Consider the following 72,089-nt stretch of genomic DNA (forward strand, 5'->3'; position numbering starts at 1 on the left):
GTGGTATCCGCATCGGGTCTTCGAGTTGATCCGAGCAAAATTTCAGCCATACTTAATTGGAAGCCTCCGAGAAATATTACTGAGGTTCGGAGCTTTTTGGGACTTACCGGTTACTACCGACGGTTTGTAAAAGGTTTCTCGATGATAGCCACACCGATGACGAAACTACTTCAGAAAGATGTTAAGTTCGAATGGATGGAAAAATGTCAGAAAAGTTTTGATCAACTGAAAACTTATTTGACTGAAGCTCCAATTCTAGTGTAGCCCGAATCAGGCAAGGAGTTCGTCATTTATAGTGATGCATCCCTACTTGGGTTGGGTTGCGTATTGATGCAAGAAGGTCGAGTTGTGGCCTATGCGTCGAGACAATTAAAGTCACATGAGAAAAATTATCCGACCCATGATCTTGAACTAGCTGCCATTGTGTTCGCCTTGAAAATATGGCGACATTACTTATTTGGTGAGAAGTGCCATGTATTTTCGGATCACAAAAGTCTCAAATATTTGATGAATCAAAGAGACTTAAATCTACGACAAAGACGTTGGCTCGAGTTGTTAAAAGATTATGAGCTTGTAATTGACTATCACCCGGGAAAGGCTAATGTGGTTGCGGATGCCTTAAGCCGTAAATCACTGTTTGCTTTACGAGCGATGAATGTACACTTGTCTGTTCTATCTGACAATGTGTTAGTGGCGGAATTAAAGGCCAAACCATTGTTGATTCATCAAATTCGTGAAGCTCAGAAAGTCGATGATGAATTGGTTGCAAAACGGGCTGAATGTATTCCGAATATGGAATCAGAGTTTCAAATTGATGATGACGATTGTTTGAGGTTCAGAAGTCGGTTGTGTGTTCCAAGAAATTCAGAACTCATTTCGATGATTCTGAACGAAGCTCATTGTAGCCGAATGTCAATTCACCCGGGGAGTACGAAAATGTACAACGATCTGAGACGTTAGTTTTGGTGGCATGGCATGAAACGAAACATTTCCAATTTTGTCTCGAAGTGTTTAATATGTCAGCAAGTGAAGGCGGAACATCAAGTGCCTACGGGTTTACTTCAGCCGATCATGATACTTGAATGGAAATGGGATAGAATCACGATGGATTTTATGTCTGGGTTGCCATTGTCGACAAGTAAGAAAGATGCGATTTGGGTTGTTGTTGATAGACTGACTAAGTCGGCTCATTTTATCCCCGTACGTACGGATTTTTCATTGGATAAACTAGCTGAATTGTATGTTTCTCAGATTGTGAGATTACACGGGGTACCGATTTCTATTGTGTCGGATAGAGATCCAAGATTCACCTCGCGATTTTGGAAGAAATTGAAAGAAGCTTTGGGTACCAAGCTGCATTTTAGCACCGCTTTTCATCCACAAACCGATGGTCAATCCGAGCGGATAATTCAGATACTTGAGGATATGTTGAGATGTTGCATCCTCGAGTTTAGTGGCTCATGGGAGCGGTATTTACCTTTGATTGAATTCGCTTACAATAATAGTTTTCAATCAAGTATTAAGATGGCACCTTACGAGGCTTTGTACGGGCATAAATGCCGTACACCATTGTTTTGGACTGAGCTCGGTGAAAGTAAAATTTTCGGAGTTGATTTGATTAAAGATGCTGAACGGAAAGTAAAAGTAATCCGTGAAAGTCTGAAGGCAGCCACAGATCGTCAGAAGTCGTACGCGGATTTGAAACGAAAAGACATTGAGTGTCAGGTGGGAGACAAAGTGTTTCTTAAGGTTTCACCTTGGAAAAAGATACTCAGATTTGGCCGTAAGGGCAAATTGAGTCCGAGATTCATTGGGTCGTATGAAATATCCGAACGAGTTGGTCCAGTTGCATATAGATTGATTTTGCCCCCTGAACTTGAAAAGATTCACGACGTCTTTCATGTTTCGATGCTTCGACGTTATAGATCTGATCCATCGCACATAACTAATCCATCAGAGGTTGAAATTCAACCTGATATGAGTTATGAAGAAGAACCGATTCGTATCCTGGCTCGTGAAGTGAAAGAGTTACGAAACAAAAGGGTTCCGTTAGTGAAAGTGTTATGGCTCAAACACGAGATCGAAGAAGCTACTTGGGAAACCGAGAATGCCATGAAAGAACGATACCCAAACCTATTTACCGGTAAGATTTTCGGGGACGAAAATTTCTTAAGTGGGGGAGAGTTGTGACAGCCCTAAATTGACCCTAGTCGAAAAGTGGTTTCGGGACCACGAAACTGAGTCTTATAAAAAAATTAAAGGTTATATTCTGTGTTTATGATGTGCGTAAATGCTTGTGTGATAGTTCCATACTTTAATTTGGTCAGTGTATGTGAAATTTATTAGTAGGGACTTATGTGAGACAATTTAGAAATATGCTAGGCAAGTGTTAAAGAGGCCTATTAATATATGTGGGAAAGTGCTTGTCCTTGCATGTCAAATTAACCAAATTAAAGCATAGTGGCCGTCCATGCTATGGGTGGAAACATGTCACAAACATGTTATGTTAGTGATGTATGTTAGGAAAAATAAAATAAGGAGCATGGTAATAAAATAATGAAAGGGAATATGATGAAAACAAAGAAAAAAAAAGTGTCCATCCTTTTTCATTTCTTTTGGCCGAAAGTTCTAAGGAAGAAGGAAGGAGCTCTTGCTTCATGTTTGGCTTGGAAGAGGATTAGGAGGAGGTTCGGCCATACTTGTGTCTAGGATAAGGTATGTTTGATGTTGTGCCATGAGACTCATGCATGTTTTTAGTTGTTAGCTTGAGTTCTAACTAGCCCATGGTTCAAATCTTTGCTATGTCATGGAGATGATATTCGACTAAGGTGGATTGGTGTTGATGTCATTTCCATGCTAAAAGTGAAGCTTTGTAATGATGCATGTGGTGGTGGATTGATGACTCTTGAATCTTCTTTTTAGCATTTTTGAGTGAGACATTAAGTTCTTTGTTTAACCATGACCAGAATTGAAATGGTATGGTGTTGTGATGCATTCGGCCATGGTAGGAAGTAGAAGAGAAATGTGGTTGTTGTTCACGTTATTTAGATGAGAAATGGTAGTAAGGTGAAGTGCAAATGTTAGTGTTTGATTTACTAGTGTGTATATGTGTATTAGCCGAGTTTTGAATTTGAAACAAAATGGTATGTAGTCAATACAAGTAACCATATTTGTAGGAAGTATTAAGCATATACTCGGCCTCAACCTAGACATGTATATTCGACCACATGAGATAGGTTGGTGTTGCATGTGTTCGGTTAGAGGCAAGCATATTGATGCTTTTATCTTGGCTTAGGTAATCGGCTAAAAGAGAGTGTGGGCTAAAATGTTGAGTTTGATTCATGATTTCCATATATATATGTGACTTTAATGCCTAATGTATATATGGGCTAAGTACCTTGAGGTTCTCTTTTGATGTTCAAATGAATTGTGTTAAATTGCTTAATGTGATTAAAAATGCGCATGACCATTGTGTATTTGAGCTAAAAGGTGGCCATATGACCTATCAAGCTCCTTGTCATATTCGGCCATAAGCTAGCATAATGAGACTTTAATAAGTTAAATTTGTTTAAATTAGCTCAAGAGCTTAGAGGACCTCAGTTGGATAAGGGAAAGGAAAAAGTTATCGAATAGCCGCCGAAAACGTTCGACCACATCCGAGGTAAGTTTTCGAGCAATGAGACTTAGTTTATGATTTGATGAAGTCATAATGTATGTGCATAGAGATCGTGTTATAAAGCAAACTAAACCATGCTGTTTGTATGTGGCTAGTGAGCCGAAATGGGAATGCTTAATACGTGACTTGTGTTTGAACTCTAATTGTGAAAATGAAATTAGATGTGTCATGATTTATTGATATGTGCATGAATGTTCGGATGATAACCGGGCTAAGTCCCGAGAGCATTTGAGCTAGTGGCTAATTCCGGGCTAAGTCCCGAAGGCATTTGTGCGAGCTACTAATTTCGGGCTAAGTCCCGAAGGCATTTGTGCGAGTTATTATACCGGGCTAAGTCCCGAAGGCATTTGTGCAAGTTACTATAACCGGGCTAAGTCCCGAAGGCATTTGTGTAAGTTACTATAACCGGGCTAAGTCCCGAAGGCATTTGAGCTAGTGGCTATATCCGGCTAAACTCCGAAGGTACTTGGTTTGGGAACGAGTGATCTTGCTGTAATAATTTAAATTGATACGCTCGTAAAACCCAACGATGAGGTACGTTTCGTATATGCATTAGGGTGGTGATTCCGTTTAAATAATATTCGCTCAGTAAATTAATGAGCTTCCGGCCTTGGCTAAGTTGATCTTGTGTGTATGAATATAAGGATTGGTAATGTGAAGTAAGTATGATATTGAGAATTTGTTCATATGAGATTATCCGTTTAGCCATATGATTGCTATACTTTGGTTGTGTCTAATTTCATGGCTCAAACTTACTAAGCATTAAATGCTTACTCCGTTTCTTTGATTCTTTGTTTTATAGATTTTAGGTTCATCAGCTATCAGACTCGGGATTATTGAAGTCGAAGTCTCCCACACTATCAAAGCCCCTTTTTGGTACACTTTTGGTTGAACTTTGAAATGGCATGTATAGGACTACCCTTTTTGTTGTTGGTCATGGACCCTTTGGTTTTGTATAAATTTGGATAGCCATGCGAAAATGGCTTATATACACTTTGAGCTTAATATTATAATCGTCTTGTATGATGTTCATTAAGAGGTATGGAAATGTTTGGGAACGATTAGCTATTGGAATGGTTAATCATGATCATATTTTGTGCTGTATATGCTAAAGGGCTAGTTGAATCATGGAAACTATGTAATAGGTAAAGTTTACCCTAAAGGCTGATGCTGGCAGCAGCAGTGATGTGGATGTGAAAAATCACTAAAAATAGTAGGAATGGAATTAAATAGTGAATAAATTATGTAATCGAACCTTGATGAATCTATTTTCATCGGAAAGTAACAGAACGGTCATATGAATAGTATATTGTGAGATGTTAAAGTTTTCGTGAAACAGGGCCAGAACAGTTTCTTGATTCCCTGTTCCGACTTTGTAAATTCATTATAAATTAACCAGAGATAAGTGGAAGTCTTTCCTTACATGTATAGATTCCTTGTTGAGTCTAGTTTCATTAGAAACAAACGGCATTAGTATTGAAGCCCTGTACAGGGAGATATCCAAGTCTTAATGCGCAAAGGTCAGTGTAGTCGAACCCTGAAACAGGGGGGACTTTAACTAATAAACAGTACTAATTGGCTCAACCAAAAATTCTAGAAAAAAATTAGTAGATGAACATATGAGTTTCAGGAAAAATTTACGAAACTGATTTTCGAGTTTTGAAACTCAAGATATGATTTTTAAGGCGACAGTGATGCAGTAACCAGCTTGTCTGGAAAATTTTCAAATGGACTGTGAAAATAAATGTATTATGTCTGTTAGCACCTCGTGTTTGACTCCGGCAACGGTCTCAGGTACGGGGTGTTACATTCTTGGTGACTCATCCATGGAAAAATTAGAAAAGGTCAAGGACTAAATTGGAATTTGAAATAATTAAATAAATTAAAAGATGATAAAAAATATATCATCTTATTATTGTCATCTTCAACCTAAAATTTTATGGAAACCCTAGGAAAGAGAGAGGAAACTTTCAACACTTAATTGGGTAAGTTCTATTATCCCATTTTTAGTAATTTTTGTATTTTTGAAACTAGGATAGCTTAATCTCTCTATTTGAGGGATTAATTTTAAATTTATCAAGGTATGAAAATGGGTCACGGATGTATTATGCTGGAAATTAGAAATTCATGGTAGAAAATGAAAGATTATTGATAGATAAACAAGTTTTAGAAAGTGACTTTTGATGAAAACATGATTTAGGGACTGAAATGAAAAGTTGTAAAATTTGATGAAAAATTCTAAAATTTTATGAATAAATGTGCTATAAAATGTGTAATAGGGCTTTGGTTAGGCTTGGAATAAGGAGTAATTTGCACAAATTTCATTTTCCGAGCCTAAAGACAAAATCAGAATTTATGGAAAAGTTAAGGGCAAAATGGTAATATTATCTAGGACGTAAATTGAGTCCATTTAAATATGAAATGTGTGAAATTGATGGTTAAATTTATTTATATAGATCTGGACCACACTAATTCGAAGTTAGATCGAGGAAAAGAAAAGGTTTCTGATTAGTAGATTTCTAATGCGAATAAGTGTCAAGGTAAGTTCGTGTAACTTAATCGAGTATGTAATTATGTTAATTGAATGTTGTGTTGTATGTAATGTGATTTACATTGATGTGCTTTACTTGTATATTATGATGGAAATTTTGATACATGCTAGAAATGGTAATAAAGGGATTAAGTCCCAATTGAATGTTGAATTCTGATGATTATATGCGCTTTCCTGAAACTAATAAAGTCTTACATTTGTTACAGACAGGATTTAGCTCGGACGAGTAATCCCATTGATCTTGATATATAAAGGATTTAGCCCGGATAGGTAATCCCGATATAATACCTCTTGAGCATACGTTATGATTAGGGTTTAGCCTAGACTGGTAATCCTAATCGAGCTCCTCTGATCTTACTTTATATAAAGGATTTAGCATGGACTGGGAATCCTATTATATGATATGCTGCTCGAGAGAGTGTTTCTTGGTTAAATGCCATAGTGAGGATCCATGAATAAGAAATTGATGGATTATTGAATCGTACACTTTAAATGTACTACTTAAGCGTCCATCGGGATTTAATGATTCAACGGACATAAAACTCTTGACATGGCATGAAATGTAACACCCCTAACCCATATCCATCGCCGGAATGGGGTTACGAGACATTACCGATCAAATTACAACTCAGAACAGACTTTCATTTCAATATTAATCATCTAGTAAAATTTAAAACCAATCTAACATGCTTCAATTCTATCATTCATACAATTTCCAAATTTATATTCAATCAATACAACCAAGGAATCATGGAAAATCGAATGTTTGACTCATAACCAAGTATATTTCATTTCATATACCAACCATATATGTATACTTAACATTTATGGCATTCGAATAATTTAAATATAAAATAAATTATCATCTTACATATTATATGCGCATACTTTAAAACATGCAAACATACATCATTTCATTTCATATAAATAACATGTACCGTTATAACATTTGTTTACCTAACTACAACAATTGCATAACATGGATACATATATATAATATTCTACTTAGCATATGCCGAGTATATCATCAACTTAACCAATTAAACTACTCAAATAAAATTATAACACCCCGTACCCGAGACCGTTGCCGGAGTCAGACACGAGGGGTTAACAGACTTAATTCCCTTATTTTTACAGTCCATTTTAAAAATTTCCAGACTAGCTGGCTAACTGCATCACTGTCACCTTAAAAATCATATCTTGAGTTCCAAAACTCGAAAATCAGTTTCGTAAATTTTCCCTGAAACTAGACTCATATATCCATCTACAAATTTTTTACAATAATTTTTGGTCTGGCCAATTAGTACAGTTTATTAGTTAAAGTCTCCCCTATTTCAGGGTTCGACTGCTCTGACCTTCATACATTACAACTTATATATCTCCCTGTACAGGGCTTCAATACTTATGCCGTTTGTTTCTAAAGAAACTAGACTCGAAAAGGAATCTATAAATATATGGCATGACTTCTAACTATCTCTGGTTAATTTATAATGAATTTTCTAAGTCCGAATAGGGAATCCAGAAACCGCTCTGACCATGTTTCACGAAAACTTTAAAATCTCATAAAATACTGTTCATATGATCGTTTCATTACTTCCTTATGAAAATAGATTCATCAAGGTTAAATTAAATAATTTATTCACTATTTAATTTCATTCTTACTATTTTTAGTGATTTTTCAACTCCACACCACTGCTGCTGTCAGCATCTGTTTTTAAGGTAAACCTTACCTATTTCATGGTTTTCCATGAATCAACTAGAGTTTGTCATACATAGCATCAAAATAATCATAATTAACCATTCCCAATGGCTAATCGTTGCTAAACATTTCCATACCTCTCAATGAACAACATACAAGACGATTATAATGCTATGCTCAAAGTGTATATAAGCCATTTTCGCATGGCTATCCAAATTTATACAAAACCAAAGGGTACATGACCAACAACAAAAGGGTAGTCCTATACATGCCATTTTCAGAGTTCAACCAAAACTGTACCAAAAGGGCTTTGATAGTGTGGACGACTTCGACTTCGACAATCCCGAGCCCGATAGCTGATGAACCAAAATCTATAAAACAGAGAATCAAAGAAACGGAGTAAGCATTTAATGCTTAGTAAGTTTTGAATAATGAAATTAGTTTCGGCTAAGGTATAACATTCATATGGCTAAATGGATAACTTCATATATGCACATTCTCATAAACATACTTACTTCACGCTTCAATCAATATATTCATTCACAAGGTATCAAACCTAACTAAAGGCCGAAAATTCGTTAACCAATTGAACGAATACTATTTAAAACGAATCGACTTTTCCGATGCATATACGAAACATACCTCATCGTTTGGATTTTATGAGCGTATTAATTTGAAATTTACAGCAAGCTTTCTCACTTCCAAACCCAAGCATCTTCGGGATTTAGCCGAATATAACTACTTGCTCCAATGCCTTCGGGACTTAGCCCGGTTATAGTAACTCGCACAAATGCCTTCGGGACTTAGCCCGGATATAGTAACTCGCACAAATGCCTTCGGGACTTAGCCCGGAATTAGTCACTAGCACAAATGCCTTCGGGACTTAGCCCGGTTATCATCCGAATATCCATGCACATATCAGTAAATCATGACACATCTATATTTCATTTTCATAACTAGAATTCAAACACAAGTCACTTATCAAGCATTATCATTTCGGCTCAATAGCTACATACAAGAGCATGATATTGATTTGCTTAAAACATGATCTAATTGAATCATAATCTAAGTTCCATTACTCGAGAACTTACCTCGGATGTTGTCGAACGATTTCGACGGCTATTCGATCACTTTTTCCTTTCCCTTATCCAACTTTGGTCCTCTAAGCTCTTGAGCTAATTCAAACAAATTTAACTTATTAAAGTCTCATTATGCTAGCTTATGGCCGAATATGACAATGAATTTGATAGGTCATATGGCCACCTTTAGCTCAAATACAAAATGGTCATACGCATTTTTAATCACATTAAGCAATTTAATACCATTAATCTAACATTTCCTCATGTGCAACTTTATGACCGAATACACATATCATTAACTCAATATCAATTAACTAAGCACTTAAACAAATTCTCTTTAACTATACACACATTCGGCAATGACAAAGACAATTTAGCAAACCTTAAATTCAACTTATAACAATATATATATACTCAATATTCAAAGTATTTAACATCACTTCACCATAATTTTTACATCATGGCCGAATGTTCCTTTGAACCATTTACCCTTACAAGGCATAAATTTCACCATCAAAACTAACAAGCTTATAATCCCTTGACCGAAACCTCTAACAACACCAATTAAAAATACTTCATGGGTTTGAGATAAAACCAAGAAAGAAACTCATAAATATCGAGATATAAGCACTAACATTGTTCATCTAGATTTAGCATGAAACAACATCCATCACCCTTATAATTACCATAGCCGAAAACCTTACTCATTCCAAAATCCAAATCTCAACTTGGGTCACAAAAATAACTTGATATCTCATCAACACCAAGCAAGAATGATACATCCATGGCCGAGTGTCATCTCCATCACATAGCAAGATTTAGACCATGGGCTAGGTAGAACTCAAGCTAACAACTAAAACATGCATGCATATCATGGAACATCATCAAACATACCTCCTCCTAAAACACCAACCAACCGAACTTGAAGCAAGAAGACTCCTTTCTTCTTCCTTTGATTTTTCGGTCAAGAAGAACAAAGAGGATGAAGCCTTGTTTTTCTTTTTTTTTCTTCTAGGTACGGCACAATAGAGGAACAACCACACACATTTTTTTTGTTTCTCCTCCTACTAACACTAATATTTTATTTCCCATGTTCTTTATTTTATTATTCCTAACATAAAGCATTAACCCAACATGTTCATGACATGTTTTTTTAGCCATAACATTTTGTCCACCCTCATGCTCATGGCCGGCCACTACTAATTAGGGGGGGAAATTGACATGCAAGTCCACCCTTTTGATTACATGCACTAATAGATCCTTATAGATTAACCTATCACATTTCAAAAGTGTCACACATAAGTCCTATTGACTAAATTCACTTGAAATTTTCTAAATCGAAGCTTAAAACTTTCACACATTCATATTCACATATTTTAGACAATAAATATCATATTCAAATAATTTGGTGACTCGGTTTAGCAGTCCCGAAACCGCTTTCCGACTAGGGTCACTTTAGGGCTGTCACAAAACTGACCAAAACATTCAAGTAATATGCCATTTGACACCGACACAAAAACCATATTCATTAATCAAATTTTCATAGCCTAACTTAGTCCACAAATATTGAATACCACATTGATAAAACTAACATATAAATAAACACATAGTGACATGATTTAAGCACACTTGCCGAACCTCAAATATGGCACCTTTCTAACTCAATATAAAATCTAACATTTTGATCTTTTATTGTCGTACCTCAAACCAAGCATATTAATCAAAACAGACATATAACATACTCATTATTTGTCTTCATTACTCGTGCTTAATTAGCCAACCATTCAAGCACAATATATACACATACATTGCCATTACAAAACGAATCAAGCAAATATATATAAATCATTATCATTTTACTCCATTACTAAACCAAATCCATAAACCATTCAAAAAGAAAAAACATACCATATAATATGCATATCCAAATAAACTCCAACCATGTTTGGATATAACTGAATATTCTTTAATAGCAAATCACATAATAACACCTTAACAAAACATATCATCCAAGTTCACATATACTTTTATCTATGCATAAACCATAGCCGAATCAACCAAACACACATCCAAAATCACCAACCATTTCCTGTTATATAAACTTGACTAAAGTTTCATATACTCACATAACATATTAGCCATTTTTGCATGGCTTATTATATACACAACTTCAAACTTAACCAATTATAATCTAGCCTATACATGCCATAGGTTCAAGTTCAAACTTATAAAATACCAAAAACAGTCAATAGTGTGATAGACTTTGCTGACAATCCCCGAGCTCATAACTATTCTTCAAAAATCTATAAAACAGAAGCAAACATAAACACACACAGTAAGCTATCATAGCGTAGTAAGTCATAAGCAAATAAATAACTCAATGTTAATATCAACTTAACTTAACCAAACTAATTTGTTCTATCATGATCACATTTATTTTCAAGCTCACAATTTCATATATAACATATACTTCCATATGCAAATTTTACCTTGGCCGAATATACATGTATCTACTATCAAAGTAACATTAAATTTCAAAACCATAGTACCATTATATAACCGAATATACATAACTCATATACATATATTCATGAATCATTTCATAAATATTCACATTTTATATTAATAAGGCCGAATATAATCATTCTTATATGCTTGCACATAGATCACCATTATGATTTCCTATACAAAAACTTTGACCGAATGTACTTTTCATATACACATAAAATTCTTCATTTACATCATATATGATTTGCAACACATATCAAGTAACCAACTTACCTTATTTCAAATAAGTAATAAGCTATTACATACCTGATCACTTTAGCTCGTTTTACACATTCAATCACAACTTATCATTGCCCGTTGTACCATTCAGAATTGAATAGGATACTCGAATAATCACACATATATCATACAATGCCAACGCCCCAGACGTGGTCTTACATGCTATCACATATCGATGCCACTATCCCATATAGGGTCTTACACGAATTAAATACGGTGCCGATGTCCTAGACATGGTCTTACACGTAATCACATATCGATGCCTACATCCCAGACGTGGTCTACATGAAAACACATATAGAAAATCCTATGTCATGACATATGTATCTTAGCTATTCCTAAGATACATACTGGGCTTTCGAACGTTGTAACTCAGTCGAATCGAACTCGTACACATAGATTTCAAACTTATACATGTTCAGCTTTCACATATATACTATCACATTGTATATTTCAGCATATATATTTCATATTTAATCAAATAAATAACATATATTTGCTTATATACTTACCTCGGACAACGATAATCAGAACGGGACGACTAATCGACAACTTTAGTTTTTCCCCGATCCAAATCCAATTTCTTTGGTTCTTGATCTAAACATATTCAAATTAAACTCATTCAAACATAATTTCACTCAATTTAGTCCAAAATTACATAAATGGGAAAATTACCATTTTACCCTTAACATTTTACACTTTTTACAATTTAGTCCAAATTGCACAAAACACAAAACATGCAAAATTTGCACACACCATGCTTAGTCCGAATGTTCCTTATATTCATACAAGTCCATAAATTTCATTTATTTCACATTTTAGTCCCTTAATTTATTATTTTTGTAATTTAGTCCTAATTACTCAAAATCATCAAAAATTCAAATACAAAATATATTAATCCAAAACATACCTTTCATAATTCATCAACTAACATCACAAAACTCAATTATTCATCAATGACATAACTCAAAATATTCATCAAAATCAGAAATTCAAGCATGGGCTTTGTACATTACACTGCAACGATCTCAAAAACGTAAAAAATATCAAAAACCGAACAAAAACTAACCTTGAATCAAGCTTCCAAAGTGCCGAATACCTAAAGCTTTATTTATTTTCTTTCTTTTTATTATTCGTTCATGGAAAATAGAATGAATGCATGATATGTTTTAGTATATGTTTTATTATATTAACATAATTAACATTTTACATTTTTAACCTTTACTAATTAATATAACAACTTAATTATGGTTGTCCACAACCGTCAATGCTATAATCAATTGGCCTAATTTCATTTTAAGGCCTCCATATTAAAAGAACAATAACAATTCGGCACTTACACAATTATCTAGTCACTTTGACATTTTACGCAATTAAGCCCTTTTTATTAAATCGGCACTCAAATGATAAAATTAAATCACGAAAATTTCACACATATAAATTCACACACAATAAACACTAAAAATAATTCTTAAATATTTTTCTGACTCGGATTCATGGTCTCAAAACATCCGTTCCAAATAGGGTCTAAATCAAGCTGTGACAACTCTCCCCCTTAGGGATTTTCGTACCCGAAAATCTTACCGATGAATAGGTTCTGATAACATTCTTTCATTGCATCTTCTGGCTCCCACGTAGCCTCTTCTACTCCGTGTTTATTCCATAGTACTTTCACTAATGGAATTTTCTTATTTCGCAATTCTTTAACCTCGCGAGCCAGAATACGAATCGGTTCTTCCTCATATGACATATCAGATTTAATCTCAATCTCTGATGGATTAATCACATGTAGGGGATCATATCGATATCTACGAAGCATCGAAACATGGAATACGTTATGGATCTTTTCCAACTCAAGTGTCAACAACAGTCTGTACGCAACCAGCTCAATACACTCTATAATCTCATACAGTCTAATAAATCTCGGAGTCAATCTGCCTTTACAATTGAATCTAAGTATTTTCTTCCACTGTGAGACTTTCAAAAAGACTTTTTCCCCGATCTGAAACTCTATATCTTTTCATTTCAAGTCTGCATACGATTTCTGACGATCTGACACTGTTTTCAAACTTTTATGAATTACTTTCACTTTTTGCTCAGTCTCTCTAATCAAATCGACCCCGTGTAACTTGTTTTCACTGAGCTCAGTCCAATACAATGGTGTACGACATTTATGACCGTACAAAGCCTCATAAGGTGCCATTTTGATACTCGATTGAAAGCTATTATTGTAGGCAAATTCAATCAGAGGTAAGTACTGTTCCCACGTACCTTCAAACTTGAGAATGCAACATCTCAACATATCCTCAAGTATCTGAATGATTCGTTCAGACTGACCATCTATTTGTGGATGGAAAGCAGTGCTGAAATGTAATTTTGTACCTAGAGCATCTTGCAGTTTCTTCAAAAACCACTATGTAGACCTCAGATCTCTATCACAAACAATAGAAATAGGTACTCCATGCAGTCTCACAATCTGAGAAACATACAATTTAGCTAGCTTATCAAGCGAGTAATCTGTACGAACCGGAACAAAATGAGCCGATTTAGTCAATCTATCCGCAATAACCCAAATTGCATCTTTCTTGCTCGGTGTCAATGACAAACTGGATACAAAATCTATTATGACTCTGCCCCATTTCCATTCAGGTATCATGATCGGTTGAAGCAATCCAGAAGGTACCTGATGCTCAACTTTTACTTGCTGACAGACCAAACATTTCGAAACAAAGTCAGAAATGTCTCGTTTCATACCATGCCACCAATAAAGCTGTTTCAGATCATTGTACATTTTCATACTACCCAGGTGAACAGATAATCTACTGCTGTGAGCTTCGTTCAATACCATCTGAATCAATTATAGATTTCTCGGAACACATATTCGATTTCTGAACCTCAAAAAACCCTCAACATCAATTCGGAACTCTAAATCAACATTCAAGTCACATTGAGCTTGCTTTGCTAATAAATCATTATCAACTTTCTGAGCATCACAAATCTGTTGTATACATAATGATCTTGCTTTTAATTCAACTATTATCGAACAATCATCAGACATAGCCATATGCGCATTCATTGCATGCAAAGTAAACAGTGATTTTCTACTTAGAGCATCGCAACAACATTAGCTTTTCTCGGATGGTAGTCAATGACAAGCTCGTAGTCTTTTAACAACTCTAAACATCAATGTTGTCTCAAATTCAGATCTTTCTGAGTCATCAAATATTTCAGGCTCTTGTGATTAGAAAAAACATGACATTTCTCACCGAACAGACAGTGATGCCATATCTTCAATGCAAACACAATAGCTGCCGGTTCTAGGTCGTGTGTGGAATATTTCTTTTCATGCTATAATCAATTGGCATAATTAACATAATTATATCAACATAATTAACATTTTACATTTTTAACCTTTACTAATTAATATAACAACTTAATTATGGTTGTCCACAACCGTCCATGCTATAATCAATTGCCTAATTTCATTTTAAGGCCTCCATATTAAAAGAACAATAACAATTTGGCACTTACACAATTATCTAGTCACTTTTACATTTTACGCGATTAAGCCCTTTTTATTAAATAGACACTTAAATGAAAAAATTAAATCACAAAAATTTCACACATATAAGTTCACACATATAAACACTAAAAATAATTTTTAAATATTTTTCTGACTCGAATTTGTGGTCCTGAAACCACCGTTCAAAATAGGGTCTAAATCGGGCTGTTACATGAAAATCTTGAGATGAAATGATAATGACTTGAATGAATATTGCTTGATGAGCTCATCTATGTTACTTGATTGATATGAAGATTTTGGTGACTAACATGTTTGATTGAATGTATGTATTTAGGCAATTTAGCCAAATGGATGGAAAATACGATATTGTGTGCTTAAATTTAATAAACAAGATTGGTAAGTTTAGTTTCCATTATACGAACTTACTAAGCATTTAATGCTTGATCTGTTTTATTTTTCCTTGTTTTATAGTGCTCGGAAGCTCGTGAAGGTTGGAATATCATTGGAGCATCGTCACACTATCAACTAATCATATTAGGTATACTTAGTAAAATCATTTTGGTATAATGGCATGTATAGGACAACTTGGCCAATAGTGGCTTGAAATGTTATTTTGTAACCTAGCCATTGGAATGGCTAGTAATGGTTCATTTTGGTATGACTAAGTAGATTATTATGATATATATACACATGTTTGATGTTATGAATATGTTATCAAAGGTTGCTATTGCCTAAATTAATCCAAGGTAAGTTTATAACCACCTATGCATGTAATGGTATGCCTTGTTAAATGATGAATTTGCCTACTTCAAATACTTGGAATGGTTGGTATTGGCTGTGTGTTCAAGTGCAGGTCTTGGGTGAAATTTTGGGTGAGAAATGAAGCTAAAAACAAGATTTTTCTAAAAATCTTGAACGGATTTTCTAAATACAATGATTTTACAGGCTTCCACTGCAAATACATTTTATCTCTAAATGATTACAAGAAAGAGAGCTTCATAATTAATAGTAACGATAAAGGTGAATGAACTAAAAAGGGTTTTATCTTAATGACAATGATTTTTCAATCCATTTTATGTGACACTTACGGATTCGACCATAACATTTAGGCCGAGTTTGGGGTGGTACACTTTTTTCTAAGACAGGGGTAATCTCGATATAAAATTCATAATAACTTTATCCCATTTCTGTTCCAGTATCATCACTAGTTGTAACAATTCTAAAAGTATCAGTACCTGATATTCTGTTTTAATCTACTGACACATTAAACATTTAAACATAATTTCAGAGACATCACATTTCATTCTGATTTACCAATACATCTTTTTCAATTTATCATACTTCTCGGAAGACAGATATATTACCATTGTGAGTTTCGTATAAAATTTTCTATACAATCTTTAATTTTCTATACAATCTGATATCTTGAATCAGTAATTATTTCAATGAGTAATCATACTGTAGACCATAAAATAATATTAAAATAATTTTTTTTCGGGATCAGATTTGTGGTCCCGAAACCACTGTTTCGATTTCTCTAAAAATGGGTTGTTACAACAAGATCTCATCAATTTCACATTCAGCTACGCACTTCCTGATTATGTTATATCCACATTGTCTAAACAAAAATAGATCCTCTCAGAAATAATATCAACTATTATGACGAAGTTTCTTCCTTTTTTGGTATGTCATTTCTCAAGGAATTATTCCACATGATAAATAATTCGCATAATCAGCAAACCAAGGTATTTCATGAATTCAATTTACCTCAACCATATGTTCATCTGGAAAATTCTCATTGATAAGAATAAGTGAGTGAGTTACCTCATTTTGTTTCAACCTTGACAAATGATCGACTACTTGATTTTCAACACCTTTTCTACTTGGATCTCTAGGTCAAATTATTGCAGTAAGAGTACCCATCAAATTAGCCTCGGTTTAGTATTTTTCTTTGTGAGTAAGTATTTAATGGTCACATGATCAGTAAAAACTGTAACATGAACAGAACTTCTCAAAAGCAAAAACTATAGCAAAAAGTTCTTTTTCAGTTACCGTGTAATTAAGCTAGGCTCCTAATAAAGTTTTGCTTGCATAGTAGATAGGGTGAAATATTTTGTTCTTTCTTTGACCCATTGCAGCTCCAACAGCGAAATCATTTGCGTCACACATCAACTCAATAGGTGAGTTCCAATCAGGTGTAACAATTATTAAGGCTAAGATTAATTGACTTTTTAACTCTTCAATTTGTCGAACTTAAAAAATAGTATCTTTTTCTAACAACTTACACAAAGGCTTAGAAATTTTTGAAAAGTCTTTTATAAACCTTCGGCAAAATTCGGCATGGCCTAAGACACTTTGAACCATTTTTACACTAACTGGAGGTGGTAATTTTTCAATCATATTCGCCTTTTCTTTATCAACTTCAATTCCTCTTTTTGAAATTTTATGCCCTATGACAATTCCCTCCTTAACATAAAATGGTTTCTCCCAATTAAGGACAAGATAAAATGGTTTCTTCCGATTAAGGACAAGATTCGTCCCCTCGTATCTTTTAAGTACCTTAGCCAAATTACTCAAAAAAACATTGTAAGTACTACCAAAAATAGAAAAATCATCCTTGAAAATCTCAGCAAAATTTTCTATCATATCAGTAAATATTGCCATCATGCACCGCTGAATTGTGGCAGGTGTGTTATATAAATCGAAAGGCATTCGCCTAAAAGCAAATGTACAGTATGGGCAAGTAAAAGTGGTTTTGTGTTGGTCTTTTAGGGCTACAACTATTTGGTTATATCCCAAATATCCATCTAAAAAATAGTAATATTCGTTACTAGCTAGTCGATCTAACTTCTGATCCATAAAAGGCAGTGAAAAATGGTCCTTCTGAGTTGTTTTGTTCAATTTTCTGTAATCAATACAGATTCTCCAACTAGTGACAATTTTTATTGGGATTAACTCATTAGGTTCATTCTCGAAAATTGTGATTCCACCTTTTTTTGGTATACATTGTACCAAACTTACCCATGAACTATCTAAGATGGGGTAGATAATTTGTAACACCCCTATCCCGTATCCGTCGCCGGAATAGGTAAAGGGGCATTACCGAACTTGAAACTCATATCCGAACAGTAAAAATTTTGAATATTTTTTTTATAAAGAACGTTCCTTTAGGTAAATACTAAAGACAGTCAGGGATACAATTTAACTTCTATAAGTACACATTCAAAAGATGCCATTTTCGCATGGCTTATATACATTAACCAAAATATTCTTCGGCCACTGGTCTATTCTTTACATGCCATAAAATAATTCAAAACATAACAGTAACAAGCAGTGGATAGTGATAGTGTGACTAGTTGCTGACGATCCCCGAGCCTGTAGCTTTCAAATGAGATCTATAAAACAGAGGAAACAAAGTAAATGGAGTAAGCATTACAATGCTTAGTAAGTTTTAAGCAATGTCAACAGATAACAATCAAATTATAACATAGTTGTTCGTATTTTTATTTCACTCTTCCTTCGGGCATACCATCCCTTTACCGAATATGCACATCTCATCATATATAATAGGCAGATAAATTCTCACTTGATAGTGATCTCTTATAAACATAGGTACATTACATGTTTTCACCTAACTTTCCACATTGACCAAACGCACAATAATCATAGAACAGTCTTATTGCTTTACTCACATATGCATCACATAACGACCTTGTGATTTAGTCCAAATCAAGCTTAAATATAATCTCAAAATACATACCTGACCAACTTAACGCATTGAACGTATTTATTACCAATTGTTACTGTGAAGTCGTATAATCTTATGCTTTACTCGAATCTTCAGCGAAACCTTTAGCTCGAATAGTCCCCACACGTAGTTATCGGGTCTTACCCGGACAAAATCTCCACACGTAGTCATCGGGTTTTACCAGGACATAATCTCCACACGTTGTCATCGGGTCTTACCCGGACATAATATCCACACGTAGTCATCGGGTCTTACCCGGAATATATTTCCAAGTTTCATGTACATTTAATCACATGTTACAACATTCACATCGACTGTCATATTTGTAATTCATTTGCCTCATCAAATATCTAATAATACACACCTTTCACATTTGGTCATTCAGCCACAATATACACACATCTCCTACATATTTCACACTAGCCATTCGGCTTTACCACATATACATATCTCATACATATTTCACACTAGCCATTCGGCTTTACCACATATACATATCTCATACGTATTTCACACTAGCCATTCGGCTTTACCACATATGCATATCTCATACGTATTTCACACTAGCCATTCGGATTTACCACATATGCATATCTCATACGTATTTCACACTAGCCATTCGGCTTTACCACATATGCATATCTCATACGTATTTCACACTTGCCATTCGGCTTTACCACGTATACATATCTCATACGTATTTCACACTAGCCATTCGGCTTTACCACGTATACATATCTCATACGTATTTCACACTAGCCATTCAGCTTTACCACGTATACATATCTCATACGTATTTCACACTAGCCATTCGGCTTTACCACGTATACATATCTCATACGTATTTCACACTAGCCATTCGGCTTTACCACGTATACATATCTCATACGTATTTCACACTAGCCATTCGGCTTTACCACGTATACATATCTCATACGTATTTCACACTAGCCATTCGGCTTTACCACGTATACATATCTCATACGTATTTCACATTAGCCATTCGGCTTTACCACGTATACATATCTCATACATATTTCACATTAGCCATTCGGCTTTACCACGTATACATATCTCATACATATTTCACATTAGTCATTCGGCTTTACCACATATACATATCTCATATATATTTATCTTGTACATCAATTTCAGCAATAGCTTATAAGCAACTCAAATAGTTTCATCAATGTTTACAACAAATTCACATATTCACTACAAGCTGTTTTCCTGAGCAATAGTCACTAAATTATTTATAACTAGAGCTAAAAAAACTCAAAATCAATTGCCGTTAATTTTCCCTGAATATAGACTCATATATCTTCCATCCATAAAATTTTTAGAATTTTAGGTTTGGCCAATCAATACCAGATTTTTCTTAAAGTTTCCCCTGTTTCACTGTTTGACTAATCTGACCACTCTTCACTACGAATCAAATTTCTCATTGTACAGAATTCAAAATATGTTCTATTTGATTTCATTTGAAACTAGACTCATTAAGGAGTCTAAGCATATAATTTTATCTTATAATCATTTTTTTACAAATTATAATGATTTTCTAAAAACAGAACAGGGGATTTCGGAGTCATTCTGACACTGTCTCACACAACTTTAAATATCTCTTTATAGGAAATTTCTTTGCTTACACGGTCTCTTTTATATGAAACTAGACTAATTAAGCTTTGAATACATATTTTATTCAGCCTATAATTCCACACCAGCAATTTATAGTGATTTTCTAAAATCACATTACTGCTACTGTCCTAAGCAAATTATTACAATTTGCTCTTAAATTTCCAAGTCCAAACACTTATGAACTTACCATTTGAGTTTAAGACATATCATGGCCACATCAAATCTTATTAAATCAACTCATTATGTCATATTATGATTGAATTTACTCAACGTTTAATCACTTAAAACTTACCTCGGAAGTTGCCAAACGATTACGACGGCTATTCGATCACTTTTTCCTTTCCCTTATCCAACTTTGATCCTCTAGGCTCTTGAGCTAAATCAAACAATTTACTTCCCAAATTAAACATGGTCATACGACATCCATATACATTTTATACTAGCCGAAATGTACCATCAAGATATACTTTACTCAAATAATTTACCTTGGCCGATCATGTATAATGTTTTGTAGCTTAATAAATTTAACATACATTATGTATTTATAATATTTGTGCAGCCAATTATCCATGGTCATACACACACAATCAAAAATAAATACCAATTTTTCATATCCTTTATGCCCTAAGCCGAACACACTTGTCATGTTCACCTACATTTTTCAAGTACAACATTCTCATATTCGGCATTAGTATCAAGCATAATAGCCAATTCTTCCCACCTTGAATCTATGCATCTATTTAATCATAGTTTGTTCAAGCACTCATACAACAAGATACATCCAATTAATCTAATATCGAAAGTTCTAGGCATCTCAATACCGAAATTTTTAACATGGGTTGCCTAAAGAACTTGGTGATGAGTTCAAATTAATCTAACATTTCAAGCAACTTAACACATCCATATAACTAAAAATTCTAAGTTTAAACACAATACAACATTTTAGCACCATGGCCGAATACTTCATGAAGTTGTTAAGACCCATCCTTTTTATTAAGCACTAAAACTCAATCATCTTCATGCCTCATCACCACAACATCAAACATCAACCAAGAAGACAACACCCATGGCCGAGTATCATCTCCATCAAATAGCAAAAGAATTTAAACCAACATCTAGAAATATGCATGAATTTCATGGAATAACATCAAACATACCTCTTCCTAAACATCAACCAACCCAACATGAAGCAAGAGAATCCTCTTCTTCTTCCTTCCTCAAGTCACGGCAATGGGGGAGCATGGATGAGACAACTTTGTTTTCATCACCCCTCCCTTTTCATTACTTTATTACTAGCCTTTTTATTTTATTATTTCTAACATAAAACATTAACACAAAATGTTTATAATATGCTTTAACCCATGGCATGGCTGGCCATTACCTAAAGTTTTGGGTAATTTGACATGCAAGGACAAGCATTTTCTAACATGCATCAATAGGCCACTTTAACATTTGCCTAGCATTTTTCTAAATTTTCTCACACAAGTCCTATTTAATAAAATTCACTTACAATTAACAAAATTCAAACATAAAATTTTCACACATGCATATATATATAATAAGCATCAAATATGATGGTTAATTATTTTTATGACTCAGTTTTGTGGTCCCGAAACCACTTTCCGGCTAGGGTCACATTAGGAGTGTCACATAATTCCCGTATCTAATCATTTGATCTCCTCTTGGTGTTCTGTTAATTCTTGTAAAACAATGACAGATAAAATAGAATAGTTACCTTCATAGACATATTTTAAATGGGAAGAAAGTACCTTAAGTTTGAGTTTGGGTGGTTCTTCGATTGACAACTTTTGTTGTGTAAATTCCCGAACTTCCAATTCTAATGATTCAAAACATGTTGGTTGAACATAATCCCTCGAATTGTTCCATCAAAGCCATGTTTTTGTTACCTTTTTCATCTTTCAATGGCTCAGACCTTAAAATGTTCTCTAATGGGTCTTCAAATTTGTTCTCCCATTCTATATTAACTAAGGTTTCTAGCTCTTCAATTACTGAACATTCTTCCATTGGATCAAGAAATTTCATAGCTTTAAAAACATTAAATGTTACCTGATCATCCTAAACTATCATCGGGAGTTCTCCTTTTTGCGCGTCCATCAATATTCTTCTCGTGGTTACGAAAGTTCTCCCTAGGATGATCAGTACTTCCCTATCTGCTTCAAAATCTAAGAAATGAAATCAACAAGAAAAATGAATTTATCAAATCTTACCAAAACATCCTTGATTTTTCCTTCGAGGTATGCTAAAGATCAATCCACTAGTTGAAATGTCACAGTAGTAGGTCTTACTTCACCTATTCCCAATAGTTTAAAAATAAAATTGGGCATCAAGTTGATGCTCGCTCCTAAGTTGCACAAAGCTTTACCACAGTAAGATTCTATGATATTATAAAGTATAGTAAAGCTTCCAGGGTCCTTCAATTTCGGAGAAAGCTTGTTCTGTAAGAAAGCATTGCACTCCTTCATTAAAGCGCCAGTCTCATACTCACTATCTTCTTGGACAGGATGTTTTTCATGAACTTCAGATAATTGGGCATTTGCTCTAAAGCCTCCACCAACGGGATGTTGATGTGAAGTTGCTTTTGAACATTCAAAAACTTCTTGAATTGTACCTCATGTTTTTGCTTATTTGGTTGGAACTTTTGAGAATATAAAGGTGATAGAACTTTGGGTTAGACTGGATAACTTTTCTAAGGAGATAAATTTGCATCTAAAGAAGATGTTAGTTTTTTAGAATTCACTAGTTTGGGTTTTACCTTATCAGACTTTGTAAGTTCTGGCTCAGCTAGTGTAGGAATTTCAACATTGGTTGACTTTCCGCATTCTCAATAGGTTCATCTTCAATCACAACCTCATTGGGTTCCAAAGTCTTACCACTTCGTAAGGTAACTACTTTGCAATGTTTCTTACCCAAATTTCTTGGATTTTCTGTATCGTTCGGCAAGGCTCCTTATAGTCAGTTACGAAGCTCTATAGTTAATTGACCCATTTGGTTCTCTCAATTTTTTAGTTTTGCTTCTTTACTTTGGATTAAGGCATCATTCTTCGACATGTATATAACACCCCTAACCCGTAACTGTCGCCGGAATAGGTTAAGAGGCATTATCGAACTTATAACCCAGTTCAGAACGATAATTTATCAAATAACATTACATTTCAGTAAACATTAGTCATTCACATTCATTATATACTTAAATCAAGCATACAAAGCCTTAATCATGTATTTGGGACTAAATTGATAACATATAAAAATTTCAGAAACTCATAAAATTTTCAACATTTCAAATATCACACCTCCGTGTGAAAAAGTTGTATGCCTCACACGGCTAATAAACACACCCGTGTCTTAGACCGTGTGGAAATAGGGCATACATACTGACTTGTGTCACATGACCGAGGACACGCCCATGTGCTAGGCAGTGTGAAAACTGGAAAAGATACTGACTTGGGTCACACCGCCAACCACACGCCCGTGTGTCTAACCCTCTACCCTTCGAAATGGCCTCACACGCCCGTGTACTAGGCCAGGTGCCATATAGGTGGTATACTGACTTATGTCACACGGTCAATCACACGCCCGTGTGTCTAAGCCGTGTCAAACCTGTAGGGTATACTGACTTAATTTGTAGGGTACCCCAAGAGACGCACGGCCGTATAACTTAACTGTGTGTCGCACACGGCTAAGACACATGCCCGTGTGGACAAAAATAAGCCATTTGCAAAGCCATATTGCCACCCAAAAGCAAAAGCATTTACAATCATATTTGACCACAATTATGCAACCCAATTGACAACCAAAATAACCATTTCATTACACAATATTTTAACATATCAAAACATAGCAAATTCATCTCTAAATACCTATCCATCTTCATGTATAATCCATTCATCTATCAAATTCATATCATTACCTCACTTGCATATTTTCATTCAAACATTACCATACCAAAACATACCATATTTAAGCGCATATATGCAATCAAAACATGATACCAAAATAAGCCAAATCGTATGGCTTAACTTATATACAAAATCATTCTCAAATCATGATACCAAAACATAACTACTTCTATCAAACTAGCCTATACATGCCATATTTACATAAATTCATAAGTTCAAAATACCAATCAAAAATTGGATAGTGTGATGTGCAACTCCGACTTGTCCGAAATTAGAGAGCAACGAGCCTTTATAAAACATAAAAAAAGAAACAGAGTAAGCTTTATAGCTTAGTAAGCCCGTATAATTCAAAATTAAACTTACCATTTATACATAATCAAAGCAACACAAATATAAATGCCAACAACTCAATTTAACCATCACCTATTCACACATAGTCATCACATGTTAGTCATTTAACATAAACATAAATCATCCGTTAATACAATACTCTGTATTATTCCAAAATTCACTTGTCATACATATAACATTAATATCACGTATAACTCGTAACTTATCCGTATAAATAGTATTTAGGCCCGTTGAACCTATTAGAACTTCAAAGGATAGTTGAGTGAAAAATGTTAGTAATCCGTCAATTCATCATCATACATGCTCTTTCGAGTCATGGTCGGTAAGCTCCTCCTAAGCTAATAAACAGTAAGCTCTATTGAGCTAAACAGTAAGCTCTTTTGAGCTGAATCGGTAAGCTCCAATGAGCTGAAACAGTAGGCTCTTATGAGTTGTGGTCAGTCTGCAACAAACGTAAGAGCTCAACCAGTACGGTAATCTTAGTAACACGTCACTCGTATCCAATAAATTCACGTAGTTCAAATGGGGTTCAATAACGAATACAATATATCATTAAGACATTTATATTTCAAGTATTTCAATTATATACATTCAATTCAACAATTACAAGTATAGAAAAGTTCGATTCTAATTATACAAACTTACCTCGTAACCTTGGATAAAACTATCGGCTATTCATCGATCTTTCCTTTTCCCCGATCTAAACTCGATCTCAGCTTATCTTGACCTATATTATATCAAATTAACTCATTCAAACTTTCATTCAATTCAATTTAGCCTAAAACATTCATTTTGGCTAAATTACAAATTTACCCCTAGACTTTTGACTACTTTGCAATTTAGTACTTTTTACACAAAATGGCAAATTTATGCAATTTACCCTTAACCCATGTATAGCCAAATTTCACATAACCTCATAGCAACCCACATTTTCATTTTATTCACATTTTCAACCACAACATTTTTATCTTTCACAATTTAATCCCTAATTCTCATTTTTGTCAAAGATCATTTTATAAAACTTGTATATCTATTAACAACCATCAATAATCTAACAAGAAACTTCAAAATACCCAAGTATTCAACAATGGAATATCTCAAAATCTTCAACAATTTCAAAAACGTATATCTATTAACAACCATCAATAATCTAACAAGAAACTTCAAAATACCCAAGTATTCAACAATGGAATATCTCAAAATCTTCAACAATTTCAAAAACTAAGGTACAGGCTAGCTAGATTGAGCTGCAATGAGCTCGAAAACGTAGAAATCATTAAAAACTGAGCAAACACCGTACCTAGATGAGCACAAATAGCTTGGCCGAACCTTAAACTCTCCAATGGCTATTTTCTTTCTCTAATTTCAGTGATGAAGAGATAATGGAAGAAGATGATACAATTTTTTTAATTAAAAATTAACCTTATTTACTAATTTACTATATTAACCTTTAATAAAACATTAGAAAACCAACTATAACATGTCCAAGATTGCCCACTTACATTATAAATGGACTAATTACACAATAAGAACTTCCATGTTAATAAACCATAGCTATTTAATATTTTTACACAATAGAACTCAACTTTTACGCGTTATGCGATTTAGTCCTTTTTACGGAATTAAGCATTTAAATGGTAAAATTTATTTACGAAACTTTCACATAATAATTATATCATATTATAAACATAAAGAAATTAATAAAATAAATATTTTGACTTTGGATTTGTGGTCCCGAAACCATTGTTTCGATTTGACCTAAAAATGGGTTATTACACTGTACACCTTCAACAAGTTCACTAAATTGTTGGATGACTCAGCTTGTTGTGGTTTTGGAGCTTGTTGATTGAACCCTTGGGATTGTTTAGGTTTATGCTGCATGTAAGTGTTGTTCAGTCCATTTCCTTGGTTACTCCAAGAAAAGTTTGGATGGTTGCGCCATGAAGGATTGTAGAAGTTGGACCGTGGTCTGTGTCCACTTCTATTTTGGTGTTGATTCCTTACGTAATAAATTGACACAAGATTTGATTAAAAATTCTCGAAAGAATAATCATCCCTATAGTATACGCAAGAAACAACATCGAACTGACTTGGTGGTTAGGCTATAAAAATATTTAAACCATTAGTAATGTAAGTGCATCCACTTTGTGCACTCCGGCTACTCGTCTTTCTAAAGTTTTTTTGATTTGTTAGCCAGTGGTAATTGCTATTAGCTATCCTCTCAATGATCTCGTAAATCTCATTATAAGACTTAGACAAAATAGCATCATTCGCAAAAGCATCTAGCAACAACCTTGTGTGTGCGTTGAGACTATTATAAAATGTCTCAAATTGGGTGTAGAATGAAATCCCATGATGATGGCACCTACAAGGTAATTCTTTGAATCTCTCCCATGCCTCGTACAAAGCTTCATCATCCAATTGTTGAAAAGTGGTTATCTCATTTCACAACTTAGCATTTTTTCTAGGTGGGAAATACTTAACCAAAAATCTTTCTGTTAATTCTTTCCATGTAGATGTTGAACTTGGGGGCAATGAATTAAGTCATGCTCATGCTCAATGTCACAACGAGTATGGAAAAAACTTCAACCTTAATGCATCTTTAGTCACATCGACTATCTTAAACAAATTGCTTACCTCTTATGAATAATCAAAGGTGAAGGTGTGGATCATCCATAAGCGTTCCACTAAACTGATCCATCATTTGGAGCATTTGAAACATCAATGGTTTCAATTTAAATTGTGATGCCTCAATCTCCGGTCTCCTAATTCCCAAATTTAATTCATTGAAGAGTGGTACAGTGTACTGTCTTATGGTACGATTTCTATCATCAGCAATAAGGATTGGATTGTGCACATGATTGGATTTATTTTCTTGCCCATCATTTTGATATGCAAGGTCCATCTTAGTTTGTCTTTGAGCTGATCTTTGGCATCTTCTTTGTCTAAATATCTTGTAACAGCCTAATTTCAGTGAAATCGAAACAGTGGTTTCGGGACTACAAATCCGATCTGAAAATAAAGTTTATTTTTATTTTATTATATGGTTCGTATTATGATAGACATGTAGTGTGAAAATTTTGATACGAAAATTTTATCGATTAAGTGTTTAATTACGAGAAGGACTAAATCGCATAAAATACAAAAGTTGAATCTAGTAGCTATAAGGATTAAATAGCTGTGGACTTCAAAACTAGAGGTCCTTATATGGTGATTAGACCATTAAAGAAAAGTATATATATTTTTGGTGACTCATCCATGGAAATTTAGAAAAAGGGCAATGACTAAATTGGAATTTAAAAATATTTAATTAATTAAAAGATGAAAAGAAAATATCATCTTATTTTCTCATCTTCTTCAACCTAAAAATACATGGAAACCCTAGGAGAGAGAGAAGAAAATTTCATGGCTTAATTGGGTAAGTTTCCTTGTCCCGTTTTTAGTAATTTTTATATTTTTGAAACCGAGATAGCTTAATCTATCTATTTGGGGGATTAATTTGAAAATTTATCAAGGTATGAAATTTGGGTCATGGATGAATATGCTGAAAATTAAAAATTTATGGTAGAAAATGAAAGGTTGTTGATAGATAAACAACTGCTTTACAAATAATTTTTGATGAAAACATGATTTAGGACTAAAATGTAAAATTGTGAAATTGAAGAAAAATGATAAATATTTTATGAATACATGTGCTGCAAATTTTGTAATGGGATTTTGGTTAGGCTTGGAATAGGAAGTAAATTGCACAAGTTTCATTTTCAGAGCCGAAGGACGAAATTGGAATTTATGAAAAAGTTAAGGGTAAAATGGTAATTTTTCCTAGGACGTAAATTGAGTCCAAATGAGTATGAAATATGAGAAATTGATTATTAAAGCTATTTACATAGATCTAGAAACTCACATTCAAGGTTAGATCGAGGAAAAGAAAAAGTTTCAGATTAAGTAGATTTTATACGCAAACCAGTGTCGAGGTAAGTTCGTGTAACTTAATCGAGCATGTAATTATGTTAAATTAAATGTTGTGATTGTATGAAATGTGATTATCATTTATGTGATTTACTTGGATGTTACAAATATGAGAAATTAATACATGCTTGAAAATGGTGAAAAAGGGTTATGTCCCAATTAAATATTGAATTCCGATGAACATATGTACTTTCCCAAAATGAATGAGGTCTTGCTTTGCTGATGACGGGATTTAGCTCGGTCGAGTAATCCTATTGACTATGTTATAGAAAGGATTTAGCCCAGATGGGTAATCCTGATATAACACCTCTCGAGTATACGTTGCAATTAGGATTTAGCCTGGGCTGGTAATCCTATTATACGATATGTGGCTTGAGAGTGTGTTCCTTGATTAAATAGCCTAATGGGCACTCTTGAATAAGAATTGACGGATTATTGAATCGTACACCTCGAGTGTACTACTTGAGTATCCATCAAAATTTCAATAATTCAATAGACATAACTCTTGACATGGTATGAGTATTATGAGATAAAATGATAATTTCTTGAAAGAATATTGCATGATAAGCTCATCTATCCTTACTTGGTGTATATGAAGATTTTGTAACTAACATGTTTGATTGAATGCATGTGTTTAGGCAATTATGTCAAATGGATGGAAAACGTGATATTGTATGCTTAGATTTAATAAACGGGATTGGTAAGTTCAGTTTCTGTTATGCGAACTTACTAAGCATGTAATGCTTACTCCATTTTATTTTTCTTTATTTTATAGTGCTCAGAAGCTCACGAAGGTTGGAGATCATTGAAGCATCGTCATATTATCTATTAGCTATTTTGGGTATTTATAGTAGAATCATGTTGGTATAATGGCATGTATAGGACAATTTGGCCAAAAGTGGCTTGAAAATGATGTCTTGTAACCTAGCATTGGAATGGCTAGTAATGGTTTATTTTGGTATGATTAAGTAGGTTATTATATTATATACACATGTGTTATGTTAAGTATATGTGATCAAATGATGTTAATGCCTAAGTTAAACCAAGGTAAGTTTATAATCACATATGCATGTAATGATAGGCCTTGTTGAATGATGGAGTTTGCTTAATTTAAATGCTTGAAATGGTTGGTATTGGGAGTTTTAAGTGCAGGCCTTTGGTGTGATTTTGGGTGATAAATAAAGCTAGAAATGGCTTTATTTTGTCCACACGAGAAGACACACAGATGTGTGTGACACACGTACGTCTGTGACACACGGCCTAGTACATGGGCGTGTCAGTTGTGTGTCCTCTGCACCTTAATTTTGAGAAATAGAATGCTCAAAATTGTGCTACACAGCCTAGAACACGGACGTGTGTCTTGGCTGTGTGAAACCTGCACCTAATTTCGAATTGAATTAATTAACCACACGGCCTAGCACATGGGCGTGTGGCATGGCCGTGTGCACAAGTCAAAGAGTTATACAGGGTCAAACACGGCCTGAAGCACGGGCATCTCCCAAGGTCACATAGGCATGTCCCTTAAACCACACGGGCATGTGAGCCCTGTAACTTAGAAAATTTTTGTAATTTTGCAAAAAATTCTTAGAGTTCTCAATTAAGTCCTGACTCGATTCTAATGTTCGTATTGGGCTTCGAGGGTCCAATTAAGGGACGTTTTGAATGATCTCGGTTAATGAATATTAATTTACATGAATTATTTGTAAAATGTTCTAAAAGTTTCGGTAATGTTCTGAAACCCTATTCTGACGATAGATACGGGTTAAGGGTGTTACATGTTTGCTCGATCTTAGGGTCTACAAGTAATAAATTGATAATTCGATCTATGCTCATAAACAGTTGAAAAATAAATCACAAAAAATAATGAATAATGAATAAATTAGTAAGGTTAGAAGTTAGATAAAAGTGAAATAACAACCAAATTGAAAAGAATAATTTCACAAAAATGATTAAGGCAACAATCCTCGACAATGGCGCCAAAAACTTGTAAAGCTCGGTTTGTGCAACTGTACACAATCATTATCAAGTAATAAGTAAGTAAAGGAGTTATCGTCTTAATAGGGACTATGTATGTTAATCAATATATTGCAAAATTAAAGTTAACAATTTGATGATAAAAACACAATATCTTGATGATGGGTGATTAACTAAATTAATTGATCTAGATACAAGATTGATCCCTAATGCAATTTAAACTAAATGCGAAGTATGAAATGAAATGTATGAATGAATTTAACAAAAACACAAACTTCAACAATCAATAACATTAATAGGCTAGGATAATTAGATCATTCAACTTGTTTATATTTATCATGCTTAACAGTGTTCGGAAATTATTTCATGGAAACTCAATTTTTCATGAGTTTGGAAACCAAATTAAGTTCTTTCAGAATTTTTTACTTAGTAAAACATGCATTTTATTAATCATATTAAACTAAGGGTTTCTTAGGATTCACGTGAAGTAACAGGGATGGATTAGGCTTGAAATAGTTTAATCACATAAACCTAAAAACCATACAAGATAATAGAGTTCGGTAAAGTTATTATGAACCTTTAATTTAGTCGGGTTAGGATATAAATTAAGCATGCACATATGAATTATTGTTCCACTAGCCATCATCTGGTTAGGATGGCTCAGCTAATCCTAATGCATCCAATCACGTGTGAATGAAATAAATACTTGATTTTAATTGAAAACATGATCGATCGAGGCACAAACACTAGAGACATGATTTAAACAAACTTCATTAAAAAAATGCAATCATCCTAGCTAAACATAATTAAGCTACCATTGTTGATGACAAGATAATAAAGCACATTGTAAACATGATTAAAATCAAAATAACAAAGTAAAAGAAGAATAAACTCTGTCAAATTAGCAGTCTCATGAACTCTGATTGAAGATGTTTTCCTTTGATCCTTGTGTTGCTCCTTTGCTAATGGCTCCTTAAGGTGGCCGGCCAAGAGATAATTTTATCAAGGTTTTTGGCTAAGGAAGAAAATATGGGATGCTATGCATAGAAATGAAAAGAGGAAATGAGAGAATGAATGATGATTGAGAGATGTGAAGAATAAGGGATGTAGGGATGATGGATGATAGAAATGGGGAATGAGTAGAGGTATTTATACTTGAAGTAGATGGTAGAGTTTATTAAAAATAGGGATTGGAATCCCTCCATTTTCTCCATTGCTTTGTTAGCCACATTTTGTGGAAGAATATAGATGATGGTTCCTTTATTTGAGCATAGAATCATGCTAAATTTAGGTATGGGTTGGATGGTTTCAAGGGCAATCTTTGTGTGTTGGTTTTCAATGATTCTCCAAATGTTAAGACCTCTAGTAAATATCCCAAAACAGATTTTGGGTAACCAACATGCTTGTGTCGAATTTGGGCTTGACTCCTCCTTGTTGGATAGTTTTGTGACCCATTAAATAACTAGACTTGTCCACCATGTAGCATCATTTTAACTGGGTCAAAATAATACCTTATTGACCCATTTATTATGGTTTGCCCATCCAACATAGGAAATAAATAGCTCATGTTTATGCAACTTTATAATCTCTTTATTAAATCAACTTCATGGTCCCACTGCACAATTAAATATAATACATTAATAAATAACATGAAATAATTTAATTTATGCACAAAATTCATGTAATAAAGCACAAATTTGCATATTTTATAAATTCTTGTCCATTATCAACGTTTAAGCAAAATTCACTAAAGTAATTAACAAATACTTAGGATTAGTATTTTTTTAAGTAAAAAGATGGTAAAAGCTACCAGAAAAAATCTATATAAATTAGAGTTTACAAGTACGCCACCAAGGCATTCCATTCAGAATTTTTACAATATGAATTTTCCTAAACTCACATTACGTGAGGTTTGCCCATTATCGTCTTGAAACACACAGAGAAACCAATTGGGAAATCACCATTCATTAGTTCATTTTCAGAGGGTGTCATTGCCATGAACTTTTCATTTAGAGTTTCATATTAGAGTTCATGTTTTCTATCTTGGCGAACTTCATCAAATACCACCGCGATGACTAGACACAGACTCCTTTTATAGACTTTTCATGCACTGGGACAATTTATGCCCAACATTTTTATTCACCAACATACACCCAACATAACATACATCTCATAGCATACATATAGACATATATGTATAGCCATACTTCAACATTTCAGTACTTATACACTAATCATCACATACTTTAATTTGCCAGATTCACTATCCATATACATATTATACTTTTCATAGTTTTGGATCCATAGTTCAATAAATTCCCTAGAAGTATTTTCTCGATATGAACAATAGACATGCAAGAGTAGTATAGAACTCACCTGATACTCACTTACAGCTGCTCTACTCCAAACCAAAATCCATCAAGCAAATCAACAGCAAATAATGCCACAACACATAAAAACACCCTTAAAAATTATTCACATACATTTTACCATCATCCCTAACATTGGAAATCCCCATGCAAAGCCTTATATATTTTCTTACTATTCAACCGCTTATAACAAACTTACTCTTTCAAAACTCAACATGTAGAGTCATATAACTTACCCAAACATGTAGTAAATATTGATAAGATCCATAATTATTGCATCCAACTTAAAGGAGAAAGAAATGCTTTTGGTTCTAGAAAGAATTAGATAGCAGCATTTTAGAAAAAGGAAAAAGAACAACCCCCTTTTCTCAATCCCATATACAAATATGTATAAAACCGAAGTCCTTAGTGGCACTTAACATGTATCACATTCTTTCAGAATTGTCTTTAATAATAGCCTACACCATCTGAGAAAAACATAAATGAAAATTCAATATTATTCAATCCAATTTGACTCCTAACTAGATTACCTTGTATCATAACTTGAACAATACTTCAAACATACAAGCGCACTATACTTCTAGCGTGAACTCATACCATAACTACCTTTTTACTTTGTTGTTATCATTTTCCAATTAACATAGTAATTTAGCAAATCATTAACTTACACAAAGATCGAAATATGCCCATCTTATACACCCAAAGAATTATTTGGACGAATACTATTTCACCACACAGATCATTTTGATCCTATGCCCCATAACCTTGAATCTGCCAAAACTGGGGTGTTACAAATATTTTAAAATTTTAAGAATTTAAAAAATAAAAAATATTTTTAAAAAATTAATTAATTACTGATGGGGCATACACGTAGACTGTCATGTCAGTAAAATTAATAAATGTTTAACTTTTTTTATTTATTTTGAGATTATTTGATAAATAATACAAGTTCAAAAGTTAAAAGAGATAAAAAATTAAATAAAAAGTTATTATAAATTTTTTTTGGAAGGTAGAGGAGAAATAATCCATTATGCTTTTTATTTATAATGGAAACAGCTTTCGTTTTATTATGATTTTGATATGACTGTGTGTGCTGAAATCTGAAAATAATAATAAATTATAGGACGCAGTAGGATGTAGTAGAAAAATGAAAAAACTACATAAACGGACTGATGACAACATCAAAATAGGAAAGGAATCAATTTCTTTTCTACCCCAATTTCCCTGAATTAGAAAGGAAAAGAGAACTTCAAATAATATATGCCTTTTGTTACACAATATTTTATTAATACTTTCTAATTGATTAGAGGTTGGTTGCTTACAGTTTGGTTACTAAACAAGGGCTGATTGGTCAATGGTGCGATAATGGGTGCCAAAATAAAAGCTCTTGATAATGTCGTAATTGCAATTTAGAAGTGCTCTGTGATCAGTGTAGAGTATTTATGGTCCCAAAAGGGCATCTATGTCATTTAGCACCATTTGGCAAAGTTTCAAAGTGTCAACGATTGAACAAATCTAGTCCTTTCAAAATCAAACTAGAATGTTTTGCCCACTATCGCCTTGGCTTCAATTTTTTAATTATATTTATATTTATATTATGTCTAATTTACACCTGTAAATGCTATCTCTTTCTTTTTCATTATAAACATAAACGGTTAAATTTCGATTCTAGTCTTCTTATTTTATTAACTTATATAAAATAATCAGATTTCAATTTTAATCCCTATATTATATTTAAACTTAATATTTAATTTTCATACTTTATTTTTTTTACAGAATTTGTTTCCGCAATCTATATGATTTCTTTAGTTATTTATATATATAAAAAAAAGGTTTTAAGTGATTCTGTCATCAGTGTTCTTTTTGTTTTTTATTTTTTCCCTATAAGATAACAATAAAGTTTTAGTATTGACCCTTCTACTTTGCTAAATTTTAGGATTTAGTTTATTTTTTTTAAAATTAAATTACAAATGATTGTTTTAGGTCAAATTATGATTGTGGTCCTTCTATTATATTTAAATTTAAAATTTAATATCTATACTTTAATTTGACATGATCTGATTCTTCTGTTTTTAGTTAGTCCAAATAGTTGATTACTTCAATTAAAATGCTTAGGCCAAAGGTTCTCCTAAAACTACCCATTCCAAACTTATAAAATCGAATTAGATTTACTTTTTGGTTAGAAAGGTGTACTTATCGTATTGATTTTTTTTGTATGTGTTAGAAAGATATTTTTAAGAAATATTCATGACCACATTTTAATCGGAATAGTTAAAGATTTTAATTACTTGGACCAACTAATGTCGTTGATAAAGTAGACGATCAAATTATGTTAAATTGAAATATAAAATAAATCCTAAAAAATTAGCAAAGTAGAGGGATCAATAACAAAATTTTTACTGTTATCTCAGAGGTGAAGCCATATTTTTTTTTGGGGGGGGGGGAGAAGTAGAATTAGATTGTATAGTTTTATGATAGTAAAAATATAATTTTAACCATTTTAATAGTGTATATTTTTATAGTTTTTAAAGGATTAAACCAAATTTTTATCATTTTGGGGGCCAAAATGCATTTTTACCATTACTAATATAAAATTTTATAAACTCTAAAGGGGATTCAATGAAAATTTTTCTATTTTAGGGGATGGGGGTCCTGCCATCCCCCCTCTAGATTCGTCATTGTGTTCTCTTGTAGGGTAAAAAGAAAAAAGAGAAAAAGAGCACCTATGATATAATCACTTCTAACCTTCTTTTTATGTAAATAACTAATGAAATTATAATAATTGAAGTAACAAATTATGTAGAAAGATAAAGTATGTAGATTAAATCTTAAATTCAAGCGTAATATAAAGTCCAAAATTGAAATTAACCATTTTATGTAATCTAATAAAATAAAGGGACCAGAATTTAAAATTAACCATTTATGTTTATAAAGAAAAAAAGGAGAGAGAGAGAGAGAAAGATAGCACCGGACAGGTGTCAATGAAGGAATGCCTTTAAGGCCTTCCTCTTATACATAGTAGTATAGGTTTTCTTTTTTTTAAATGTGGACTCAATCATTGGCTGAAGAATAAATTTGTGTGAATTTAAAATTGATTGAGATAATATTTAGGATTTAATTTCTTTTATTGTAAATCATTTTTCTTCTCTCATTATAATGGAATTACTCATTTGTGCAAAATATATAAGTACTTAATGGAAATCAAGTAAATTTTGCAATTAAAAGTTTACTTGCTAGAATAAAAAGCTAAATAACATAAAATTCTTGAATTCGATAGTTACTTCATCAAATATTTGACAGTTCTTTACTTTTTCTTTTTTTTTTCTTAATGTAAAACAAATATTTTCTTTTATATTAATCTTATAATGGCTATTGGTAAAGTGATAGAATTTGTATATAAAACTTATTAAATATATGTTTAATAATTGGATAAGTACTTTTAAGTTGTTTTGTTTAAGGGTTAATACAACAAAAAATTATTTTAAAAATCAGTTGAACCTTTAATTGAATATAAACAATCAATTGAGCTTTTTAATTGTTAAAATTGGTGTAAGTTCTATCCATTGTTATGCCCGTCATGTAATGAAAACGAGTACAATCTTTTTAAAAAGTTTAAAAACCATAAAAATTATTAAAAACTAATAGAAAATTATAAAATTATAAAGAAATATTTAAAAACTATAAAATATTGAAAATGTTTTAAGAATATTATTAAAAAAGTATAAAACAAATTAAAATAAATCCATCTTAAAAGATTATCACCTTAAACCACGACAATGTATCCTCATCCAAGTATTTGGTTCCAATTTTGGGTGGAGATAGTTCAAGGGCAGTTAATTTTAGAAAATATTTTTTTTGTTTTTTACTTTATTCTTGAAAGGAGATAAATAATTTGGAGAGCTATATATTAATGAATTTTTCATTTTTAATGTTGATAATATTTAGAGTATAAGCGGAGATGACAAATGGAAATAGTTTCCAAATGTAGGCAGGTCTACATTTTTCAAAGGCTTAGTAACTCTTATAAACATGATAAAACAAGTTACCTACGTAGATGACAAATCATTCTGTATACGACAATACTTTTTGAATTAATATCACATTAATGTCGAAAAACTTTTGAGTTATATATTTGTCTCCATACAATTTCAATTTATTTTCTATTTTTATACTTTTTATAATATATTTTGTATTTTATATTTAAATTTAAATTTTTTTATAATTTTAATATATTAATGTAATTTTAATAATTTTATATTTATATACTTTTTTTAATTTTTATAATTTTAAAAAATTCTAAAAAATTTAAAATTTCAATAATGTTTTAAATATTTTTTTATCATTTTGATTTTTAAACATTTTAAAGAAAATGTACCACAATCCTTATGTGTTATACAATGAAAATAATAGTAATTTATATGCAACTTAGTAATTTAAGGCTTTATTGATTTTTTATATTCGATTAATGATTAAATTGGGTGATATTTTTTTATTGAAGGTACAATTGATTATTAACTTATTTTATAGAATCTTTTTATTATATTAAATATTTATTTAAAATTTATACAAAAATATATAAAAAAAACACCATCATAAAATGTTATTTATCATTTAAAAGAAATAATATATTAATTTTTTAATTGAATTAATCCATGATTTTAATAATAACTATATATATTTGATATAGACGTTTCAGAGTAATAAACAGGGATGATCATTTGTCATATTGCTGCTATACATTGAATAGAGCTGATAAATATAGTTGCACCTATATGTAATTGTCATTATATTTGATGATTATTAATAAGAATCTGAAACTTCATACCGACATGAGAGAGTAATCTCAATTGCATACCACAAATCAGATTTTACCCAATTCAAGATATATAATGTAAAACGCGGCTTTCCTCTGGCCCAACCTAACTAAAGAAACTCACTCGTATCTTTAAAATCGGACATTTTACCCAAAAAAAATTATTTTCTAAAAATATTTACGGAAAATGACTAATTTTTTGATTATTTATTAGAAAGGGCCGAATCCCCTAAAAACGCTTTCACATAAACGCGATCTCAGGTGTCAGCAAAACGCGTCCCAGGGGGAGCATTTTGTCCATGTCAGTACAAAACGCTTTCTTTAGGATGCGCTTTGTGCTGACGTGGATAAAATGCTCCCCCAGGAACGCGTTTTGTCCCGATTTCTTAACCCCCAAAGACTACTTTTTTTTACCGTTTCGACTCCAACGGTAAAAAAAAACTATAAAATCCCCCTTTCATTTTTTTTCACACTAAAATCCTCTCAAAATTCTATCAAATTTCTCTCAAAGCTCTCTTTAATTTTTTCAAAAAATATTTATTTAAATTTTTTCTGAATTATTTTTTTTAAATTAACAAATATTCGATCGTGTTCACAATGGCCGGAAAATTAAATCGTCTCGATAAAGAACACATCTCCGTCGAACAAAGGTAAGTGTTAATTTTAATTTTTCAATATTATTTAATATTTTTTTCATTTATGCAATTTTAATTAATTTTTATTTTATAATTTTTTATAACAGTCTATAGATCGGGTGTTGCAATGCTATATCCGTAATATGTTTGGTCCTTCATCACCGTTGATAGAGAATTACCTGCGGGAAGCGAGTTTTTGGCACGTGGACACGATAGGCTAGGGGTGCAAGTTGGTCCTGAAATTAATCAGTGCGTTGATAGAAAGGTAGAGACCCGAGACGCACACTTTCCATCTTCCATGCAGAGAGTGTACTATCACTCTAGAATACGTGTAGTTGCAATTGGGATTACCGGTGGATGGGTACACAGTCATCGAGCCCGCTCAATCTGGTAATTGGGGAGCCGTATGCTACGAGCTTTTGGGTGCTATTCCGGATAATATTAACGGAGGTCAGATCGAGATGGGCTGGTTACAAGACATATTCTCAGAGCCGGATAATGATTCGACTGAACTAGAAAGAATACGATAGGCTCGGACATACATTCTTCAGACGATTAGAGGTTATTTAATGCCGGACTTGTCACAAAACCTCGTACATCTGAGATGGCTGCTGAAACTCGTTGATTTTAGAGCAACCGGTGAATTTAGTTGGGGGTCTACTGTGTTAGCAAATTTGTACAAGGAGATGTGCGGGGTGACATGACCGAATAAAGCCAAAATTGGAGGTTGCCTATCTCTACTGCAATTATGAGCACGGTTTCGCGTTCCATTTTTACGTCCTCGAGTAGACCACCCATATACATTCTCACTCATAACGAAGTAAATTTTATATTAGATTTTACAATTATTACGTAGATTTAAAATATAATTGTATGCTAAAAAATTATTTAATTAGGTGAAACCATTAGGCGAGCTATGTTGGAATACCTACCTCTCTTGAAGATATACGGCTTCTATTAGACTAACAGTCAGAAGCACAAGTAAGTATTAAATAAAATATATATACATAATAAAATAGTCATTTTGTATTTAGTATTTAGTATTATGTTTATAACTAATATTTTTATCATGTTCATAGTTTTAATGGGCACCATACGAGGATTCGGCAATTCAGGCAGTAATTCCGGATAAATTCTTTCAAAATCCGAATATTTGGCATGTGAAGGTCCCATTGGTCAACTATGCTACCGTGGAGATACACCAGTCAGATATAGTATTACAGCAATTTGAATTCCGAAAATCGATTCCCGTGGCACCTGAGGTGCTTAATGATGAGCACAAAGCTGACTTACGGCAAATGAATACGGATTGGATGAGATACTGGTCAGAATATATCGAAATATGGGAAAATTAGTATGATTATTTACCTACTCAGGAATTGATCATCGTTCCTGAGTTAGCGTACGTGCCAGAATACATGCCATGGTTTAGGATCCATGGCAAGCCATATTTACTGTTGGAAGAGGAGAGGCGGCAGGAAATTCATGTCCAAAGGGAATGACGAGGCCCTTTAAATCCAAGAAGAAGGGATAATGATGCGGGCACATCAACAGCGCCCACACAATCACCAGGTCCATCAACCGCGCCCACACAGTCACCGGGCCCAACACTTCAACCAACGACACCAATATCATGGCCTTTTCAGATTATGCCAGTTGCATATCCTAGCCCTTACATGTATTCTAACCCTTATATGTTTCCTTTTCCCAGTCCTATGGCAGGTTGGAATACATGGCCCGATTTATCTCCGTTCCTGATTACTCTGATTCAACCGCCGATCTATAGGCCGCTGTTGTATGAGGGATCGCATGAGGCATTGTCGGGGAGCTCTTCTTTTTACTAATCCCCATCGCAATATAGGATTCAAACACTTTTGCCATGGGTGATGCAAACACTTCCGTAGTCATTATTCTATCAAGGTGAGTCATCCTCCTAACACCCACAATCAGATCCCCTGTCAGAGGAACCACAATTCCCACCGGAGCAACCACAATCCTTGCCGAAAGCTGAACCAAGGAAGAATCCAACGCGTAACCGTCAACGACCTCCATGTGGCACTAATTCTAACTGGCACCAACATTGATTTTTCTTAATATATTTGTATAAACTTTCTTATATTGTTTCATTTAATAAATAAAAGTTATTTTTAATATTTTAATTGTAATTTAATCTTTATATTTTTAATAAAATAAGAGCTTTTTTGAATAAGACAATATTTTTAATATTTTTATAATTTTAATAAAATATAAATAATGCAACATAATTTTATTACAATAACTATCAGCTATTCCGATTTGGACATGATCGAGCTGTATGGCCTGGGTTCCTACACCATCCACACAACTTCTATTGGTTGGTTGTTTCTTAGATATCCATATTGTTACGTATTCTAGTCAAGTAAGGTCGACCCTTTGGTTTGTGACGCAATTCTCTATCTGGTAATAGCTTAAATGGAGCAAGCGATATAGACGGCCACTTATGTTCCCCTAGGACCGGTGGGAATACGTGTCTCCAAATGTTGTACATGTGTTCTATTTTGTACTCTTCGTCAACATAGCTCATGGGATCCAGACGGAGATTCTAACAAGTTGTAATTACATGAGCGCATGAATAACGAAGTGGTCAAACCTCCCACAGTCGTAGGTCCTATTTCTCAAGCGTACACAATATTGCCTCCAATAATACCTTGGTTCGGTCTATCAAACTCCGTCACACGAAACCATAGATTATCGCAATCATGACACACTGTGTGCATGGTGTTGGCTTGTGCCTTCACATTGTTAATTTCTTGCAATATCTTTGCGCACCATACATGGCCTCCCTGCATTTGGCCTTTATAACTTGCTGCTCGCTTTGAAAATAGTGTCGCTAAACGAAAATATGTCTCTCGCACAACTGATGTTATCGGTAAATAACGTGTTCCTTTTAGAGTATAATTTATACATTCAGCCAAGTTTGAGGTCATATGACCATATCGTAGGCCGCCGTCGTATACTTGTGTCCACTGTTCGAAAGGTATGTTGCAGAGGCAGTCTGCGCCTTCATTAACTGAACACAAACCCGCCAACATTTCATGAAAACAGTCCTTACTTATCTCATACCCTGCCAATATAAGTTGATAGCAAAAATTACATACCACTCTTCCATTCAGAATAAATTGAATATTACAAACGAAATTAATTTAATAGAGATTAAATACCAATATTCTTCACTTGCCGTTGTTCAGTTGTAGATCGATATTGCCCGTAGTAGTTGGACATAACGTACCTTAGGCAATACCGATGGTGTGTATGATGCCATAGGCTTCCTTGTCACTTAATTGTGGCTAGAATTCTAGTGCCCTGATCCGATATAACGCAGATATCAGGTTGGGGGCAGACATGTCTCCTTAACCTAGAAAGAAAGAAATCCCAATCATTAGCTACTCCCCCGGTGTTATTGCAAACGCAATTGGAAAGATTCTCCCACTGTCATCCTATGCCACAGCTAGCAATAGTTGATGCGTATATCACTATAGCAAAACAGGTTTTTAGCGGCATTTTTTTGGGCCTATAAGCGCCGCTAAAACAATTTGCGGCATTTTTATAAGCGTCGCAAAAATTACTGCTATAGATAACGTCGCTAAATTTTGCAGCGTTTTTACAAAAAAATGCCACAAAAGAACATGACCTTTAGTGGCACTTTCCCCAAAAATGCCACTAAAGAACATGACCTTTAGCGGCGCTTTCCCCAAAAATTCCGCTAAAGACATGATCTTTAGTGACGCTTTCCTTATAAACGCTAGTAAAGACCATATTAAATTCAACTTCCTTTTTAATCATCTCATTTACATTCTTAGCTTAAATGATCATACAAAATTTAAATAACCTAACAATGGACACATTTTAAATTGTTTTTGAATTCAAAAACATTAATATGAGAACTTTTCATAATGTTTGATCAAAATGTTAACATAATCATCTTTGAAAACCCAATCTAATGACTACAATACACTTTCTTCTAAAAAGTAAAATCTTTGAAACTTCTGCCGAATAAATAACATGATGTTCACTATAAGAAACTTCAACTACAAGTATACTACAATTACTTGTCAGTTTAATTCCAACAGAGCTTCTTGATTGACCTGCTCCAGACCTGCATAAGTACTTGTGAGTTGAAGCTACTGCACCCATGATCATACCTAAAATTGCAAAAACATAGAATCAATGAACTCATATAGAGTATAACAAATCATCTGTGAGCTTTGAAGTTCTTCAAATGCTACACAAAGAACTTACATAATTTATACATATTTATTTCTTATGTTTTTTCCTGGCTATAGATTTTTCAAAATAATTAATAAAATTATAATAAATTCCACTTTTAGCATAAATTCAAGGGCTTATGCAGCAAAAAAAATCTTAAAATTTACCCTCAAATAAATCCATAGATCCTTATATTACTCTTATTAAATCCTTAACCTTTAATTTACATTCAAGTAAGTTCTAACTCTAGAAGAAAAACACACCTGAAACTCTGCATTACGATCCTCAACCGATGATGGAAGTTGAGAAAGGCAAATTTCAGCAGCAATGTCCCATGCATCCCTGGAATGTATAGAAGAAAATTTTAAAATAAACAACTAAGAAACAAATTGTAAGGTAAGTCAATATCCCTTGCAATACCACATATGGTGCTGATGGGTGACCAAAGAATCATATGGCTTACATTTATAATCATTGGAATCAAGACAGTAGAAATAATTGCACAAAGTACTACAATCTAAGCAATAATCGGACAGATACAGTTTTTAGTTGCTTGTAAACCAAATAAGGAATAACCCAAAAGTAGTACCTCATAGCACGCGATACCACATTACGTAGCTACCAGGGACCCCAGTTATGAGATATATAATGGCAAGAAACCAAATTATTGGACTTGGAATAAAATATAAACTTATAGCATGATAAAGATGTCAAAATAAAAATTAAACACTTGACAAATTAAGCACAATACTAACTTTGAAAACCCACCTTCTCTTTTGATCCAGGCTGTAGTAACAACTACCACATTCCAAGTGAGACAAAGAACCAAACCTTCCATCCAAATAAAATTATAGACTTAAGTCAGCATTGGCCATAATAACAAATTGACAATTTAGACGTTTTTCAAGATGTGAACAAAAATGAACATTAAAGCCAATACAAATCACATTTTTAACTGAAAGACTCACTGAAGACTTATAGGTAAAAAGAGCAAGAAAAAAATGGAAAAAGAATAAGACAATCCAAAACCAACATCCAAGCATTCCATCTTTTAACCGAACCAACCCTCCCTACTAGTTTAAACTTTAAAGAACAGAATTTGGAAAACACCTGATAAAGGGCGCAAGAAAGAATACCAGTTGAAGTCTAACCTGCATGGGAAACGATTTTAGCTCATCAAATATAATAAATAATACTTCATTACTGCATCAATAAATTCAGAACTAGATTTTAAAATTTCACATGAACCACGGCTCAAACCAAAATCAGTTTATCTGATGGCAGAACAATTAATAAAAAGATTTTAAAAAAAAGAACAGTCAATTGACTTAAATTATCTAGAAAAAGTCAACTCAAGAAAGGAAAGAAGAGTAAAAATGGCCCCATACTAAGTATATAACTCCAACAATAATGTTGTTTCAGAAAAAAAAAACTCCAATAATAATGGAACGAAAACGATAGTTCCTATACAATGTACTTTATAGGTAAAATTTTGCTGTCAAGATGACATTGTAGCAATAAATGTTTCATTAGGATAAATATCAAAATTAAATATAAATTTTAATTTAATGTGTATTTTCATACATGAAATTTAATTTTTTATAATTTTATACATAAAATTTAAATTTAATTCAATTTTCACAAATCACTAACAACATTATCAAATTAGCACTATTTTACATTGATATATTGCATACATAGACAATTATATTAATCCAATATGAAAATAAATGTATGTATTCATTTCTTTAAATATGTACAATTGAATCAAAATTAAAATTTTATGTATAGATATGAACCATGACACTTTATATATAAAATTGATATACATGAACTGCACATTGAACCAAAGTTAATATATAAAATTTGATGTTTATTCGATAATATTATCCATCTTGAAATTATGCAAATTATGGGTAATTTTTGTTTCTTCTGTAAACTATATTCGTTTGGTTATGTGCAAGAAGTCTAATGCAAAGGATTTGAATAAGTGTAAAACATATTTGAGAAAATGATAAATTCAAATAACATAAATCAGAGAAAGAAGTTGTATAAGATTTAGCACCACAGTACATGAAATGACTGTTTCTGCTACCTAATTTCTCAACAGCCCTCTTGCCACCATCTTTAAAACTCTTACTAAGCACCAATAACATACACGTAGGAAGTCAAAAAGTAGTCAAAAATCAGTCCATAAAGCTAGGCACATGAAACATTGTTCTCAATCTTCTTTTCTAGTGGACCCAGTACCCTCTTTTAAATGCAGACAATCAACAAGACAAGGTCAGCTCAGTGGCTAAAGGCTATCCTAAGTTTTGAGCTAGCCTTCTTGCTTTGTCAATTTGTAAAGATGAAATTTCTATAGTGAAACACTTATATTCTTCATTTAAACAACTTTTAGTTACAAGCATATTAAGAATTCATTAACCCAAACTCCTAATGAGTGCTTGATGAACATGGCATGAATAGAAATTTTAAAAAACCAGAGAGAAGAAAGAAAACAATTCATTATGCATATAATCCTGAATAACAACTGCCAAAATTTTATTTAAAGGAAAATCCTCACCTCCTTCATAATTTCCTGGCAAGCTGACGATTGCTTTTCATCCTTACATAGAGCCAATACCCTTTGAACATAACTCTTTAATGATTTTGGGAACACACTAGCCTCAAAGTAATAAAGCAGCCATCAATTGTTGTTCAAAAATCTGAAATATGTAAACCATGATAAGTCTTTTCTTTTTCCATAGGGAGGCAGAGGGCAGTTAAGGGCACTTGTAACTAAACCATACAATCTAAATCTAAGAGAATAAAGGACTTAAGAACAATTTCTAAGAGTGATTTATGTCTAAATCATCATCTGCCACATTGCAAAGATGCACTTTAATTCAGCATTGAATAATCAAGCAAGTTTAGCCATATCCGTTTTACCAAATACAATATTTAATATTGTAGTTCGGATACTTAAAAATACACTTAAAAGTGATAAAACTGTAAAAACTTATAAATTTCTCAAGAGAATAAATTATTCTTTGAATTACAATTCAATTATACATCATGGCTGTTGTTTCCCTAAACAACAGGACTACTACAAAATAGGATTAACATACTAACATGGTTGAGTAGACCTAGACCATCATACTAACATGGTTCTTTTTACTTCTAATTAGTTTCAAAAGCTCTTTCCCAAACTCGCTCACCGTAAGGTTAACTTCCATCAATAATATTACAAGCATGAAATGAGTATTTCCTCGTTTGGTGAATTTTATCCTATATTACTCTCTCAGCAAAACAATGAAGTTCTCCAAAGATACAAACTAAATGATCCTTACAACTAAAATTTAAAATGTAAAAGACAAAGAGTAAGCAGCAAAGTCGAAACTAACCTCTTGTGTCATTCTTTTTTGAAGTTATAAATGGCTTGAAGCAGTTTGGGCAAATTCTCCCATGGGCATTCTTCCCTAACTACTTTAAAAAACAACTGTTCCTCCACTGTAATCGGAATGTGCTATAAATCATTGGCAAAACAATATCGATCTATAAATTGAACCTGGAAGAGAGAGAATAATGAGTTTTGATAGCAGTGGCGATGGTAGATCGAGCAATGATTTTGAATTTTTTTTATAAATCGCGGGTCAAACAGAACCCTAAAAATCTTTTTTGACTAGGTGAAGCCGTCGTGAAAACATAATAAAATAAATGGAGAGTAGTGGAGGGGAACAAAGTTGTAATCATGAGAGGGTTAGAGCGGAACAAAGTTGTAATCAAAACGACACCGTTTTAATAAAAGTAAAAAAACATTTGTTTATGGGAAAAACGCCGCTATTGCTTTACCTTTAGCGGCTTTTTTTTTATAATCACCACTATTCCTTTACGTTTTGCAACGTTTATGAGAAAAATGCCGCTATTGCTTTACCTTTTGGCGACATTTATGTAAAAAATGCCACTATTGCTTTACCTTTTGCAGCGGCTAATGCTTTACCTTTTGCAGCGTTTTTGGTCCAAATACCACTAAAAATACCGCTAAAAACCTGTTTTGCTGTAGTGTATCTACCATACATAAAGGTACCATCAATTTGTACAAATGGCTTGTAGTATAGAAATGTGTCTCGGCATTGCTTAAAGCTCCAGAACAGACGCTTGAACACGTGGCATCCACGGAGCGATCTATCGTTGTAGTACGCAGGTGCCGTTTTAAGGTTTGTTATGCAACCTGGGACATATCTCTCCAGCACCTGACACCACTGCCACACTTCATTATAATAAGTGTCCCACCCACCATACATCTTTTCCAACGCCTTCTGCTTAGCTATCCAAGCCTTGCGGTAGGAGGGCGTGTACTTCAATTGGCTATGAATATTGGCAATTAATACTGGTACTGAAGTTCTGGGATCTGCCTTTACCGTCGGTAGTATTAAGCTAGTTAACATATCTGAATCCATCCTAGGATGATTTTGTGAAACACCTGTCAACGAAGTACATTAAATAATACAACATTACGTAATAACAGTATTATTCAAAAACCCTAAACACCTAGTGATATTGTACCACCAACATATGTATGTGGACCTTTGTACTTTTTTTATCTCCCACAGGCCTGTCTTTCTCCTCAACGAGGCCATGATTTTCCATAAACATGTGTCATCTTGCACTGTACACTTGGCCTCAAACTTATCGTATTTCGATTTAACCACGTTGTAGTTAACCCTATTCATGATGTTATGTTGTTTCAATGCACCAAGAAAACTATCCTTATTGGAAAACTCCTTACCAACTTCCAATTCACCCGAATCCAATGACGAACTTGTACGGTCATGCCTTCTGTGTGGTAGATTTGGAAACTCCAACGCATCATCTTGAGATAGATCAACATTATGCATGTGGGCTGGAGGCGAGAATACCATGAACCACGGATTTTCTTCTTCTTCTTCATCTGAACCCCCTTCAACATCTTCAGGTATGGTTAGAACAGGATCCGATTCAGAAAATAATACAACTTTTGCGCCATCAGGGCCGGGCTCTCGAGGTGGATCCACATCGAACTCATCATCTGACCCACCATCATCTGTAACGAACGAGGTCCCCTCGCTAGTGGACGTAGTAAGGAGTACATCATCCCTTCTTGTGGACGTTTCATACCGTCCCCAATCAGATGTGGATTGCCAACCACTAGAAGTTGATGTCATTCCCGAGTACGTATTTCCAGTATCGAACATTGACTCACCGAGGTGCATGTCCCATCCACTAACAAAGTGGCATACAGGAGTTGTGTATTCTATACTGCCACCAAACACGGGCACTTCCGTGTTCTGCCTCCCACTAACGGAGTGTCGGGTAGGGGTCATGTATTCCTCTCGAATATCAGTAAATATTGAAGTCGCAAATGCATCATTTGGCAATGAAAATTATACATATAACTCAAGATAAGATGATCCACTAGCAAGATGAGTCTGCACCATTGCCTCCAAGCTACGATGACCTTTGATGTCGAATGAGTCATATCTCACAGGATCAACTGAAGCACAAAATCGATATTTAATAGATAAAACTTTCATTGGCGTCGTTCTGAAGGTTTTATGCCTAATTCTTTTACGAAGTTCGGTCAAATCTATGTTCTGGTTAAAAACCAGTCGCGCTGTGTTCTCCAATAAAAAAATATTGTTCTTGATGTCACGGACCACACCATCATAGTAAATAATAGCACTAATACGTTCACTCATCTTTAGTTTCTATTCTACTTTAGCCTCAATTTCTCTTGCTGTAACTTATGCAATCTGAGAATGAAAATTGGCTCATTTATAGTCAAATTTGGCTCATTTATAGTCTAACGCCAAATAGGAACTACTGTAGAAAAAGAGTGTCCACGTTGGAGCTTTTTTCAGTAATTTTCCTGACAGTGCATCCTGCTTGAAGCATTTTGGATACTATTTGTTCAGAAATGTCTTTTCAAAATTATTTTTTCAGATGCTACTGTAGAAAAAAAAAACATTCACGTGGGAGTTTTTTTCAGTAATTTTGGTGACAGTGTATCCTGCTTGAACCATTTTGGACACTATTTGTTCAGAAACGTCTTCTCAAAATTATTTTTTCAGATACTACTGTAGAAAAAGAGCATCCACGTGGGAGCTTTTTCCTGTAATTTTGCTGACAGTCCATCCTGCTTGAAGTGTTTTGAACACTATTTGTTCAGAAACGTCTTCTCAAAATTATTTTTTCAGATACTACTGTAGAAAAAAAAGTTTTTATATTGCTAATATATTTTTTCCAAAACCATAAACACAAAAATATTTTTAAAAAACTAAAACATAATTTAATTAATTAACCCTAAAACCTTAAATCCTTAAAATCCTAACTCTAACCCTAACCCTAACCCTAACCAAGCAAAAAATCCTAACCTTAAAAAGAGGCAGAATGCTCCCCCAAGAACGCGTTTTGCTGACATATCACCAGAGATCGCGCTTACGTAGAAGCGTTTTTAGAGGATTTAGTCATTTCCAGTAAATAATAAAAAAGTTAGTCCTTTTCCGTAAAAATATTTAGAAAATCGCTTTTTTTTTTGGTGTAATGGCCCTTTAAAAACAAAGGTTCTCCCGTATAAACATTTTTATTACTTAACATTTGTTGAATATTATATTTTAAAAAATGCTGACTCATCATGGCACTTGATAAGCTACTGAAGCTAATTTTTTAAGTATTGTTGATAAATTCAAAATAATACTAAAATTAAGTGATAAAGTAATTTTTTATAGAAAAATTTCGACAAGAAGTTTTTAGGTAAAAAAATTATAAAAGTTTATGTGTTAGGAGTTAGATTGTATTTTGTCATTTTTATTTAAAAAAATGGTAAGTTTATATATGTTAAATCAAAGAGCAAATTGGTCTTTTTATTAAAAATTGTATCCATTTCTACCATTAAAAACTGGACTGACTGATTGAATAATCAGACAATGCTACGTAGTATGCCATGCATACCTCCTGTTGATGTATAGACACTAGTTTTTAATAATAAAACTTGATAGAATTTTTAATAGAAAGGCTAATTTACTCTTGAATTCAATGTACAAAGATTAATTTACTCCTTTTTTTTATTAGAAGAGATAAAATGCAATTTAAATCATAATACAAGGTTCTCTATAATATTTTAATTGTGGTATTTATTATGCATTAATAAATATGTGTAAAAATTCATTAAAAATATTAAATTTAAGTTAATTTAATCTTTTAACCGCTTTATTATTATAAATATGAGAGAGGTAAGCATTATTCATTTTAGCAACAATTAAGAATTAAATTAACAATTAACATTGAAACAAATGATCACAAATATTAAACTAAATAATTAATTAATTTTGGCCATAATTTACCTAGAAAACTTTTAAAGTTTTAATGGTTGGGATATGGAGGTGAGTATTGTAGAGAAGAAAAAACGAAACGCACGCGACACAAGTTTTTTTTTTGGGGGGTTAGATTCTTGAAGGAACATGTTTTCTCAAATATAATAATTGTAGTTTCGAACTTTAGTATGATTATTGGGGGAACAAAAGTTGGTGTTGAAGTAATCCCCAAAAGAATGACTGTTGAGATATAGGCAAATAAATACACTTCTATTTTGTTTTAGAGCAGCCAAAAACGCAGTCCAACCCACATGTCCAACATATATCTGGTTTACACCCCAACTATCAGCAGGCTGCACTTCATCAACAACTGGTTTGCACTTTTGCAGCCTTTTCGAGCTTTGTCAAATCTCTGCAGCATCAATTTCCATCCCCCATAAATGGATTCTCTCATCTCCGGTTTCAAACCCAGGAGAACCTTCCCGCCATTTGTCTTTGCAACTATCATCTCACCATGCATTACTCGAAACCCAGAAAGAGTTCCAACGCTAGCAGCGGTGGTGGCGGTGCTTCCTCTTCTGCTGGTGGTGCTTCGGAGCGTCACCGGTTATATAGGGGAGTAAGGCGTCGGACCAGTGGGAAATGGGTGTCTGAAATTAGAGAACCGAAAAAGCCCAACAGAATCTGGCTGGGTACATTTCCCACTCCTGAAATGGCAGCTATTGCTTATGATGTTGCGGCACTTGCGCTAAAAGGCCAAGATGCTGAGCTTAACTTTCCCAACTCCGCTGCCTCTTTGCCTGTGCCGGCCTCCAGCTCCCCTAGGGATATCCAGGCGGCTGCTACCTCTGCTGCCGCTGCTTTAGGGGCTGCAAACGATGCTTTATTTGGGAATGAGGATAATGAAAGTCAGGGTAATAATATCAGTCGGGTAGTGCCCGAGAAACCCACGACGGCTTATGAGTTTGTGGATGAGGATATGATCTTTGATATGCCTAATGTTCTTGCCAATATGGCTGAAGGGATGCTTCTCAGTCCTCCTCGCTGGGACATTGACATTGCTGCTGATCATGTTCCCGCTTATAACACCGGAGATTATGAGAACCTTTGGAAATTCCCTTAATATATAGTAATGATATAAATATCTATACTAATAGTCTTAAAATAACTATGAAAGCTCTCCCTTACAATGAAAAATGAAAAAAGCAAAGACCAGTGGACACTTTTAGTATATAACAGCGCCAAGCATGAGGTTGCTACCACAAACCTGGGACGGGTGTTTTTGATTGTTTTGTACAGGATTTTCTGTTTTTATGAGGGGCCGCTGTTTGTCTCGCCTCGATTACTGTAAATCTTCTAAGTGTCCGTACACTGTGTGTCCGTACACTGTGTGTCCGAGTTGAAGCTTGCTTTAGCAAATAAAAATGTTTTTGAGGCTGCTTGTTTATAATCGTCCGAAGCTGAAAGATAAAAATTGACCCAATTGAATTCATCTGCTGGGTTTGTTGTAAAAGCCTTTTTTGCAGGTTTTGTCTGTGGCTTGATCGGAACAACGTGCAGTTTACAGCACAAAGCAACATATATTCTGATGATCTTCCAACTGTAGATTATCAGTTTTAGTCGTCATGATTGAGTTTTTTTTTTTGCACTGCAGAGGATCCATCCGACAGGTATATGCTTCAATACGGCAACGGGAAACAGTCATGATGGTTTTAAGATAAGCAAAATATGAAGGTTTTTTTGATGAAAAAGAGTAATCCGGAATTGCAGATGTTGCTTAAACTTTAATTAAATTAAACCAAAGAAGATAACAAATCACAGACTACAAATTTCCAATATTGTTTGGTGCAGAGAAAAGCAATGCAAGTTGGGAGGTTTAGTCAATAAGAATAATTAAAACGTTGATTTATGGACTTCAATTATCCCTCTCAAACCATTTAATTAACTTAAGATTCTCTCTTTTTGTATCATATATCATATATAATATAACAAATATATATACAATTAAATTACACTATGTTTTTTATATTTAATTTTTTAAAGATAATTTATGTTTCAAAAAGCACCTTTACGTTTAAAAGAAATTTAAAGCAATCTTGAAAGTTTTAAAAGATAATAATAATTTTAAATATTAAGTTATGATAATAATAAATAATAATTTTAATTTTAATGTAGACTAATAAATATAATATAATATATATCTAATCTAAAGGATTACATTTATTTTAACGTGAAACCTACATTACAAGAAAGATCTTATTTCTTTTGAAAGGTATGAAATTTTCTTTTTTACTTAGAGAAATATATTACTTTTTATTTTTCTTTATTTTTTTACTAATTCTTTTTTCTTTCAAAATTTCACTTGCATTTCTTTTTTACAAATTCAATGTATTTTTCTTCATTTTTCCTTTTTAAAATCTTGGAAGTCAGTTTTTTAATTCATGAATTCTTTTATACTTATTATTTTCCCATTATTCCAGATTGTTACTTAAGTGATAAAAAAGTTTCAAGAAACAAATATTCGTTGGCATACAAGTTATCAATGTTAGAACAAAAATTTCGAAGACCATCTTTCTCAATTTTTATTCTACGGTAAGACTAAAGTTTCCTTTCTTTTATATTAAAACTTTCTCTTAGATTTTTTTCTCTTTATTTTTTTATCCATTAAAACTCCTTCCACTTTCATCACTTCATCCAATTTCTCGTCTCTCGTCATTACAACTTAGTTCTTCTCAATCACTACAACTTATTAAGTTATTCTACCATAAAAGGATTTATCAAGTTAAGTGCTTTACACCATTTAAAAAAAAAAAGAAAAAAGAAACATTGTGTGAATCATATAAACTTTGTACCTATCATTTTATTGTTAGACATATTTTATTGTTAATTTGTCACCATGTTATATTCTGTTTTGACTAAGTCTTTAAACATGTGATCTTATAAGTTATCATTATCTTGGAAGTTTGTTAGTCATGTTTACCCATGTTCATTTATTTTAGCTGAGTTAGTTAATGTAATTACCTACAAAAGCCACTCTTTTAATGGAAGAATTGAATCACATTTCAATTTATTATTTTCTTCTACTTCTAGTAGTGGTATCAGAGCTTTAGTTATTAAAGTGAGTGTCTTTCAATTGTGGGTTGTAATGTCTTCCAAGAGTTTTGTTCAGCTTGTTATTCTTTACTTTGATGGTCATTGTGATCATTAGATAATGTTGATGGAAATTCTGAGGTCTAAAGAATTTTGGCCAATTATTGATGGGGGAATCCGAGAAAAGTAGAATTGGTATTGTTTTGACCAATGCTCAACAACTAGAGCTTAAGGGACAAAAAAAGAAAGATTTGAAGGCAAAAAACTATCTTTTTCAAGCCATTGATCGTTCAATCTTGGAAACAATTCTTTGTAAGGATATGTCAAAGAAAATTTAGGATTTCATGAAGAAGTACCAATGGAATGCAAGGGCAAAGTGACCATAACTTCAAATGCTTCATAGTGAATTTGAGACCTTGCGCATGAAACCAGGAGATTCGGTGTCAGATTACTTCTCACTTAGGCTTAGTTTGGATGGGCGATTGTGTGCGGTACGGTGCGTTTAGCTTACTTTTTGTCTCATGCTATAGTATCGCTACTGTATCTAATCTCACCACCACCGATATTTTTACACTAACCGCAGGTAAACGCACCCTTAGTATGGTAATTGCAAACAAGATGCAGATTCATGGAGAGAGGCTTGCAAATATTACCATTGTTGAGAAAATTTTGTGGTCCATGTTGCCAAAATTTAATTTCGTTATTTGCTCTATTAAAAAATTGAAATATCTTAATACTCTTTCTCTTGATGAGTTGCAATATTCTTTAATGGTTCATGAGTAGAAAATTATCCAACAGGATGCTAAGGAGCAAGCTTTGCAAGTAGTCACAACTGTAAAAAATTTTAAGTGCACAAGAAACAAGTGGAAAGGAAGAAACTCAAGTAGAGCTTAAATGGGGAACCAGAAAAAGGATGGTCAGAATGGTTGTGATCGACAACACTTGTATAATAGGAGACCAAAATATGTAGACATATCCCACATTGAGTGTTTTAGGTGTCAAAAGGATAGAATTATCATTTTGACCGTCATACAAATTTGAGTAGAATTCTTAGAAAATCCTAATTTTGTAAAAGTGAATGAAAACGGAGGAAGAAGTCTTTTTGTTGATATTGTGTCAACCCTCAAAAGAACCCCGTACAAGTTTATGGTATTTGGACACTGGTTGTAGCAACTATATGTGTGGAGATAAATATGCTTTTTTTGAGTTGGATGAGACTTTTCATTCAAGAGTTAAGTTTGGTGATAATTCCCATGTTGCTATCAAAGGAAAAGGACAAGTGAAAATCCAAACAATGTTTTCATCTATGCAGATATTCTCTGATATGTTCTCTATTCCCAACTTGAAAATAAATCTACTTAGTGTGGGTCAACTTAAAGAAAAAGGCTATGAGGTGTCTATCAAAGTAGAAGTTTGCAGGATCTAATATTGTAAATGCCTGTTTTTAGTCAAATTGGAACAGTGGTTTTGGGACCACAAATTCAAGGTTAAAATATTTATTCTATTATTTTTTTGAGGTCTACAGCATGATAGTATGATTGTGTGAAAATTTCATTAAGAAATTTTATCGATTGAGTGCTTAATTTGATAAAAAGGACTAAATCGCATAAAGTGTAAAAGTTGGATTCTAATAGCTAAAGGGGTCTAATAGCTATGGAACTTTAAAGTGGAGGTTCTTAAATGGTAATTAGATCATTAATATAGTTAGTGGACAAAGATGGACATCATTTTAGTGATTTTTGATGATTAATTAAAAGGTTAGTTTAGTAATTAGCAAATTAAACTAAAAACAAATAAAGAAAACAAAAGTACCATCTTTTAGTTCATCTTCTCCATCAAATTTTTGAAGAGAAAGAAGCCATTTTTAGGGTTAGACATTCGACCAAGTTCATCTAGTGCATGTAAGTGTGTTTTTGTCCCGTTTTTAATGATTTCTATGTTTTTGGAGTCGTTGTAACTTAATCTAGCTAGCCCAGAGACTAATTTGCAAAACTGTTAAAGGTTTAGAGTTTTACCATTGATGAATATGTGTGTATCTTGATGTTTGATGATAGAAAATGAATGGTTGTTGTTAGATAAACAACATTTGTTAAGTGATTTTTGATAAATTTGTCAATTAGGGATTAAATTGAGAAATGTGATAAATTGTGTAGTAAATATCTGAAACAATGAAAAATATGGGCTACTATGAATAAAAGGGAAATTCATCTAGCATGGATGTGGACTCAATTACGTGAATTTGCATTTTTATGAGCTAGGGACTAAATTGTAAATAATTCAAAATTCAAACGATAAAAGTGTAATTTTGCCATAATATGATTTTTAGGTTAAATTGAATAGAATGATAATTAAATAAGTTAAATTTGATTATGTATAGATCAAGAAAAGTAAAGTTCGGATTTAGATTGGGAAAAAAACAAGATAGTTGATTGATAGCTCGATTCTCTCCGTATAAATTCGAGGTAAGTTCGTATATTAATAAGCATTAATGTAATTGTGTTTTAAAATGCTTTATAATTATATTGTTTATGAATACGATCTTACGAAAATGTTTGACGAAGATTTGACAATGCTAAATCCTGGTTGAACCTTAGGAATAGATAGGATACAAATGACATGCCATTAGAGGTTATTGTGTTTGGATGCTAGTCCATATGTTCTACCGGTGGCTGAGTTTTTCGGCAAGTGTTGCGGATTCTCGTCGGCTTGTGTGAGCAGCACTGTGTAGCTACGTCTTAACCGTCAGCTTGTGTGAGCAGACCCGTTGATAGCTCAAGAGTGAGCATTATATGAGATATGAGATTGAGATGGCTTCTGCCTGGTATTGGCACTTAGGGTGCGAGATTCCCAAGTATCCGATATTATTCCAAATGGTTTAGCGGGTAAATCGATGAATTGGAAGAGTATGAAAGTGATACGAGTTAGTATAGATATGTACTTGAATTATACAATCATTGAATCGAGGAAATGGATGGAATTCATGTCTAACATTTGGATTGAATATGTGTTAAGTTTTGGATTTAAATTGAATTGCATTATGTGATGTTTAAATACTTGAATTGTAGTTGAATGGTAAGTTTTACTTATTAAGCATACGAGCTTACTAAGCTTTATAGCTTACTCTGTTTACTTTTCCGTGTTTTATAGTGTTTTCGAAGCTTGCTAGGATTTGGGAGTCGTCGGAAATCTCATCACACTATCTAGCTGTCATTTTAGTGCTTTTGAACTTATGTATTTGGTTATATGGCATGTATAGGAGTTGTGGTTAATATGGTTTATGTGTTTATAATGGATTTAGCCAATTGATTTGGCTTGTAAATTATGTATGTTTTGGTTATGTGTATAGCCATGTGATTTGGCTTATTTTGGTATACTTGGTGATGTATATATATATGTGCAAATGGCCTTTGATATGTTGTGTATAGTTTATTTGTGAATGCCATGTTGTAAATTGGTATCTTGTATAGCATATGGTTGGAATTAAGATGAGCATATATGCTAAGTTAGGCACAAAGTCTAAAATAGGTAATTGACCATTTAGGTGAATTGTGAATGTGAAATTGGTATGTTTTAAATTGGCAAAATATGATCTTATGAGCATTATGGTTGTTGGTATGGAAATGACGTGAATTAGGCTTGGTTGAGATTGGTTGAATGCCTATTGATGCTATGTTATATGCCATTTGATATGTTTAGGTTGATGCACATTTGGGTGAGAAAGGTGGCTTGGAAAATAGCCTATTTTTGTCCACACGGGCAGAGACACGGGTGTGTGTCTCAGCCGTGTGTGACACATAGTCAGGTGACACGGTCGTGTATCCCCTGATGTTTATTAGAAACCAAGTCAGTATGCTCCACACGGCCCAGCACATGGGCGTGTAACTTGGCCGTCTGTCTGCTGATGTTTATTAGAAACCAAGTCAATATGCTCCACATGGCTCAGCACATGGGCGTGCTTGGCCGTCTGGCATAAGTCAGTATACCCTACAGTTTTGGCACGGCCTGGCACACAAGTGTGTGAGGCCATTTCGAAGGGTACATGGGCTAGTCACACGGGTGTGTGGTTGGCCGTGTGACCCAAGTCAGAGAGTTACACGAGGTTGGACACAGACTGGGACACGACCATGTGATCCCACTTCGAATGTCCACACGGGCGTGTCTTTGGCCGTGTGTCCCATGTATTTTGAAAAATTTTCTATGTTTTCCAAAAAGTTCCAAAGTTATTGGTTTAGTCCCGAACCACTTTTAATGTATGATTTGGGCCTTGTAGTCTCGTATTCAAGACTGTATGATTGATTGTGAATGACTTTATTTGGGAATGGAAAATGTATGTGAAATGTATGATTGTTTATAAAATAAGTTTGTAATGCTCCGTAATCCTATTCTGACAACAGATACGGGTTAAGGGTGTTCCAAATATCCTAATGTTGGGTTGATTTCTCAATCCAAGATGATCACGAATAAGCTTTTCCCAATTTCGATGCAGAATTGTTAGCTTTAGTATCCTAAACTTTTAATATAACAATATTTAAGATAAAATTCTATTTATATTTTCTAAGCCATTTGGTGAAAATAATTATTGGAACTTTTGTTAAACATTTTCAAAGCATTTCAAAGACTTGTAAAAATACTCAAAAACATGTTTTAAATGTGTTTTAGTTTATTTAAATGTTTTTGAGTCAATCAAAAATATTTTTAAGTGTTTTAAACTCATTTTATACTGGTTTGGGAAGTTATATCGGTACTTGGAAGAATTTCTATCAATATAAGTAAGTTTGAGAGCACTTAAAGCATACCTCCGGACTTCTATCGATACAAGTAAGTCAATAAGCAATTTCTAGATTCCCCTACACCTTCTATCGATACAAGTATTAGTACAAGTCTAAACCCTTAAAATCCTTAAACTTCTACTGATACAAGTGGACTTTTACCGAAATATCGGGCTTTGACAGTCATAATTTGAAGACTTTTATCAGCACAAGTCCACTTGTATTGATACAAGTATATCTATAACTACAAATAAGATCGAATTTAATGTTCTAATGGCTAAAATTCATCCCCTAATGACCATAAATGTCCACAAACTTATTCATTAATACAAATACAAGTTTAAGACACATCAAGACAGTAGGAGAGACATATCCAACCATCAAACACAAGATAATCAACTTAAAATCTTTATTTTCTTCATTTCTCTTATGCATATTATTGAGAGCTTATTGTAATATCTTTTCTCGCTTTCAAATCTTAGTATTTAGAGCTTCAATTTGCAAGCACACAGCTACTAGAGGTTCATTGTTAGTTTGTTCATCTTTTTTTTTCGTGTAGAGAGTAAACTTAAGGTTTTTTAGGTATAAAACTTTAAGTAGATTGTAAAAGGTTTTAGTTGAACAAAAAAAAAACTATGACGGGTTCTAGTTTAACTATAAAAGTTAGAGGAAAAGGTTCTACCTTAACATGGTGAAAAAGATAGGGATTATAAAGGTTATACCTTCTCCTTGAAAGGTATTAATTCTAGTAATGAATAGGGAATCCTTTGTGATGAAAAACTAAGGTAGTGGAGGTAGACAATTAGGGTCGATCCACTATAAATTGAATTGTCCAAGCTTTTCTTCACTTTCTTTATTATTTACAAAAGTTTAAGAAGAATTTCAAAACACTAATTCCTCCCACCTCTTGGTATTTTTAGGCCTAACAATTGGTATTAGGTCTTGGTCTCCATCAAAGGTTTAACCATTGGGAGAAGTGATTAGATGATAAAAATACCAAGTTTAGATGGTTCTTGAGTGTAGATCAACAATTATGGAAGAAGTTCATTCCATCATGTCAAACCCCAAAATTGGGCCTAGGAGTTTTAGGGATATTTTAGGAATTTTAGCTCTAATGAGTTCGAGAATTTCGTTAGCATGGTATTCAAAAATGTTTTTGTTTATGACATTTTGAAAATTAAATCAATTTTTGAAAATATTGTTGAAAAGACTTTTGATTTTGAGATAAGGATTGTTTGGTAAAAAGGTCTAAATTATGATTTTTAAAAGGCACTTAAACCAAATTTTAATTTTCACTCTATTTTCTTCCCCCCATTTATAACTTTCACGATAGTTTTCTCCCTTCTCTTTTGTTTGTCATCCCTTGCTTTCGAAAGCTCTTCCTATTCAAATTTTGATTCCCAAACTCCATTCCCTTGATTTAATTCATTCTCCCAGCATTAAACCTCCATAATATTTTAAGAAAAACACTCAAAATACCATATATTTCTCTATTGTTGAGTTTTTGGGTTTTTGATCAAACTATCGATTTCTCATCAACTAAGGTAACAATTTAATTTCTAATTAGTTTTAAATGTTATTTGGTCTTTTAAAATGAAGTTTTAGCCATTAAATCACATGATTTAAATAAAAAGTCAGAAATTGGATCGTTAATGGTGGGTTTCGAGCTTTTGGGTAAAAATGTGGTTTTAAAGTGCTTTTCAATTAGTTTTGACATGATTAGAAGGTTTCTAAACTTACTTTAAAGCTGTGTTAAATATTTCTAAGGATTTAATGAATTTTCATGAAAACGGTCATAACTTGTAAAAAATTTTTGATACTATGAATTGGATAGTTTTGCATAGTTTAAAGGTTGAGAATTAGTTGTAGGTGAATAATTAGCTGAATGAAATTTATTTCAGGAAAAAAAAGATTAAGTATAGACCGAGATATTTGAATTTCAAATTTGCTATGTTAAAGGTTTCAGTTATATGAGAACTTAGCTTAGGCTTGTGCTTTTGATTGCTTGAGGTGAGTCCTTAGCTGATTGCTGATTTTATTGTTGTGTGATTTATTGTGTTGAAGCTTTCAGATTCGTTAGGACCTTCTACGAGTTAAGGAAAGGTTAGTTTGGGCTTTCGGTAATTTGACGAAAGCGTATTTGGTGAGTGTTTGGAATCACTGCTTGTAGACACGATTCATTGCATTAATTGGCAATTTAGAAGTAGCCTAAACCCCTAATCTAAATTCTAACTGTAAGCTTTCTCATACTCAAGATTTTATATGTGAAAATGTGTTGTGAAATTGTGGATTAAAATGTGATATTGTGATGTGTGTAATAAGCTTATGATGATTGTTGTGAAAAAATTGATTGTGGGCATGTTATTCGTGCCATGTGATAATGATTATGTTGTGATTATAATGTGGTTATGTAGGGAAAAAGTGCAGAAAGTGGTAAGTAATATGTATGTTTAATAACGAATATTTTGGCCATGTGACCTTATGAGACTGTTCGATATAGTTGGCATGCCATAGGATTATGAGTACTTACCTTTATGTGTTGTATTTTTGGGGCATTAAAGCCCGAGATAGATTTGGAGAGATAATGGAATGTGGGCTAAGCTCCATTCACTAGGACATGTTTGGTGTGATGGAGAGTGCTAGCTGTATGCTACACTTTTTGGGATATGTTCAACTCTATGAGTCATTTGGTGTGTTGGAGATCCATGTGTCCAATGAGTGGTGATAGAGCCCACTTTTATGTTTCATAACTCAAGTGCCAAATTATCTTAAAATATGAATATGTGTAATGTGATATATTCCTAAGTGAATATGTAATTATTATGTAAATGAATCAATGAATAATGCATGAGCAAGTAACATGATACTAACATTTGAGATGTAATTGTGCTAAATGGATGTTTCGATAATGCATGATGACATGTTTGTGTGGTAGTTATTTTGATCATTCACTGAGCTTGTTAAGCTCACCCACTCCTTTTTAAACATTGCAAATTAGTTGGGTTCCGGTGTAAGCAGTTTGGTTCCAAGGGAGTGATCCAAGCTAAACTTTCGCATTATTTCATAGGTGTTTAATTATTTGTTTTTGTTATGGGAAATAAAGTCAACGTGGTAGAAATTTTGTTGGTTTTTACCATGATATTTAGGATGTTTCCATGATTTATTTGCTTTAGATTTAAAGACTTGGATCTTGAAATGTTGATTCTTGTTCAGACATATTTTCAGTGTTTTGAACTGATACTATAGCCGCTTTGACAATTGTTTGATTTGGTATAAGTTACATGTTTAACAAATTAAGTTAGACTGAACTAATTGCTTCAAATTGCTGTATTTTTGTGGTCTAAAGCAGAGGTATCGATATTCGACTTTTAAAAGTGATACCTCTATGATATTTTAATGTGCAGGAAGTCAGTATTGTAATTTGGTATCGATACTATGTCACGAGTATTGATGCTCGGGGGTAATAAAACTGATACTTTTTGAAATGTATCGATATTTTCTAGTGTTTTGATTTTAGATGAGAAACAAAATTCCAATTTGGTATCGATTTTTCAAGTAGTTTCAATACCTTATAAGAAAATTACCCATACCTCAATTTCAATATTGATACCTATGTAACTATTTTTGAAATTTGGTAAGTGTCCTAACACATGTTTAATTATTATTATAGTTTCATTTGAAGTATGTTTGGCATGTTTTGACGATGTTTGTTATATGTTTGACTTCAAATTCATACGAATTCTAATAAAAAGGACAATAGTTACTAATGTAACATTTTATTATGTGTATGATGTGTGGCGGTTGTGTGACGTCCTGTTACTTGAGTTTCGCGACCGGGCCAGGTATAGGGCGTTACATTTGGTGGTATCAAAGTTTAGGTCATTTAACACTCAGACCTAAGTTGTTGATGTACTGATTGTGGTTTCACAACCCATGGATTCAGAAACCCATGTGTTTAAGTTATTTCGATTACTTGAAATTGTTGAATATCTTTGATTAAAAAGCATGTGGGGTAGGAACGGGAACACATTACCTTACTCCTAAAATTTTCTTGCAGGAATGTAGCTTGGATCGTTTCCTGCAACTCACACCCTTGTTTGTTTGTTTATTTTTTTTTGTGTTAGATTATTAGTTTCGATATGCCTCCTAGACATGTTAATGTGAGAGCTAACACTCAAGAGGATGATACGTCCTCTACACCTCCTGTGCCACCTCATAGAGTGATATACCTGATGAGGGTGTTGGCCCTCTAATGGAAGCTATGATTGGAGCGTTTCAGAGGATTGCTAGTGCTAACCCTGCCAATCCTGCACTTATTAACTGAGGGTTGCCGCTTGAATGTCTTTGGGTGTTGGGTGGTAAGGAATTTTCTGGGGTAAAAAGAACTGATTCGACCGTAGCTGAGTACTGGTTAGAGCGAGTTGAAAGGATCCTCGAGTAGATGTCCTGCTCTGACAAGGAGAAGTTGGGTTATATTGTGTCCCTACTCGACGGTGAGGCTCACCGTTGGTGGAATACGGTTAAGAGAGGTACTACCACTGATCGTTTGACTTGGGGATATTTCCTTGACATTTTTAAGAGAAAGTTTATGGGTGAACAATACATGGAGGCTTGTAAACATGAGTTCCTGGATTTGGTTCAAGGTGATTTGTTAGTGGCTGACTATGAGGCAGAGTTTGCGCGACTTAGTCAAGACGTGCTTGAGATGATTCTGATTGAGAGGGACTATTGTAAGAGGTTCCGTTTTAGGCTTAATTGTGACATTGAGTTTTATTTGGTAGCTCAAAACACAAAGGTGTTTGATGAGTTAATTGAGAAAGCTAAAGCAGTTGAGGAGACTTTTGCTGAGCTACCTCGTTCTGTGGTTACTGAGCCTGATAAAAGGACTTTCGATGGTGCATCTGATTGACTGCCTAAGAGAGAGCGTGATAGTCAAAATTTTGGTAAAGGTGCGAGATGTGGGTCTCGACTGATTTAGTTGAAATAATAGAGTAGTGCCATGGTTACTATTGGTGGTTCGATGGGTGGCTCTAGATGGCCACTTTGTGCACATTGTGAGCATAGGCATCCTGGTGAGTGTCGCAAGATGACAGATGGTTGTTTTAAGTACGGTTCGAAGGAATATTTTCTAAGGGATTGCCCAAACAGAGTTGAGGCTTCACAGACTCAAAGTTCGGCACTTGTTAGAGGCCATGGTCGCGATAAAGATAATAGGAGACTGGTTGGGCAACGAATTATTGCTCATACTGTGGCTAAACAGGTTGATCTAGAGGTCCAACATAGGTTTATGCTGTAAGGAAGCCAGAGGATCAGGATTTGAATTATGTCATCGCAGGTACTTTCACTTTGTAGTCTACTCCATTATTTTCTTTGGTTGATTCTGGTTCTATACATTTGTATATCTTGAGTGAATTGGTTTGTAAGTTAGAGATTCTTGTAGAGACTATTGATTTGGGTGTGACTGTTATTAGTTCTTTTGGTGATAGTGTGGTAGTGAATAAAGTTTATCGTAGATGCCTTCTTATGATTTAAGGTCATGTTTTCTCTATTGATGTTATGGAATTGCCTTTCTACGATTTCGATGTGATTCTTAGTATGAACTAGTTACCTAAACATAAGACTAAGGTAGATTTTGAAACAAAGCGAATTACTTTGAGGAATAGTGATGGGTTGGAAATTGTTGTTATTGGTGAAAGATCGAGATTTATGACTAATGTGGTTTCGACTATAAAGGTTGAGAAGTTGTAGAGAAAAGGTTGTGAGACTTACTTATCTTATGTGATGAATTCGGTTAGTAAAGAGGTGAGAGTTCAGGATATTCGTACTGTTAAAGATTTTCCTGACGTATTTCCTGAAGAGTTGCCTGATTTTCCACGGAACGTGAAGTTGAGTTTGGTATTGAGCTCTATCCTAGTACTGCACCGGTGTCTATTGCACCTTATCGTTTGGAACCAAAAGAGCTTAAGGAGTTAAAGATTCAGTTGCAAGAGTTACTTGATAGAGGGTTCATTCAATCGAGTGTATCTCTATGAGGTGCACCGATTTTGTTTGTGAAGAAGAGAGATGGTATGATGCGGATATGTATTAACTATAAGCAATTGAATAAGTTGAATATTAAGAACAAGTATCCTTTACCTCAAATTGAAGACTTGTTTGACCAGTTTCGAGGTGCAAATGTGTTTTCGAAGATTGATATTAGATCTGGGTATTATTAGTTGGAGGTGATGGAGTCTGATGTATTGAAAACTACTATTAGGACTCGGTATGGGCATTATGAGTTTTTGGTCATGCCATTTGGTTTAACTAATGGCCCTGCTATGTTCATGGATTTGATGAATCGAGTATTCCGTTCGTACTTGGATTAATTTGTTGTTGTCTTCATAGATGATATTTTGGTGTATTCTTGTTCTGAGGAGGATCACAACGTGCATCTAAGGGTTGTTTTGCAGATTTTTCCAAACAAGAAGTTGTATGCGAAGTTGAGTAAGTGTGAATTTGGCTTAAGGAAGTGACATTTTTAAGCCATGTTGTATCGGTAGAAGGGATTCAAGTGGATCCAAAGAAGATTGAGATGATCTTAGAGTGGAAGCCGCATAGGAGTGTTACTTAACTTCGGAGTTTCTTAGGTTTCGCTCGCTATTGTCATAGATTCGTTGAAGGGTTTTCCCTTATTGTTTCACCCTTAACGAAACTATTTTAGAAAGATGTGGTGTTTGAATGGACTGACTGAAACGACGAAAATGTGCAAGTGTACAAAATTGCAACAAGTAATAAAGTGACAAGTAAATGTCGAGTTATCGTACCCACAGGGACTATGCAAAGAATTATTTATGATGAAATTTAAAAACACTTTGGTGAAGGAAAACATTTTGATTTGAGAGGTGATTAAAAACTAGAATTTTAAATAAGTAAAATAAATAATAAAATAAAAGTTCTAATGTACGATTTCAAAAGATGATTTTAATTAAGATTGTAACACCCCAAACCCGGCCCAGACGATATGGCTGAATCCAATGTGCCACATTGAAGTTAAAAACCCACGTTTCGTTTTAGCATTTTAAAATAACCGTCTTAAGTTAACAAAGTGAATGGAAATTGTGCACCGGTAGGTATCCGAAACAGAGGAGGTGAGCCATGAAGGCTGCTTAAGTATCAAGCTCTTCGATTGGATCCAATCCTAGACATGCCCACAACCATTGCCACACTTTGATAACCGAGTTGAAAATTCATTTGGGTAGATATCTTTGTTAAACCGATTAATCATGTTGTTACGTTATTTTGAAAACGCGCCCTAAGTCTAGTCCATTCTAATTATTATCAGCAAAAAAAATTATAGTTATTGAAAATAAAATAATCCCAGAAAGAAAATAAAGTTAAAATGGCCTTATTACAACCCAAAAATAAATAGTAAATAAGATAAACTAAAGAAAACCAGTCACTTATTTCAAAAGCCCAAAAGCGATCACCGTGGCCACTCTGAATCCCCTCTGGCTCCAAGTCCCCCCCATCAAGGCTCACCTGCAAGGTTAAGGAGGGGGTGAGTTTGGAAACTCAGTGTGCAACAAGCCCCTTTTAGAGCCCAAGACAATATCAGCTTGCTGGGCCTAAGCCCAAATTCAATCTCAACATATACTGGGCCGAAGCCTTTTATAAACGGTATGGCCCATAGGCCCATTTCAATAATACATGCAACATCAATGAACATATGCAAGCCCATTTGGGGAGACTACTCAATCCACCAACCGCTATTCTCCACCCGTACCAACCAAGCTCTCCATGTGGGGAATAACTCAACCCACCTAACCAAACTCTCCACTGGCAGCATAGCTGCTTTATCATATAACTGGAGGCCTAGCCTCTTTTAATAACTGGGGCAAAGCCCTTTTTGATAAACTGGGGCAAAACCCTTTTTGATAAACTGGGGCAAAACCCTTTTCGGTAAACTAGGGCATAGCCCTTTTGCACTTCCTCCATCTATATAAAAACCAACCCATGCATAAATGAATACATCATGTGCATATCATATCAAATCATGTATATCAAAATCTCATGCATCAAACTTATAATTAAACCCTAGGGGTAAAATAGTCATTTTCATATTATAAGGGTAATTTCGTAATTTTACCAAGATATCAGAGTTCCCATGTTCATCAAAAATTATCAATAACTCCAAGTGTTTAAACAATGATTTTAACGCAGTTTATCAAATTCAGGCCTTTTGGGCCCAAAACCCCTAATGGGCTCTATATAGCCGATTTAGTCATCTAGGCCCATTTAGCCTATATTTCATAGCGGTATTAACAGTCTTAACGCGCAATTTAACAGGATTTCATTTGTTACCAACTTTACCCAAATGGGCCCGGAAGCTCATTGGGCCCGATTTTAGCCCCTCGAGGCCCAACTTACCATCGTGCACCAAACCGTTCCCTTACCTGTTCCAACGATCCCGAGCATCGAACTTAGCAAATCTAATTGACCTATGAGCGTTCGCATGCTCAAGAGTCCTCGAAATGCCAGAATTTCGGCATTTCGGCTTTTCGGCGAATATCGAGTTAAGCTACGAAAGAAGGTTCGTTACACACCTGATTTACGATATTCCTTGACGAGATCTCCTACGCGATTTCTCCTATAATCAACCGCTTATAGATTAGATCATGTTAATATTTAAAGCAAATCGAAAACTACCTATTATCATCACTTACATATTCGACCACCATCCATAATGGCCCTAGAATTCATACCTTTACCGAAATTGATGACTAGATCTAGATTTAGTCACTCTGATGATCCAAACTTTTCACACACTCCTCGATCGGCAGCCTTTAATCCTCATTAGCACCAACAAACCAAATAACACCAAAAAAACCCTTTCAGTCTTAGTCGACAGCCACCCTATGTATATAGGGGTTTTTAGCTTTTCTTAAACCACAAGATACAAATGGAAAGAAGGTTCGAATACTTACCAAGAGATCTACTCGTTGAAGAACGTTCCAAATACCTTTCTACCCCAGATCTATTGTGAATCCAACTTAAACATGCGTAGAAAATAGATCTAAATATTAATTCCCGAATCACTAAAATATGAGGCTTTTCGGCTTTTGGATCTATCCTAGAATATGGCTATTGCGATCTAAAAGAAAAAATAGGTGACGATAAGTTCACCATCGAAGAGACAATTAGTAGAGGAAGAGATGTAAGATTAGATGTTCGGTCTTTTGAAAGATTAAAAGGAAAGGAGATATGGTTTCAACCAAAGGAGTAATCGGCAACCAATATTTGAGAAGAAAAAGTTGTTTTAAAAAGAATTTAGCTTCGAGGAAAGAAAATAGAAAAGAAGAAAATTGTTCAGCTTTTGGGAAAAATAGAAAAGAATATGAGCAAAAGAAATAAGATAAGATTAGAATAAAATAAAGTCCTTTTCCAATTTTAATTCCTTCCTTAGCTACCTAATTCCTGGCCAAATTCAAAGTTAGAATTTCATTCAAACTCCTAACCGCTAATTTGCAGCCTTATCCACCTCTTCATCATGCTGCTAAGAAGAGTTTCGGTCAAACTCTAACTCCCCCCACGTGAGCAGTAAAATTGGTAGCCCATTGAGCGTACAACAGCTCGAACTCCAGATCTCAGTCCGCCCTTGCACCTACGCCCGTGCTACTGGCCACTGCACCATGCTCTTTCTTACTAATATACGGTCACAGTTAATTTTAAACCTTACCTGCTGAAGCTCCAGTCCGCTTAAAAATAAAAGGGAAATTCAGCCTTCCACGCCACTCGAACCTTCAACCTCCAGAACACTCAGTCACACTGCTTGCCGCTGCGACACAGCCTCGCTTTTGTTATAATATGACTGCATTTACTTATAAGCCTTATTCGCTTCAGTCACGGGCTACTTAAAAGAAATAAAACAAGTTTCGCTGTCCTCTGCAATCGAACTCTTGACCACTGGGTCTCCTTAGCACGCTGCTGCCACTGCGCCAAGGCGCTCTTCGTGTTAAATTATACTCGCAACACATCTTAACCCTTATTCTAGCCGCGATCTGCATATTAAAAAAAACCCAAATTGCGCACGCTGCACCTTGAACCCAGGCACCTCCCTAGCGTCCTTAGCCACTGGGCCAGATGCCTGCTTGTGCTAAAACTCAGCCCTAATTTATTAATGAAGCCTACTTCCCAGATTCCCTTAAGAGGCAAGATTTAAGAATTTTTCTAAAGCTATGGGCCGGGCCCCGGACCTTTCCCTACATTATACCCCTTCGTTACATATTTAATTACTAATAATAATAATAATTTCATAAACATATCGAATAATAAAAATTTCAAATACCAATAATACAGCAAATAATAATAATTTTCATAAAAATTTTCAAACATACATACAGCAATATTTTTCTAATAATAATTTTATCTCATAATACTAATTAAAATTTCATAAATATTTAAAATATCCGTAATAATAAATATAGTAAAAATTTTCTAGTAGTAATTCAAAATTTTTTTCTTAAACGGTAATATTTAAAACTTCTTAATTATTCAGGTTTCCTTTTATCCGAATCCTAGACTCAAAGTCCAACTCTTCTAGGCCCCAAAAATCGGAGCGTTACAAAGATGACATAATTGTGCTAAATTAATTACATTTCTTAACTTAGAATTATTAAACTCATGTTTATGTTGTTACGAATAAATTAACGGTAACTCAGTAATTTGCTAACTTATGAAAATACTTACCTACAAAAATCCATTTATCTCTTGAATATATCTCTACGTCAATTCAACTTGTTAAACAAATTTTAATAAGCAAATGTGTTAATATATATACATACTTATGAAATTAAAATAATCTCTTGTACATATCTCTATACCAATTCAAACAATTAATTCAATCTCATAAGCACATAAAAGATTACGTGAGGTAACAATGTATTTCTACCTTGAAACAGTTTAATCACAATAATCTTGCAAGTTATGCAAGGCTAATGTATCGTTAGGTACCGTTACTAATTTAACCCTCAGCAACCTTAGATGATTAAACATGCACTAATTAAGTATCTTGTCATTTAGTTACAATTTCAATCTATTTAAATAATTAATTCATTACTTACTTTACAATTGTAATGTAAGAATAACTTAATCATGGTTTTACTTAATCAAACATCTTATCGAGGCCTATAACAACACAAACACAATTTTAATAACTCAAGTAGATGAAATGCAATCAACCTAACACAAATTAAATTTAAGCCATATTAATTAAATTAAACATATCAACATCACAAATATTCATAGACATGTTCATAACAACAACAATAAAATTAAAAGGGTAAGGAACAAGAATCAAATCTGGTGTTTCTCAGAGGCTTGACAAGTTTGCTCCACTCCTCCTTCTCTGCTTGTTCTTGTTGAACTGAGGATTCCATGAACACTTGAATGCTGCTCCAAATAGTGGTTGAATGACTCTTTTTCAAGAGGTGAAATCAGCAAGGGAATGGGGAAGAAAATGAAGAATAATGGAAGAGAATGAAGAGAGAAAAGCGAGAAAGAAGTGAAAAAATGAATGGGTTTGAGATGTGCTTGAAGTGAGCAACCAAAGGGGTATTTATAGGTTGAGAAGACTACTAAAAATAACCAAAATCAGTAGCGAAAGATTCCTTCAATGGCCGGCCACACATCTAATAGCCCGTTTTTAGTGAAATCAGAATAGTAGTTTCGAGACAACAAATCTGAGGTCAAAATATTTATTTTATTATCATTTTTGGATCTACAGAATAATAGTCTGATTGTATAAAAAATTCGTTAATAAATTTTATCGTTTGCATGCTTAATTCGATAAAAAGGACTAAATCGCGTAAAGTACAAAAGTTGAGTTCTAATAGTTGAAGGTATTAAATAGCTATGGAACTTTAAAGTAGATGTCCTTATGAGGTAAATAACCCATTAATATGTTAATGGAGGATAATCGCTTGGCAATTTTGAAATTTGAATTAATTATAAAGGTTAATTAAGTAAATGGGTAATTAAATGATATATGAATAAAACAAAACAATTTTATTATTTTCATCTTCTTCAAAACACATCCAAAAAATGATTCTTCTTAGAGAAAATAGAGCTAGGGTTCGACCAAGCTTCAAAGTCCAATTGGTAAGTGATTTTTGTCCCGTTTTTAATGATTACTATCTTTTTGAAATTGTTGTAGCTTAATCTAGTTAGCCAAATGACTAATTTGTGAAACTGTTAAAGTATTAGGGCTTCACCATTATTAAATGTGTATGTGTTTTGAATTTTGATGATAGAAAATGAATGGTTGTTGTTGAATAAAAAACTTTTGTAAAATGATTTTTGTTGGAAATGTCAATTAGGGATTTATTTGTAAAATGTGTAAAATTTATGGTGAAATGTGTGAATTAATGAAATTTGTGGGCTAATATAAGCTTCTTGAAATTTGGCTAACATGGGTGTGGATTAAATTGCATGAATTTGCATTTTTTATGAGCTAGGGACTAAATTGTAAAGAAGTCAAAAGTTTAGGGGCAAAATAGTAAATTTTCCAGAATATGAATTTTGGATTAAATTGAATAGAATGATATTTAAATAAGTTAAATTTGATTATATAGATCAAGAAAAGCAACGTAGGGATCTAGATCGAGGGAAATATAAAGTATCAGACTAGTTGATCCTATTTCGTCATTTTTGTGATCGAGGTAAGTTCGTATGTTTAATAAAAATTAAATTATATATGTGTTTAAATGTTTAATTGTTGTCATTGAGATGATACGGCACCACGAAAATTCTTGACGAGCATTCAACAATGTATAAATCCTGGTTGAACTTTAGGAATAGATAGGATACAAATGACATGTCATTTAGGGTTACCATGTTTTGGGTGCTGGTCCTGTATGTTCTACCAGTGGCTGAGTTTTCTGGCATGTGTTGCGGTTACTTGTCAGCTTGTGTGAGCAAACCTAGTGATTGCTCGAGAGTGAGCATTTATATGATATATGAGATTAAGATGGCTTCGACCATGCATTGGCACTTAGTGTGCAAGATTTTCGAGTATCCGATAGTATTCAAATGGTTCAACAGGTATATTGATGATATGAAAGATTAAGAGATTGATATGTACCAGTACAAGTATGTTCATGAGTTGTATAAGCATTGAAGTTATAAGATTTGTGAATTCATGTCTAACCTTTTGATTGAATATGTGTTATGCTTTTGGATTCAAATTAACTTGCATTATGCTATATTGTTTACTTAAATTATGAATGAATGGTAAGATGTAATTTTTAGCCATATGAGCTTACTAAGCTTAATAGTTTACTTGGTTTACTTTTCCGTGTATTATAGTGATTTCAAAGCTTACTTGGATTGAAAGTTGTTGGAGATCTCATCACACTATCCAACCATTGTTTTGGTACTTTTAAGCTTTATGTATTTTTGGTTATATGGCTTGTATAGGCCATTTGGCTATTGGAAGCCTATATGTTTTGGATTATATAATTAGTCATTTTATATGACTTAATTTGGCATATGTTAATTATGTATGTATATATGTGATTATTTTTATTTTGGTATGTATTTGAATTGTCTTGGAAATGCCTCAATTGTGTATTGGTATTTTGAGTACCAAATGGTTGAATTTGAGATGTAGTATATATGTTGATTTAGGCACAAAGTCTAATAAGTGAGTTTGATCATTTAGGTATACTTTGGAGGCATATTGGTATGCTTTTGAATGGTTAATTGTGATGCCTATGAGCCTTATGGTTGTTGGTATTGATATTACATGATTTGAACTTGGTTTAGATTAGTTTGAATGCCTATTGAAGATATGGTCATATGCTTTTTGGTATGTGCAGGTTGGTGCCACTTTGGGTGAGAAATAAGGCTTGGAAAATGGCCTATTTTTGTCCACATGGGCAAAGACATGG

The 72,089-nt window shown here is 33.6% G+C and overlaps 1 protein-coding gene, 1 non-coding gene and 1 pseudogene across 2 annotated transcripts; 2 read left to right on the top strand and 1 right to left on the bottom strand.

Moving 5' to 3' along the window:
- The first annotated feature begins 27,313 nt into the window (after nucleotides 1-27,313).
- On the top strand, nucleotides 27,314-27,420 carry LOC121228451 (small nucleolar RNA R71). The gene has a single exon (XR_005926027.1). It is a non-coding gene; the product is annotated as a small nucleolar RNA R71 (small nucleolar RNA).
- Nucleotides 27,421-41,016: 13,596 nt separating this feature from the next.
- LOC121228125 (uncharacterized) lies at nucleotides 41,017-42,163 on the bottom strand. Its single transcript, XM_041111283.1, has 2 exons — nucleotides 41,927-42,163; nucleotides 41,017-41,829 (listed from the first exon to the last, which is right to left on the bottom strand). Exons 1-2 carry the CDS (start codon nucleotides 41,985-41,987, stop codon nucleotides 41,381-41,383), a joined length of 510 nt encoding a protein of 169 aa, XP_040967217.1. The 5' UTR covers nucleotides 41,988-42,163; the 3' UTR covers nucleotides 41,017-41,380.
- An 8,346-nt stretch (nucleotides 42,164-50,509) lies between these two features.
- Nucleotides 50,510-51,719, top strand: LOC121228126 (ethylene-responsive transcription factor ERF024-like; annotated as a pseudogene).
- Nucleotides 51,720-72,089: the final 20,370 nt, after the last annotated feature.

The sequence above is a fragment of the Gossypium hirsutum genome, chromosome A04 (genome assembly GCF_007990345.1).
Source record: "Gossypium hirsutum isolate 1008001.06 chromosome A04, Gossypium_hirsutum_v2.1, whole genome shotgun sequence".
NCBI classification, from domain to species: Eukaryota; Viridiplantae; Streptophyta; class Magnoliopsida; order Malvales; family Malvaceae; genus Gossypium; species Gossypium hirsutum.

Bases quoted from the DNA above. Each gene is read 5' to 3' on its own strand.
- LOC121228125 (XM_041111283.1), bottom strand. From the start codon at position 41,987: ATGTCCAACTACTACGGGCAATATCGATCTACAACTGAACAACGGCAA. The intron at 41,830-41,926 runs GTATTTAATCTC...TTATATTGGCAG, and splicing joins ACGGCAAGTGAAGAATATTG to GGTATGAGATAAGTAAGGAC.